Source organism: Megalops cyprinoides, chromosome 7 (assembly GCF_013368585.1).
Source record: "Megalops cyprinoides isolate fMegCyp1 chromosome 7, fMegCyp1.pri, whole genome shotgun sequence".
In the NCBI taxonomy this organism is placed as follows: domain Eukaryota; kingdom Metazoa; phylum Chordata; class Actinopteri; order Elopiformes; family Megalopidae; genus Megalops; species Megalops cyprinoides.
Window position 1 is genome coordinate 1,804,218 of NC_050589.1, and position 72,089 is coordinate 1,876,306.

Genomic DNA, 72,089 nt, shown 5'->3' on the forward strand with positions numbered 1-72,089 from the left:
GGGTTGCTAGGTGTGAATCCAGACTGTCCGGCAATGCTCAGCTTCTCCTCTGCACAGCACTGCCGTTAGGATTGTCTGTCAGGGTTTCTGAAGTAACGAGACACACACACACACCCAAAGGAGTTCCCTTTTAAATGGAAAAGAGCTTACACCAGAGATTACATTTCCTGGTCTGCAAGGGTACACTTCAACACGATGAGAAACAGAAGGAAGCTCACCGTTTGTCAGTAGCTCTGGCGCCCCCTGGTGGCCGGCAGAACCCATGCTGCGTTTCTGTGCCCGGATGACAGCCATCTCCTCCAGGTTCCTCTTGACCGTCTCCCCATCCCGAACCTCCCATCCCGGGGGAAGAGTCCTGCCGAGCCAGGGAGGGAATGAAGGGTCGAGTACTAACCTCAACACTGCAATTCACCTCATCTCATTCAGCCATTACCCTAACAAACCCCTGCCCACAACACCCAAACTGCAGTGCGAAGCACAGTTCAGTGACCTTCAGCTCACAGAGGCTAAGCTGTTGTTCCCTAACGAAATGCCATAAACACACCTAACTCATCAGGAGAATTTCATGCAGGACAGAGAATCACAACCAACCAAGAAGACCAACCTGTCCACCAAGAGAGCTTCTGTTCTGCTGGCAGAGTGCTCGAGCTGCAAAAGACAATTACCCACATTAATAGTAATGCAATGGAGAACTTTCATACAGTTAATACACATGGATATACCTGGATCCTCAGAGAAACTCTCCATGGAAAAATCTAGAAATTTGCCACTTAAACACTGCCACCCCTAAACCTCCGTATGGTACGTGCCTGGTGTGTGCGGTGATGACTGGGGCAGTCCACTGGGGAGCTGGAGACAGGGGGCTGCACGCTGTACAGTTCAGCAGTGACGTGATTGCTGCACATTTTCATACAGTCCTCAAGAGCTCTGAGAAAGAGGTCACACCTCTCTCTGATGGAGGAAGAGACGTCTGAAAGAGACTGCAGGAGAAAGTGACGGATGGGGGGGCGGGGGGGGGGGCGGGCGGTTAGACAGAGCACATGAGCAGTAAGTACTGAGAAAGAAAACATTTATGCAAAAACGCTGGCCAACATATCTGGCCGGAGAAATGGCTGAGCAATCTGTATTTGCTTATGCAAAGCAGTCAGGTGTGACCTTTAACACAGCAGTACCGCAGAAGCGCTGATATTCGCCACACACCCTCTGTTTATTTATCTCTCTCACCTGGCAGAAGGCGTGACCTATTCTCCATGAGAATGAGCTAAGCCCTCTGCCATTAGCTGCTGTACACATGAAGGCAGTGTAGATTTACACTGATCATGCGTCAGGGGTTAGGTTTGAGCAGGGAGCAAAGTATGGCTTAGGATTTAACCCCTACTGCCCCTGTGCTTCTCTCAGGAGTTTAACCCCTCCTGAACCTGTGTTTCTCTCAGGAGTTTAACCCCTACTGCCCCTGTGCTTCTCTCAGGAGTTTCACCCCTGCTGAACCTGTGTTTCTCTCAGGAGTTTAACCCCTCCTGAACCTGTGCTTTTTTCAGGAGTTTAACCCCTACTGCCCCTGTGCTTCTCTCAGGAGTTTCACCCCTGCTGAACCTGTGTTTCTCTCAGGAGTTTAGCCCCTCCTGAACCTGTGCTTTTTTCAGGACTTTAACACCTACTGAACCTGTGCTTTGGCTCAGCCAGACAGCATCACTGTTTGCGTAAGGGGAGTCGGAGGTGTGAGGAACAGGTACAGCATACCTGCTTATCAGGCAAGGCTCCACCCTCCTGCAGCCCGCTGAAGCCCTGCAGCTTCTGCACCTGCTCCACCAGCAGGTGGCAGCAGAGCTGCAGCTCGGACATCTTGGCCCTCAGTCCCGGAGCACTGCCCGTCAGAGCTGGACGACGGCAGACAGAGAGGATACAGACAGTGATAGTGAGAGTGAGAGGGAGCCTCTGTAACCCCAGGCACCCCAGCACTGCCCCCCTCCCCACCTGGCTCCTTCTCCCGCTGGCTGTCGGCGAGGCAGGCTTTGGCCGAGCCCAGGGCCACCAGCCACTGCTGCCTCTCTCCGGAGCTCCGCGCTCGCAGGTACAGGCTCTGCTCTCCCGGGAGATCCAGGTCCACGCGAGTGCCGTCTGTGGGGTGCACTGCAGGCAGGGAGAGACGGACACAGAGGGATGAAGGGAGTGGAAGACAGAGGAGGATGTAACCGACATGTGCAAACTGAGATCAGGGATTGTTAAAAGCAAAGGAGCCATCAGGCTGTCACACGGGCACCAGGTCCCTCTCCTCTAGCCTCTGTTTGTTAAGGTTAATGCACATGTTGCTATGGAATGCACTGGAGTATCACCTACAGGAACTGTCCAAACTAAACACATCTACTAAGCAAACAAGAAATAAACAAAACACCAATTAAGTGTTACTTAATTGGCATATTATTTAAGCAATAGCGCCTATACCATAATCTTCTGAGCAACATACTGTACGTAATAGGAGAAGTGATAGAATGGGCCTCCAACCTTTGATTTCACAAGCCGCCATCTTTATGCTACCCCTGCTGCCCTTGGGCACGTCCTCCTGGGAAATGTAGTAGTCAAGGAAGGCCCCTTCCAAAACAAAGTAACGAGGCTGCCAGCCTGTAAGCACAGAAGAATCGCCAACACTCACACTCTTACAGTTCATGCTTCCTGTCAATAACTTGCACTTAATAGTAAAGGACTGGCCCCATATACTTGTGTGTCTAGTAAATATTCAGATCCTGGTAAGAAAATTGTATTTATTATCAGCTGCAGTATTGTTGTCATAAAAATGAATGGCTATGTCCAAAATCATGTCAATTCCTTACTTCACTTACGATTGTAGTGAGGAATTGACGCGTGATCCTCATTTCTTGTGGGAAGAATTTTGAATGAACACATCCAAGAAAGTTACCCAGCTTACTACTTCATAGCATATACTTCTTACTTGCTAGCTAAATAGCTATTATTATTCATTCATTATTTACTTGCTGCATGGAGAGCAAGTGTGGAAATTAACAGGTAACTAATCACCTATCTGGTATCTTGTGGCCACCCAAATCGTAAAGGTAGCTAAATAAAGCGAGCTAGCGTCTTATTTACAAATTACTTAAGACAATTTACAGAACAGTTTGGACAAATAAATTAATTAATAGACAGACAGCTGTTTAATCACAGTGAAGAAGGTCGGTGCAGCTAAACAAACTTCCATAATCCAGATACCGAAAGGATGCGTTGAGTGTAACAAAAAACCGCTTTTGGCGACGTCTCATCATACCTGCAACTTATGCTGCCTACATTAACCTTCTATGAACGCTTACAAAAGCTGTTAGCAACAACAACGTTGGGTAGCTACTATGCGCCTTACCTGACAAATAGTTCGTCCATTTGAGCAACACTCCCTCCATTGTGGAGCAATCGAGACATGCCTGCAAACAGCCGTGGTGTGCGTATCTTCAACCCCTTTTCGCCTGCGCTTCAGGAAGCGCAGTACAGACACCCAATCAGCAGAAGGAAACAGAGCAGCCTTTCTCAACTCCATAAAGAAACGGACTGCGAACGACTCCCACACTGCCCCACTACGGCTGATGCAGGAACGGAGACACCGTCCCCACCCGGTACCGCGTCCCGCACTCTCAGCTGCGCTCTGCGCAGGAACGGAGCCACCGTCCCCACCCGGTACCGCGTCCCGCACTCTCAGGTGCGCACTGCGCAGGAACGGAGACACCGTCCCCACCCGGTACCGCGTCCCGCACACTCAGGTGCGCTCTGCGCAGGAACGGAGACACCGTCCCCACCCGGTACCGCGTCCCGCACACTCAGGTGCGCACTGCGCAGGGACGGAGACACCGTCCCCACCCGGTACCGCGTCCCGCACTCTCAGGTGCGCACCGCGCAGGAACGGAGCCACCGTCCCCACCCGGTACCGCGTCCCGCACTCTCAGGTGCGCACTGCGCAGGAACGGAGCCACCGTCCCCACCCGGTACCGCGTCCCGCACACTCAGGTGCGCACTGCGCAGGGACGGAGACAGTCATAGACATCTATTCAATACACTGTCATAGTCCATGTCCGTACCGAGAAGCTCAAAATGATAAATTAAATAAACACATAGGACTGAATATGGGTAATAAATATCGATTCAAAAGGGAATTAAATTTGATATTCGATTCCTTAATTAAACAAGAAGTGACCAAAATGGCAAAGTACACCTGGAAGTGAGTTTGTTTGATTCAGACTGGAAAAATATTAATAATCGACTCCATCATTAATAAAGCATTAGGTAATGCTGCTTGCTTGATGCAGAATGAACAGCTGGTTTCCACTGCCTCCATCATTGCCAAAAGTAATGTAGGAAATGTAATGCACTTTTTGAGAGAGAAAATTAATCTGATACTACTACACTTATTGAAAAACCACATTTGTGTTGATAATGCCAATTATGACACTGTATTAAATGACAAATTGAAATTGAAATTTAAACATTTAAAATCTGATTGCATGTTCAGTGCCTTATTTTCTTCTATAGTCATTTGTGTCACAATGGTTTGTAATTTCAAATGTAGGTCACCTGAAAAAAGGTTTGAAAACCACTGCTACAGGGATTGTCTTTACTGCTGTTGTGCCTTTGGGCAAGGTACTTAACGTGCAAATTGCCTCATTAAATATCCAGCTGCATAAATGGATAACATGTAAAAACTGTGGGCTGTGTAAGCTGCTCTGGATAAGAGCATCTGCTAATTGAAAATAATGTAATGTAAATGAGCAGTCACACAAAAGAGTCAAACGTTGTCCGTTTATTGTTTATTTCAATAAAGACTGTTAGGCTGTTGACAGCGATAACCAAGGCCTCGGGTTAAAAGCACACAACTGAAAGCTGAAGAAAAACAGAACATTCATCCTCTTCTCTCAGTGCTGTAAGCTGGCACCGATGTCAGCCTGCCACTCCCTAAGCCACCTGCGTGAGCTTTGGCTGATATTTCTCATAACACCATTTTTTTTTTCCATTTTACATTTTATTACAAACTCAGTACTATGTAACACATATGCATAGTTGCTACACAACTAGCGCTGTGGCCAAGTTCTGCTTGTTTATGTAGAGACCTCAAACCAGACAGGAAGTGCTGTAATTGAATGAAAGGGCCAAGGTGGAGTGCTGTAGTTGGACAGGTGCATCGAGCAGCGGGATGTACCCTTGTCTACCATTTTAAGGTACAGATTTAAATCTGGCTACCTGGACAAGAAAACATCTATGGTTTCCACCCCAACATGAAAATGTTTATAGTTGCATAAAGGAACAAAAGCTGAGATTAGCTTAAAAGGCAAAGGGACCCTAATATCTGCGTATGAATGCATTGCGTGTGGTTTTTACATTTCAGTGTATGTGAATGATGCAATGCTATGCTACTAGAAATAAAGTAATATGTAGCTACTGTATCAGACGTTTCTTAGTGACACACCAGTGAGGGGAGAGCTGTCTTTATCTTTAAAAATATTTTTTAATCAAATTAGTCTAACAATGCTCTACTGTTGTAGGGAATATACCTATAGTGATGGCCAGGACTGGCCTTCTGCCTAGGGAAACATTTAGATATACCACTTATGTATGCATTTATGTCTGACACTTCTTCACTAGTTTAGTGTATATCCTGTTATACGTAATTATACGTAGTTATATATTAATCCAGGAGAAAATAGCTAAAATGAACAGAATAACTTTCTGGCTGTTACTGTGTTCCTGCCAAGGCCATCACTCACATACCAGAAGTGGCTAGAGAGCAAGTGCAGGCAGATTTCCAGAAAGCACCAGATAAAACTGTGTAAAGTCTGTTATGTAGTAAAACGGAGCTCCTCCCAGCTTCTACAGCACCACTGTGCTTTCATAAATAACTACAGCTGCAATATTTATCCATGTTCAGCACTATAATCTGTCACTGAGCTGGGATCAGTGAGTATGGTCAGTGTACTGCGCCTCCTGATGATTCACACCGTTAGACTGTCTGCACTGGGATCAGCGCATACGGTCAGATCCCTGCACCTCCTGGGGGTGCACAGTCAGACATGCTTGTTCCCGGCCTCTCTGCTTGGACTCTCACACACCTTACACTGCATTCCAAACTATTTAAACTACATCTTTCACATATTTTTGTTTTCTCATTACCTTATCTATCACCTCCACCTCAATCCCTAATTATGCAGTGCTATGATTGTATATATACAGTACCTATATATGAAATCACACATAAAATATATGCTATCATGTGTTTGACACTGTCTTCTTAAATATAAATTAGCACTTGTTTGTAAAATGTGCCCTTCATTTAATTAGTCTCTAATGCTATTAAATAAAGTACCTCAACTGCTGTTATTGATATTAGCACTACTACTAGGCATAGTACTACTACTAATAATAATATTAATAACAAAACATGAATTTACAGTACATGACATTCAAGTGTGGAGATGCTTGACAGGACAACCAGGTTCTGTCTGCTTTGAAGTAAATGCAAATAAAACTACCCCCCTAGTCCCCCCTCTCCCCAACCACCCAACTACCCTCCCCTCCCAAAAAAAAAAAAAACACTAAATCCTGAGAGGTTGTTTCAGATCACCAAGCTGAAGGAGCCCAGCTCAGAGAATTCACCTTCACAGTGTTCAGAAACACCTGTTCACTGCGAGACCCTGGGTGTCTTCCATCCTGTTCCCCATTCCTCATTACCATTCCCCATCACTGCTCTCCATCACCGTTCCCCATCCTGTTCCACCCACCACACGGCTCACAGGCTGCCTGAAGGTACTACACAGCAGCCGGCTCATTAAAGCAGCTCTCTGGGGTGTGTGAGAGTGAGAGGATATGGGGAGGGAGCTGAGGAGGGGAACTGTTTGTAAAAAATAAAACAGAAAAAAAGTGTCATTTGGCGCTTTAAACTCCATCCAGGTGTCCATGCAGGCCTCCAGAGCGGGAGATGTCCCAGCACTCGGGCGTCCATGCTGAGTCCGGAGCGTCTGACCCGTCTGTAACGAGCAGCCTCTCTGCGCACGACGAGCTGTAACAGACTGGATCCACATCTAATATAGACACTTAATGAGCGGCCATGGTCCCATACCACAGTGTATGAGGGGGCTTGTCACAGAGAGAGGCTGCTCTGGCGAAAGGGGACGCTGGCCCCTGCTGGTCACTACTGCTGGTCACTGCTCCGTGGCCGCGGCGGCCATGGGGGTCCGCAGGGTGTCTCGCGCCGTCGCTTTGAGGTCCTCGATCTCTTCGTTCAGGCGCCGAATCACCCACTCCATGGCCTCCCGGCCCTGCACACAGAGGCAGAAACAGGCTGAAGGACAGAGCAGGTGGACACTCCACACTCAAACTGTCTCTAATATGAGCGAAACTATCAAGGACACAGACAACTTTGATAAGACTCTTGGGAATAGAAATATATGCTGGTACTGAGTTGCATAAAAATCTGTCAAAGTTCAGCTCATTACATGTGGCTCCCTCTTGACTGATTTCTTTTAAAGGTAATTGCATTTGTTCTTTTGTATGCACTCACAAATTCCAAAGCATGTATCTGATATATACAATCAGTTAATAAAGCTGAACTGAAGTGACTTAAATTTACATGCAGGAGGGAATTCAACTTTCTCTAGAGTGCCAAAGACTCATCTAAAAGTCATCAGTAACTCTGTGAAATCTGAGGAATTTTAGAAGCAGTTGAGGGACATGTCCAACAAGGTGTCTTAAAACATCAGCCAGGCACATCCATGTACTGCACAGGTGCCAGGTAAGCAGTGTAACACCTGGAGGAACCCTTATTTCATCCAGACTGCTGTCAACTAGCTGCCCACACGAAGTCTTACCTTGCCTGCGTTGGTTGAGATGTTGCTCGCCATCAGTCCCTCCAAGTAGCTGCTCAGACTCATTCCCTTCACCGAGATAATGGCCTCCTGCGTCAGCATGGTCCTGCACAGCCAATCACAGAGAGCACAGCCAATCACAGAGAGCACAGCCAATCACAGAGAGCGCAATCCCAATCACAGAGAGCATTGCCAATCACAGAGAGCACAGCCAATCACAGACAGCTCAGTCATTCACAGAGAGCACAGCCATGCAGCCTGGGCACGGGGTCACTGCACACCACAGCGTCAGGTATTCCCACACAGACACTCACTGCCGAGGTCTGCAAGACCTCATCGTCTGCTGCGCTCTGCTGAAGGATGATCTGTCTACTGTAAATACAGTGGCAGATTCTACAGGGTTCTCTACTGCAAACACCCTTCGTAAGATCCGTGACTGGACAGAGCCGGTCCCACTACACTCAGGAGTTATCGCATAGCGGGTTTCGTCCTGTGAGCGCTCTGTGACTGAGGCAGAACTCTGCGCCTGTGGAGCGGAACAGCTCGCTCCCATTCATGATGACTTTGAGTTTTCCTGACTACCCAGGAGGGAGGGAGAGCCGTGAGAAGGAGGCGGGGTCTGTGGCAGGGCAGGGCTGCACAGATACTCAGAGGTATTAGTCACAGGTGAGAAGCATGTGGCCTCTGGGCAGGGTGACGCTTTTTGTCTACGCCAGATCAGAGTGCATTCACACCGGTTTGCTGAGCTGAACACGGTATTAACAGGCTTACTTACTTCTCAGGGTCATGTGGGTGCGGGCGGTATATGAGCCTCTCATCTACTGACACCATGTTGGTGAAGGTGATCTGTGAGGACAGCAGGGGAAGCAGAAAGTCAGGGGTTCACTCTGTAATTCAAACAATGCATGCCTTATGGAGAGGTCCAGCCAGTGTCCTCTCACAGTGTCAAACACATTAGCCTGTTCAAATCCTCACACAGCACAGACTGCCTCCAGCCAGCATTCCTGGGATGTCTGAATTTCGTGATTATTTACACACGAGCGAATCGGACACACCTTGGATTCCACCCACATCAGAATAGGTTTTGTTTACTTTGTTGGATTTAACCTTTATTTAAACAGGAAGGTCAGCCAAGGCCAAATTCATCTGTCATTTATAGTAAAGAATGGCAGGACCAAGGCAGATGGGGAAGGTTAGGGAGTGAACAGCCGGTCGGCTGCTTTCTAACAGAGGTCACCAGGGTCAAATGAGCCTTCACCAGCCCGTTTGCCTGCCTTTGTTTCTCCACAGAAAGACGCGTGGAGGAGGATAAACTCACGTTTGTAGATTTGAGCTCAAATGTCTGTTCCTTGGGGTCCACCACCGACCGCTCCTGTATGTATGTGCGGGTCCCTGCGGCACCAATGATCTACAGGGACAAAGGGACACAGATGACACACCTGCAATAAAACATACTTATGCAGCACGGCACTGACAGCCAATGGATCCAGACCTATTCAGAGCTCATACTGAAAGCAAACATTCTTCTTCAGTTTGCAAAAAAGAATAAAGACATTTGGTGACAGAGTATGATATTTCTGTCTTATCTTCCTTATTAGTATTTTAGGCATCTTATTGTGAGGAGTTTTCCAGTGGGCAACAACCTTTCTCTCCCCAAACCAACTCTAAAGGGTAACATCAGAGATGGTGACGATAGAAAAGATGACAAAAACAACTTCACAGATGGATTCACCAAAAATGGATGAGAGACATCTGAAAAACAACCCAATGTCTACGCCGAATTAAACAAAGTTCAGTCCTACAGCGTGGCCGGTTTGCATATGGCAAGGCAGAGAACTGGTTTCATAGTGAACAGACCGCAATTTCCTTCAACAGCCATGGTTTAAATAATTTAAATTATTTCAGTAATGATTTCATTTATATTCCGTGAGAAATAACAATGCTGGCTTGGGCTAAGGAATCTGGCAATGTCACGGGCACTCTCCCTCTCCTTCTCCCATGTGCTGCCTATCAGGTAACCGGCTGTTACATCACGAAACGCTCCATTCCATTCCGAATACCGTGTGCCCATAGCACTGCAGTTCCCCAGGGCCAGCATGCCACGCCTAACAGAAATAGCCTGACGCAAAGGTCAGGCTCAGCTGCAGGGCCTCACTCCTGCACAGAGAGTGAAGGAAACCACAGGGGAACAGGGACCACCGCTGAGCTGGGGGGCCTCCGTTCCCCCCCAAGGACACAGGAAAATGCAACATCCGGATAAAAGCATGACAAATTGGAAATGGCTTCAAAAAGCAGGGTCCTTAGTTGTTTTTAATTGTTCAGATTAGGAAATTTATTTATCAGCAGTAATGGAAACAGGTAAGGAAGGATGGAAGTAAATTTAAATAATAAATAAAGGCCACTCACAGACTTGAGGAAGGCTGGCAGCCCCCATTCTGTGCTGAGCAGTCTGTTGCTGTGTAGCCGTCCGTCTGTGTCCACCTGTCTGTCCAGCACGTCCACGCCCACCACGCTCGGGTTCATGGGATTGGGGTATTTCTGCATCGCTGCTTTGATTACCATCTCCCAGGGATGGCTGTGCCGCAAAGAAGGGTCGAGGGATAACACTGAGCATAGCAAAAAAAGCGCCTCACAACAAAACCTAGGACTGCTAGAAGAATAGCCGCAGGCAATATACAAGAAAAGCTACTAATGAATTGGAACAGTTCGTTTAAAACAGGTTAGCTAACACAGACAAGATGCTAACTGGCTAGCGCGCATGCGTGGCGCGCTCGTGACGTCACTAGCGTCCTCGCAACACAGATCACCTGGTGTTCTCGGCTTACGTAATCGCTGTTTTATAAGACTCGTATGAGTCTCATATGGGTACCTGTACAAATTACGAAGAGAGCCCAAAGTATTTCTTCACCATCCTGGTACCAGTATAGTTGCAGTAACAGTTCCCCTCACAACCGATTTGGGCTTACAAGCATGTTAGCACAATTCTCCACACTTCCACGGGTAGCTAGATAGCCATCTTAGCTACAGGCTTAATACACTGCTATACTAACCAGCCAGATAATTTAGCCAACGTTTAAGTTGCCCTCGCTTGTCAACTGTGTAGATACCTGGCTATCATAAGCAGAACAGCTTGCTATATCAGTTTGTTTATTTATACCACTTCCAAGTTCTTAATAGCTGACGCTGGCTAGCCCGTTAGCATAAGTTACCCGATGTTAAATAGCTCTGATAGTATCTGAAAAATTAGAGAAATAAGTCATGAAATTACAACACAAATCTAGCTACGCCTTTCTCTTCATTAACTACTCACTTGAATACGTGTTCTGACGCCCAGATTTTCATGTCTTGGTCGTGTGGATGTCCGCAAACTGGACCTTTCAGCCGGCAGACACTCGCTCTGACAGCTCGGCTGCGGACAGGAGCAATGTGACTGGGGTTGCCAGATAATGCGATTACTTTGGTTGTCCTAATCAGAACGACACCTACCCTGACTGGTTGCTAGGCAAAGCACATCACAAAAGCAATAACTTACCAAAACAAGTAGGTAGCACAACCAACTAATTCTCATTTCCATTTAATGATGTCACACGACAGATATTTCATGGATAAATATCAAATAAATTACAGAAAATTAACTGAATGAAATCTATGGAATTTCAATTAAGTTTCTCGTTGACTGATTCTGTCGACATATGATATCAATGCTATTTTATTACCAACTTTATTAGCGCTGTTCTTGCTCCTCCACAGTGTGACTCACTCGAGAATCTTCCGTGGACCTTAAATCCCCTAAAATATGGGATTTTCAACGTGGCAACCTTTTCACGTAATCGCCACGCCCACTAGAAACTGAAGAACTTTCGGCGGCGCCCTTAACTCGCGTAAGTGTGGCTCTGAGGACGAGACGGCGCTCGCGATTGTACGGTGAACATTGACCTTGGACGGGCTTCACATCGCTGCACAGGATGTTCGGGCTAAGGATAAGAATCGGCTTATCTGATCCCGGATAAGCATTAGCGGTCAGCCCTACAGCATGCAATGGAAATGAATCGCATAAATATATATATTTTGCATCTCTCCATGGAATGATATCTTCATCAATTAACTTGTGTACATAAACTATACTTCCCCAATATGCGTATTATACAGTTTTTTTCAGGTGGATTAGATCCTGTTACTGTGAGGAACACTGAACTTTCTCAGAAAAAGGGGAAAAAAAATATGTGGCGCTAGACCAACCTCTAAAAATCTCCCTGAAGGCCACCCGACAGTTATGGAACATAAAGCAATCATTTGTTTACGTACAAGGACAATCCCAAGACAGAATCAAAATATTAGGTCAGAAGTACCTTGACAAAAGGACATGTGAAGTTGCTTTGGATAAGAGCGTCTGCTAAATGACAAAATGTAAGTAAATACGTAAGGCAACGACAGTGCCTTGAAGTGTTACACTCTCAACAAAAAGAAGCCCCAACTCTGTCCACTGTAAGCACTAACGTGAACCGCTGCTCAGATTTATGCTCATCAGTCCTCAAAAACAAGGTCATTGTTTGATTTCAAAAGTGTGCTTCATGAATTTATTCACAGGATACAGCGATAAAATGAATGACAGGCATTTCAGTGATATAACTCATTTGAATACATTCCAGGTATGCAACGGTCTATCTGTCTATCTGTAGGGAACAGTCTACCATCTAGAGCTATCATCTGAAGAAAAAAACACAGAATATACCAGAAGTATCATATTAGATTCTTTGGAAAAAAGTAATTGAACATCTGTCTCACATAACATGTTTACCACACATTTTGCTTTTGAAATTCTGCTTTCAGCAAGAATATTGCACAAGGGTCCAAATATTTTCTGGTCTGTACTGAATCAGCTGTCATGTAAAGTAAAAACTGTTGTTGTTGTAAAAACCAGTGTCTAGTAGAAACGAGGTTGGCTTTTTCCAAGTCCAAGTACGGCAAACACAGTGGACCTCTTTGTGATGAAACGGTCTGTGTTCGTTTAATGACCAACCTGTTGTAGACAGTCCCTGAAAGTCTCTACATGCAGGTGTGTCCACTGAAGACCTGATGTCTACAGCTCACACACAACTATATTCAGCTGGTCAGGTGCAAAGGAGCTCGGTGGGGAGGTCCTTCAGGTTTGTGCTTCTGTAACCTTGATGCTCGCTGTGTCTTGTTTGTGTCCGTTTCCAGTCCTGTCTCCCCTGCATGGAAATGTCCTGCGAGACAAGCCAACCTACTGTTGCATTACTGAGTGTACAGTACAACAGGCTCCCACGGGATCTTCAGCCAGAGCCTGGCCCTGAGCAGGGTCGCCCTCGCCCGGGTCCGGTCCTCCGCCCGCCGGGCTCAGTTGTCCTTCTTCTCCCTGGTCATCTTGATCATGGTCTCTGGGGAGCGGTAGAGGAAGATGAGCTTGGAGAAGAGCTGCTCCTCCAGCTCCATCTCGCCCGTCTCGCGCACCACGAAGATGTCGGTGCAGAGCTTCAGCACGCGGTCCACGCAGGGCAGCTCCTCGAACATGATGGAGCGCGAGATCCCGTTAAAGAACTCCCGCACAAACTTTCCGATCACCAGCACCACCGACATGTACAGGCCCACGATGCTGAGCGCGGCAGCAGAACAGGAGAGAAGCACACAAAGTAAATACTGACAGGCCAGAGGGAGGCAGTGGGGAAAGAGAGACTCGAGGGGAAAGAGAGAGAGGTAGAAAGAGAGAATTGATGCTTAAAAGCTTTTTCTTAAACATACGTGGTTTAAAAAAAGGGCTTGGAAAAAAGTACTACTTACTCTACAGATATACAAGTAAAAAAAATACATGACAAATATAAAAAGAATCATGAACCAATACAAACCCCAAAAAGGAAACGCAATCATGAAACAACCTAGAGAGAGGGAAAGAGAGGGAGAGGCACAGAGAGAAACAGAGAGAGGAGAATCAGAGAGTGATGCAGGGCCATGCTCACCCGTATCCTGCCAGGAAGCCCAGGCTGGAGGGGCTGACCTTGTCGTTGAACACCAACATCTCGATGCTGCGGCAGGGGTCCTGCACACGGCCAGGGGGGCACTCCTGCACCACCCACCACTGCGGCGGCGGTGTGTCCGGTGGCGTCCCTGTCGCCGCGGCGACCGCGCTGCCGTTGGCCTGCCGCAGCCGGATGGACAGCGGCCGGAACAGAGCCAGCGCCTGCAGGCCCTCCCCGCGGTCCGAGTGCTCTGGAGGGGAGAGGGGGGAGTCAGTCACACCAACAAAACAAAACGGGCTCTTTCCATCTGCGGGCTTATCATCTGTAGTTTCTGTCAGAGATTCGGCTGCTGCTTCCTGAGATGACCACCAGATGGCCTCGTAACTTCCTGTGTTCCGTGTCTCCTTTAGTTAATGCCCTCCACCTCTGTTAATTAGTTATTGGTTTGACCTGTGTTCTCTGATATTTAAACCCTACCCTTGGTCCACATATTTGCTCAGTCTTGAGCTCCCATGCCTGTTGGTTGTGAACTCTTTTACATTACATTTCTGGCATTTAGCAGACACTCTTATCCAGAGCGACTTGCATCGATTACAGATTTTTACAATATTATCCATTTATACAGTTGGGTATTTACTGAGGCAATTGTGGGTTAATTATCTTGCCCAAGGGTACAGCAGCAGTGGCCCTGTGGGGAACTGAACTGGCAACCTTTCGAGTTAAAGAGTCCCGCGCTCCTTAACCACTGCGCTACACTCTTGTACCAAGCTTGTTTTGCCTTCACTCAAGTCTTCAGTAAAGGAAAACTAATTTTCTCTGAACCAAGCCAGCTGGTGTCCTGAGTCATGTCTGCACTAGGATTCACTCTGCTCCCTGTAACAGTTTCACTTACTCATGAAAACTAGCAGCTCTAATTTCCAGCTCCACACTGACACAGGGCACCATGGCAGCCCACTCTCTAACATTGACCTCATACATTACAGCCATTTGCAGCATCATTGCACAATCATATTCATCAAGTGTCTATTGTACTATCACATTGTTTATATATTGAAAATATATTTTTTGGTGAAAGAAACATACTTTTGTGTGTCAGTTATTGGCAGTGAACAATGTTCATGCATTTGCCTATTTGCAGGACTCTCTAGAGCATATTCCTCCCAAATGAAAAAGGTTTCCTGGACTTCTCCAAACTTACAAGAATCCAAGGTTTGTTTGACTGGATTGTGATTGGCTGGGGAAATAAGGAACGATGCTTTGCACTGCAGTGACAGCCTGTGCCTGCTTATCTCACGGTCATGGCTGACTGAGGCAGGCTCGGTCCAGGGCCCTATAATTGCTCACTCTGCTTGTACCATTAGAAACATTAAATTATTTTTTTGCAGGATCTACGTCCTCCATGAAGGTCACTTACCCACGCGCAGCCTGTGGGCCACCTTGGACTCAGGTCCCGATGACCCTCTGATATATTTCGGCAGCAGTGACTGAATGATCCTGACAGGGTGAGAGCCAACATCAACAACCAGAGCCAGATCAGTGTAAGAACTGCACCTGAGTAACCCTTTACCTGACGAGGGTTAGGAAACTTCCACACACAGATACGTTTGGCAGCTGCGTCAATTGCTCACTGAGAATATGTATATGAGAAAATGCTTTTATATAAAAAAGGGGGGTTTAATCCACACCCTGCACTCCACTGAACGCAGAGCTGGTGATAGAACGGGGGATTCACAGTATAAATGTACAGTATAAACACCGCATTTCTTAAATCCCTGTCAGGAGCTTGTGGTAACTGTCATGTGGGCGTGTGTTCCTCACAGTCACAGCAAAGCAGAGTGTCCACACTCATGGTTTAACTCTTTAGTGGCTGTGATGAGGGGGAGACTCACACGGCCTCAGTGCGGGATCCCTTCAGCATCTGCACGATCTCATCCCTCAGCCTCTCGTCCTGGTACTTCACTGTGTGCTCCCCTGTCGCCTCTACATTCATCACCAGCGAGGCATTCCTGGTGGGAAACACACGCGCACGCACGCACACACACACACGCACGCACGCACGCACGCACGCACGCACGCACGCACGCACACACGCACGCACACACGCACGCAATACAATCAAAATTTACTCCCTCATAATCTAAGTATCTCCTTCACAGAGGCAGGGAGAGAAGCACAAAATGACTGGAGTATTTCAGCAGATTCTGCATTATGGCAAAGGTTCCAGAAGGTTCTATCCTGTAATAGAGTTTCCAGGACCTCCGCTGTTGTGAGAGGTGAGCTCACCTGAGCAGTGTGATGTTGTTGGGAAAGGTGAGCTCACCTGAGCAGTGTGATGTTGTTGGGAAAGGTGAGCTCACCTGAGCAGCGTCCAGCGCAGGGTGATGTAGATGTGGGAGGAGTTGCTGAGCTCCTGGATCATGGTCTCTCTGCTGGCAGGACTGATGTTCCACAGCAGGCTGGCGTCACTTTTGATCCTGGCGATGACGATGTCCTCCGTCATGTAGTTCACAATGAACTGCATGGCAGACTGTGGGGGGAGGTGGCATTACAGAACATCTCTGCCTTTCTGAAAGAGGACATGCTGAGTCCCTCGAGCAGACTGTCACCTCAATTCATGCAGCATAACAACAGATCCAATCCCGGAATTAACACTGATGTGGAACAAAACCCAGAAACACCACTGGGGCTCCAGGGGAAGGGTGTCTGCTGCTGCCCCACACTCTAAACATCATCACACAGCTCATAACTGTCCTGATGCACTTTCGGTCACAGCACCTCTGAAAGCCCAGCCCCCGAGCAACATGCAGAGCGAATCACACTGCTCTTACGGGATGCGTGGCATACTGATTGGTCAGGTGGTTGTAGGCAGAGTCTGAGTAGAGCAGCAGGTTCTGCTCCTGAGCGCTCATGGTGAACAGAGGCTGTGGGTGGAGACACAGAGAGAGGCGGAGACAGTGATGAGTGCAATGTAAGAGACACACTGAGAAACGACGCACCAATAAAGCACACGTGGACAATATGCCAACCTCATATCCCGCTATGCTGAGCTGAATGGAGACATCCAGTGGCTGATTGGTCACCCCGGCCACAGACTTGACCAATGACATGAAGAGGAGAGGGAACCACACCAGGCAGATGAGGCTGAATATGATGAAGCCGCCCATGCCGTACTTCACCACCTTCTTCTTCTTCTGCCCCGGGGGGTGGGGGTATTTCTGCCCAGAGCACAGAGGCAAGGTCATTTAAGGGCACAGCCAACCCACACACCACTTCCTTCAGCTCTGAATGAAATCAGTCCGTAAACAGAGTGTTTTCCTAATAAATACAGTACAACCAAATCCATTCCACACTTCTTAGTTTACTAACTAAAACAACTAATTAAAATTGAAATATGTAATTATTTGCTAGAGTCTTTGCTGCTGTGCCCTCTTTCCTGAACACATCAGAGATTGCATGATAATGGCAGCAATGACCTTGTCCTTTGACCTTGAACATTGAAGGATGTAGGTTTACCTGATGTATGTCATTCTGAGACATACCCACACAAACTGCCAGAGGTGAGCTCTGGTAGAAAGTTCAGGTGGTAGCAGGTAAAACTCGGCCCGACCCTCTTGCATTCCGAGGGCTGCATAAGTAAGGACTACCCTTGGACTTCACGTAACTACTTGTGCTGAGAGGTGACTGGGTAATGGAGGACTAGTTCTGGACGACAGCTAGTCCTGGGAACCCCCAGAGCTCAGTGCAGCGGGCGTACCTTCTCTGACTCCCTCCAGCACTTGAGGATGAAGATGTTGGCGTAGATGTCCTCCACGCAGATCCAGCTGGACAGGCTGAGAGTGGTGTCTGTCCAAACCCAGTCCATCACCGCCCGCAGCTCCGTCAGGAAGGGAACCATCCGGAACCTGCCCGTGGAGAGGGAGGGACAGCACCGTGTGACCGTGACTCGCTCTGTGACTCCAGGCCCTCTACACATTCACCAACCTCTGACTCACCCCTGGAACAGGAAGAGGTTGAGGTAGTTGTATTTCTTGGTGAGGAAGTTTCCCAGGACCCGGTTGGGGTAGCCACACTTGATCTGGTAGGCGGAGAGTCCGAAGTAGATGCACTTCACAAAGTACCACAGCTGGGCCACCTGGTTCCTGTTGAACCTCCTGAGATCCAGAGAAAAAGAAATAGGAAATTTAAGGTCAAAGTCCTTTTTAGACCAAGATTATGTGTCAACTCTTAACAGTGAATCATGAAAAAAGGTACATGCATATGTGATCCACAAGTAAATAGCTGGCAGTAGGGGTGTGCATTTTCAATTATTTTTTTCTGTGAATATTCTATAGCACCCAATATCAAATATCTGGATATTCAGCCCCCTACAAGCACTGTGTGAAATTCCAGTTTCCTCCTGGCAAGAAAATTCATAATTTCAGTGAATTATTTTAGGCAGGGTTCTAATGCTCTCCCCATTTGAAAATGAAATATTGTAATATATTAAGAAATATGTTAAGCCCAAGAATGTATTACAATGTCTTCACATTTAAAATATACCAATGGAAGGCCAAAATATATTGCAATATGCAAAACAAAATTTTTATGCATGGGGCCCTGTATTAATATTGATGAGAAAGAAAAACCTAGCTTTTTCTTCAGCTGCTGTTAACTGACAAGCAATAGTAGAATGCTGATCAAAGCGATGCGTTAATGATCGTATGGCTGAATATTCCAATAACTGCATGTGACATGGTCTCTGACCTCTCGGTGACCCCGGGGAGTATGAAGAACATCCAGAAGTGGATCCCAAACACCAGCACCACCTGGAAGACACACTTCCCCAACAGGGTCTTCCTCAGGTACAGGGCCCGGTCCACCACCATGGTGCCGAACTGGATCAGCAGCATGACCAGGAAGGCCTCGGGCACCTGGTCCTCCGACAGCGACTCTGTGATGTCCGCCGCTGCACTGTGCTTCTGCACGCGCAAAGAGAGGAGGTCAGAGGTCACGGGCAGCTCATTAACTCTTTCAGCCCCGCTCACACTGTGAATGCTAATGACAATTATGATACTGCTAAATTGTTCAGACCAGCTGTTTCCAATAGCCCATAAAAACAACCTCAAAATGATGAGAATAGCTATAGCTGAGATCATTCCCAGTAAAAAGGATAAAAAGGACCATGTAATTTTTATAACATGATGAAGAAGTCATGGTAGATATGGAATATTTATCAATAATTGATTCACAGGTCTGAAAAATTATATGAAAGCCAGCAAACACTAGATGATCATCATTAAGTTCTAGAGTTATTATTTATAGTTGTCATGAGGTTTCTCAGAGAGGCTGATGGTTTTAGACACCTTCCATGTCCTGGCCTACAGGAGAAACCCACCCCCTTGACATTGCTGTACAGGACAACATACCCTGGGTTTATTTTGTCTGTACTTACTCCAAAAGCCCAGTACCCGAAGATGATGACAATGAAGTTCACAACATCAATCAGAAACATCAGGGCGTACACATCACATACAGGGCTGTACTCAGGGTGGATGATGTCATAGAAGAACTGCCTGATGGGTAAATATATGTGTAGACCTCTGTGGAGACAAAAAAAGGAATCATAGCAGTTCAGCCATCAGATTCATTTCTCAGAAGAGCATACCTCAAACATGGACAATGGGTGGGTGGGTGTGTGTGTGTGTGTGTGTGCAGGTGCAATGTAACTACACCTGAACAAGGAGAATATGATGAACAAGGAGAATGTGAAGTTTATGCAGTGACTGTATATTTGGTCAGAGAGTGTGAGTGTGTGTAGGGGCTGTGTGTTTGGTCAGAGTGTGAGCGTGTGTAGGGACTGTATGTTTGGTAAGAGAGCGTGAGTGTGTGTAGGGGCTGTGTGTTTGGTCAGAGAGTGTGAGGCTTGGCAGTGCTGTGTAGTGTTTGCTCAGAGCTCCAGATGCTCACATTTCTATTAACGCAGCTTTGACCTCCAGCATCTTCTCTCGAATCTTCTGTTTGATCCTGTCCTTCCGGGTCAGAGGAACTTTGGAGTGACGCCTCTTCTTCTTCGAGCGGTGCTTTTTGCCCTCCATGTTGCCTGCAGAACACCATGTACACACACACACGCACACACACATGCACACACACGTACACACACACAAATGGTAATAATACTAAATGTGATGCAAGCAAAAAAAGAAAATGAGCAGGTGTTCTGTGCTCTTTACTGACATTAGCAAATTTATTGATCATGAAAAACTGATGCAAGCGGTTTAAGAAAGACTGTAAAAGCACTATTCCCATTGGTTCTGGCTCTGACATACGCACTGTTCCCATTGGTTCAGGCAGACGTATGCACCGTTCTCATTGGTTCGGGTCCTGCTAAACTCACTGTTGTGGTCTGCGCTGTCGCCCCTGCCCAGCCTCCGCAGCAGGGAGCCGGTGGAGCTCTGCAGGGGCAGGAAGCCGAGCCGCCGGGGCCTCTCGCCCGAGCGCTCTCTGTCTCCGCCCGCACCGCCGCCAGCACGGTTCCTCAGCGTCTTCCTCTTCAGCTTCTTAAAGAAGTCGGGCATCTCCACCTCCTTATTGTCCCAGAGACCATGGCACTGCGGAGCAGGGAGTCATGGGCTTACTCAGGTGAGTGTGTCATATTCTGCATGGTGAACGCTTGTGGGTTTGTTTCGTTTGTGGATTTTAAGAGGAATCTGTACTACTGATGTAAGATCATTTGGAGTTGCCAACAGTAAAAAAAAAGATAATGCATAAACCAACAAGATGCAATGCATCCAGTGGAAGCGTCAGTGTGGAGGTGAGCTGCAGGTGAGCTGCAGGTGAGCCGCACCTTCAGAATGGAGCGGTGGAAGAAGAGGGCCAGCAGCTGCAGCAGGTCCAGCAGCACGTAGCCGTCCTTCTTCTCCACGCCCACGATGTTGGGCAGGGCAAAGGGCCGCTCGGCGTTGATGCCGCGGTATGCTGACGTCGTCCAGGGGAAGAAGCCGAACTGGAAGAAATACTTCACCACCACGGTGAGCTGGAAAAAACAGATAGAACTGCAGTGTTAAAACATAGTCTTAACATATCGGTGGCTGAGTTAATGGGCTGCAAATGGTGTCTGAAATGAGACTGTACTGTGGCTGCCATGCAAAGATAGCTTGTAAAAAAGGGGGTCTCTCTCGTGTCACCATTACAATGTAAAATGTGGCGTAATTATAACATCATACTACTAATCATTAGTAGCGACTTAATTAGAAATCATGAACCAAATTGGGCCCACTCTCTTTCTCCATAACAAAATCAACCAATTGCTGTGAAAAGCCAGGGCTGCAGAGCTGCAGGTTCGATTCCTGTTCTGCTGTTGCACATTGTGAGGAGTGGAACCCCATCTTAACGAGGTAATTAACTGGAATCGTTTTGGTAAATATCCAATGGCATAAGTGAATAATATCACATTAAGCGATATGTGAAATGTAGGTGATGTCAGCTCCACTGGATAAAGCCGTCGGCCGGGCTAACAGGAAGCAGAGACAGTGGAGACGGTGTTGGGGAGGGCGGGGCCGGCCACCTCCGTGTAGATGATGGCGGTCATCCAGAAGCGCTTGGTGGGGCGTGGCACGGACAGCATGGCCCACAGGAAGATGAGCACGGGCAGCAGCAGCGACAGCAGCGAGGCCGACACCATGTGGTTCAGGATGATGACGAAGTAGCACAGCATCTCCGACTTGGACACCATGGTGTTGTAGAGGGCGAACAGCAGCCGCAGGGGCCTGGGCAGGGAGTGGTAGAACCTGTCGGACTCCTCGATCTCCTCGTTATCGAACATCCTGCTCAGCAGAAGAGTAACAGGAGGAGGAAGACAGCAAGGAGAGAGAGTCAGTGAGGGCTGTCCGGCAGACGCGCAAGAGAGAGAATTAATTTAAAACTTTATTATTGCATTGGCTGCTGCCTGGTGTTATCTGTAGTAAAATAACTCAGGCCCATCATTCACATTATCATTCCGTCTCTTGGCAGAAGCTCTTATCCTGAGAGACTCACAAAGCAAAGGTGTAAAAGTGCACATAATGAGGGCAGATTTCTGTCTGAGGATACAGGAAGCGGCAGGGGCTGAGACGGGAAACGGCAGGGGCTGAGACAGGAAGCGGCAGGAAGAGACAGGAAGCGGCAGGGGCTGAGACAGAAAGTGGCAGGGGCTGAGACAGGAAGTGGCAGGAAGAGACAGGAAGTGGCACAGGCTGAGACAGGAAGTGGCACAGGCTGGGACAGGAAGCAGAATGTCAGGAGAAGCAGAGGGGTACAGGTGAGGCGGGGTCCGCTGACTGACTTGTTGAGCAGCAGCTCGCTGGCGGTCAGGGCTCTCATCTCCTGACTCAGGGCGCGAGGGATGTGAGGATCCTGGCTCCTCTCTTCCACCCCCTCCCCGCTCCCCTGGCGGTCCAGCAAGGTAAAGCCCAGGGGCTCGACTCCAAGATCCTCCTTCATCTCCTCCTCCTTCATCTCCTCCTTCTCCACCTCTCTGTCCTCACTTTCTGCATCCTCCTTTTCAGGGGTGGAATCTGGCTGGGTGCTTCAACAGGACACAGACACAGAGAAGGCTACTGTCAAATCACGATGTGTATTCCATGAGCGGATACAGTTGGCCTAGAGGAGCACAGAATGCTAAGCTCACACACAATCAGCCAGCACCTTCTACAGCTGCATTTTTACTGGGGCAGTGGAGGAAAGGGGCCATGCTTTAGTGTACAATAGCAGTGCACCAAACCGGCCCTCAGGCTGCAACTACTCTCAACACACTGCACAACACACTTCCTGGGAAAATAACATCTATAGGAGAGAACACAGGGAAGGAGGTGAACAGGAAGAGAACACCTGGAGAGAAGAGCTACTCTACAGCATAGCGTATAATGTAGAGCATTGCCACACTGCTGAGGGAAGGGGAGATCTGCCTGTGTATATCTGTATATTTGGCTGTCAGCAGGCGTCATTGAGAGAGAAAGAAGGGTGTCGGTCGTACCCCTGAGACGGGACCTCTCTGTCGAACGTGGCCAGGTCCACGTTGGCCGATTTCAGGAGTTTGCGTCGGAGCAGGTCGGCTCCCGGGGGAACGGCAGAGACATCATCCAGATCTTCCTGAGTGGGCTGCCGAGACCCCAGCATGGTCTCATCCGTCAGACAGCTGACAGACAACACAGCGGACCAATCAGATCGCTCCTCAGCGACCACATCATCAGCGTGTCACAGCACAGGGGACCAATCAGCTAACTTCTCACAGACAGGATCATAAACATGTCTCAACTTATCAACTCAATGACAGTGGTCTACAGACCCAAGCTACCATACACTATGTATATCTACAGAACATATGCAGTACATATACACTCTGAATATGTACCTGTATGCTGTAAGTCCTATGCTCAGACAAGCTAGCTTGTGATCATCTGTGTGAAAGGTATTTAAAATAACTTTCTGCTGGTAAAGCTGTTTCTGACTCTGGAATGACCCTGTGATTTACAGCACATGCTGCACGCTGCCAGGTCGCATCAGGCGCTGCGGTCCTGCATGCTGCATGCCACTGCGCACCTGGACACGCTGCTGCTCCAGGACACCTTGGAGTTGGTGTTGCTCAGCTTGGCGTATCCCCGTGGCGACGGCGGCACAGCAGGCGGTGAGGGGAGGGCCGGGGGCGTGGTCAGAGGGTCGTCCGGCTCCTCCGTCGAGCCCTGAGTGCTCTGCCGGGACATCCAGCTCTCATAGAACTGCCTCACGCTCTGCTGTGTCACCTCCTTCCCCTGGGAGAGGAGGCAGCCCAGAAACAAGACAGCCGAGCGTATAAAGAGCTGAGCAGCAGGAGAGAGAGCGGGGGAGTGTGAGGGAGTGTGGGGGAGTGTGAGGGAGTGTGTGAGAGTGTGTGAGAGTGTGTGAGAGTGTGTGAGAGTGTGGGGGAGTGTGGGGGAGTGTGGGGGAGTGTGTGAGAGTGTGGGGGAGTGTGGGGGAGTGTGGGGGAGTGTGAGGGAGTGTGTGAGAGTGTGTGAGAGAGTGGGGGAGTGTGAGGGAGTGTGTGAGAGTGTGGGGGAGTGTGGGGGAGTGTGAGGGAGTGTGTGAGAGTGTGGGGGAGTGTGGGGGAGTGTGTGAGAGTGTGGGGGAGTGTGAGGGAGTGTGTGAGAGTGTGTGAGAGAGTGGGGGAGTGTGAGGGAGTGTGTGAGAGTGTGGGGGAGTGTGGGGGAGCACGTGTGAGAGTGTGTGAGAACATGTGAGAGCATGTAAAAGTGTGTAAATGCTCGCCACAGATGGTTTCCTGGGCTGGGAACCTTGGTCTTTAGCTAAGTGTGTGGTCTATTCTGCTATGAAAACGGCAAAAACTGAGGCTCAAAACCTGCAATAGATCAGTCCTTTACACACAGCTCTGCAACCCGCTGCTGATGGCCAGAACACCCATGCAGAGTGGCATTTATAATTAATATATTATATGTATTAATATTTATAATGCCTGCGCTGCTGTGAGAGAGCTGTGCGCACTGGGAAACTCATAATAACCCGTAACAATGTCTCACACCTTCTTCTGCTGCCGGCCCAGCAGGGCCCGTTCGAAGCGCAGCACTTTGGAGATGTCCAGGTTGTCTTTGCAGAAGGAGTTGAGCCCGTCTGTCAGGTCGTCCAGCAGGGACAGGAGGAAGACCCAGCTGAACCTGATGGAGTCGATGCACCGGTGGATGGCACGCTCTGGGAGAGGAAAGGAGCGATAATCGATCACCGAGTGACTGATCTGTCCATGTCAGCTGTATTCAATGAAAGACTGCTGCAGTAACACACCTCTCTCTCCCTCCACCTCTTCCTCTGGGCTGCTCTGATCCAGCTCATCCTCAATCGAGTCTGTCTGATCAATCCCTGCGATTGGCAGAGGGAGAGTACTGTCACACACACACACACACACACACACACGCGCACACACACACACACACACACACACACACACACACACACACACATACACGCACGCACACACACACACATACACGCACGCACACACACATACACACACACACACACACACACACACGTACACGCACACACACGTACACGCACGCACACATACACACACGCACACATACACGCACGCACACATACACACACACACACACACACACACACACACACACACACACACACACACACACACACACGCGCGCGCACACACACACACACACACACACACACACACACACACACACACTCCTGCCCTCCTCACTCTGCTGTCTCTGGAGCTCGTGCTTGGCTCTCTTCCTCTCCTCCTGTCTCAGGGCTGTCTCCTCCTTCCTGTGGCCCTTCAGGGCAGCTTTGGAGCTGGTGACCCAGGCCTCATACGCCAGCTGTGGGACACAGTGGCAATCTGAGGCTGTTCATGAGGGCTCTTTGCTCCACATTCACTCCAGTAGCGTGACACAGTTACTGAGGAACTGGCTACATCAGAAGGCTACACATTTGTATCTCCAGCGAGGGCAGTGCCATTGTAACACAGAGAAGGACCAAACCCCTTTTGCTTCTGTGAAATATTAAGTTGAATAAATGCATAATGTATGCATGTAATGGGTGTAAAAATAATAATAATAATAATACAATAAAAAAACATATAACATATAAAGAGTAAATGAGTGATATAGAATAAACGAAGCCTCAGCTGGCCCCACTGGGAATCCGATGCTGTGCATACTCAGTAGCTCCTGAGCTGCACCTCTCCTCCTGTGCTCACTATTACACGTCAGTGTGAGGAATGGTGAAACTTTGACTGACAGCTGTGGTGTACTACCCCACCCCCAGCTCACCTGAAATGCTGACTTTTTTGTGGGCGGAGCTTGCTCCTCCTTCTGTGACTCCTCCTCCTCGTCCTCGCTGTCGCTCTCAAACAGGTAGTAGCCGCAGGCGCTAACTGCCAGGTGAGAGACCAGAGACTCATCAGGACAGCACACAAACTCACAGCTCACACCCAGTGCAGTCTGACAGCATACAAACTCACAGCTCACACCCAGCGCAGTCAGACAGCACACAAACCAACAACTCACACCCAGCGCAGTCAGACAGCACACAAACTCACAGCTCACAGCCAGTGCAGTCAGACAGCACACAAACTCACAGATCACACCCAGCGCAGTCAGACAGCACACAAACCAACAACTCACACCCAGCGCAGTCAGACAGCACAAAAACTCACAGATCACACCAGGTGCAGTCAGACAGCACACAAACTCACAGCTCACAGCCAGTGCAGTCAGACAGCACACAAACTCACAGATCACACCCAGCGCAGTCAGACAGCACACAAACCAACAACTCACACCCAGCGCAGTCAGACAGCACAAAAACTCACAGATCACACCCAGCGCAGTCAGACAGCACACAAACCAACAACTCACACCCAGCGCAGTCAGACAGCACAAAAACTCACAGATCACACCCAGCGCAGTCAGACAGCACACAAACCAACAACTCACACCCAGCGCAGTCAGACAGCACAAAAACTCACAGATCACACCCAGCGCAGTCAGACAGCACACAAACCAACAACTCACACCCAGCGCAGTCAGACAGCACAAAAACTCACAGATCACACCCAGCGCAGTCAGACAGCACACAAACCAACAACTCACACCCAGCGCAGTCAGACAGCACAAAAACTCACAGCTCACACCCAGTGCAGTCAGAGACAGCACACAAACTCACAGCTCACACCAGGTGCACTCTGACAGCATACAAACTCACAGCTCACACCAGGTGCAGTGAGAGACAGCAGACCCTTACTGCTTTGAGACAACCTCCAGATTTGCACAAGCTCCCTCTAGTGGTCAACTCATAACACACGGTAATCAAAGCATGGCCTCACATATGCCGTGCTGTAGCTGGACATCAGTTCCAGTACAGCAAAAATGTGGCCCAGATGAGCACCAGTGTCAAGCAGGACTGAGCCATGGATACTCTTCCTTGCATTTAAACTTTAAATTGATCCTCAGATGTATATTCAGAAAGACACACAGAAAGATATGCCAAGCCCAATGCAGTCCCCTGGGTGATGAGGGTTGGAAATAACCCTTTGTTAGCATTTCATTCCATTCTGAAATGTGGACGTTTTGGTTGTTTATCTCCAAACCTGGCTTCTTTCAGATGGAAATACTTTGTCTCCTAACCATATTTGCTGGCACTGTGTAAAAGCACATTGCAGTGTAAAAAATACAGAATTTCTTCAAGTATTTCTGAAATTAAATTATACAGTACATTAAAAGTGACAAATGGAGTGTGGAGGTAACAGTTCAGATTCAGAGTAAGAGCTAACTGCCCACAGCCTACAATCCTTGGAAGTGCATTTGACACAATCAGTTTACTTCTTCAACTTTAAAAAAAATCGATGAACACAAGGTGGTACAGCAATGCTAAAGGGAAATCAAGAATGCTTTTCCAGCCGTGAAGAAACAAAACGCCCAACTGTTTATTTTATTTTCCTAACATAATGAGTGGTGCTCAAATATTTGGGAGGTAGGATTTCCAGCCTTAAGTACTCAGGCCAGGGAAGCAGGAGCATGCAAGCACAGCTCTGTCAGCCAGTTAGCATCCATCAGCCAGTGCTGCGATGTGGCCACCAGGGGGAGCTAGCGAGGCGGGCCAGAAGGATGTACTGCACTTACTGGAGGGCTGAGAGACCCAAGGCCGCCACCACTGTTTTTTATCACTCTCTTCCCCCTTTTCAGTCTCACCTGGAAAACACAGTCATTCACAAGTCCAGTCAAGGTCAGTGGCAGTAAATCTTTTAAGGCCCATTTCAAAAAGAGAGAGACAGGAGGAGGCAAACGCTAAGCGCGAGACCCCCCGTAGGCTGTTCTCAATGGCAATATATGGCACACTTTCACACTGTTTTATTAATTATGAAATAACATTTCCGATCCTTCACACCAGAGGTCGCTGTTTCACACACTAAAATTCTCTGAATGTAACTGAACAGAGTGAAGCCATTGCCAGTGCTGTGTGGCACTGGTCATTACATATCTGCTCATCTCTCCAGTCTCTCAACTCATTCAGCCCCACCACACCATCAGACTGCACTCTTTAAGCTGCTGTCTGATTATGGCATCTCTAAACACAGATCTGCTTCTCCCATTTCCTTCTCCAGAGGAGAGACAGACAGCAGGCACCTTTTGACTGTGCGTCCCCCTGTCCTGCCTGGCCCCCCTGCCCAGGACGATTCTTCTGTTTCGCCTTTATCTTCTCCATCCTGGCGTGGGGCAAACAGGGAGACAGTGAAGCTGGAGACGTTCCGGACGGATCATAAGAAATCAGCTCATCTCTGACTAACAGAACTTTCACGTGTAGCTCGACCACAGGAAATCTCCACAAAATGCAAAATGAATGCCCAGACAGCAGCCTGGGAGATCACGGGTCTGCAGCTCTCTGGCCTGATTCTGGACGTACAGTGTGCAAGTACAGTGTGAGCACGTTGGTTTTATACACAGTGAGGAGATGTGTGTCTTACTGTTTCTTCAGAGTCTCGACAGACTTCTTCTCCATCTCCAGCCGGGCGGCCACACGCTTCTTCACCTTGGCTTCAAACAGCTCTGCGCCTCTGAGGGAGGGAGGGAACATGCTGTCAACCAACACCTCCCCACAAACAGGGGGCGATCACCCAACACCTCCCCGCCGACAGGGAGATCTAACACCTCCCCACAAACAGGGGGCGATCACCCAACACCTCCCCGCCGACAGGGAGATCTAACACCTCCCCACAAACAGGGGGCGATCACCCAACACCTCCCCGCCGACAGGGAGATCTAACACCTCCCCACAAACAGGGGGCGATCACCCAACACCTCCCCACCGACAGGGAGATCTAACACCTCCCCACAAACAGGGGGCGATCACCCAACACCTCCCCACCGACAGGGAGATCTAACACCTCCCCACAAACAGGGGGCGATCACCCAACACCTCCCCGCCGACAGGGAGATCTAACACCTCCCCACAAACAGGGGGGGCAGTACCACACCATCTCCTAGCCAAGTCTTCAATCACAGGAATCTTGCTTCACCACAAGAGGGTCTCAGGCCAGAGCTTCTTTACCATCACCTTCCGTGATTCAGCAAGTCTGTGGCAGCATGCATGCATTGATACTTTTTCAGAAAGATCTCTACATTTAAAGTCCCACCTCGAATAAAACATTAGCTACACTTCTGCTGCCCCCTGAAGTGCCAGCGCTTCTCCCTGCCATTCCTCCCTGACCGCACTCCCGCTGTGAGCGCCCCAGAGCACGTGCTGAATCTCATCTACACCACAAACACACCTAATGAGGCCTCTGTGGCATCTCTTATTGAGTGAGCCAAGCTCTGTGGTGTTCACACGCAGCCCGTGGGACTCGAACCCCTCCCCTCTCAGAGTGCAGGACAGAAATTCCCAGAATGGTGGGGGAGCCATGTCTCACCTCACCGAGGGACATTAATTTAGACCTTGTTTCCGCTGATAATCAGCCTCCAACTATAAACCCTTATGTGCCTTCTAACTGAAATTTAAAATCTACCCCATGAAGCCACTAGTATGTTCAGACGCTATACAGTGAATCTCAGTGATATTTTTTGAACTGGTAGATTGCAAATAGTGTTTCCTTTCTTTAATATATTTTTATTTAAAATCTGCACACAGTAGAACATGATGACCCAAATCTCAAAATGATTTCAGTTACAAATTCAGCATCCTTGAAAACAAAAAGACCCATGGGCCAGCCACACATGGGTTACTGTATGTTAGAAGCCATCTCACTCACTTATTGGCTTCACAGTACACTGGGTGTGGACATAATAGTGTTTCTGTGTGATGAGCTCACAGTGTCACGGGGTGAAGCACCTGGAGGCCAGGATTTTAGAAGCCCTGAGGTCCGACACCACATAGAGGAAGTAGTAACTGAGGAAGACTCTGCGCTGTGCCAGGAGGAAGGTGAAGCAGATGGCGTCCCACACGATGCCCGCCTCGCCTGCTGGCAGCTCACACTCATCATCAGGGGGCGCTGTGGAGCAGACACAGTAAACTTGGGGGCCTGGGTCAGCTCTGCAGAGCTCAGTCTTGCCATTGTAGGGCTGGAACCAGGCAGGCTCCAGTTCTACAATTTCCAAAGCTTGAATTTGGTTTATAATTTAGTGGGCCTTGGAAGAAAGACGTAATTCTGTAATGTAAGTCATTCTGGAGGAGAAAGAAAACATGACCAGTAGCTTAGGGTAAATATCACTTACGGACATCATAGCCTTTGATGGTGCAGAACATGCTGAAAGTCTGTATCAACCAGCATCCATTCTTCAACAGACTGTCCAAATATGCACAGGATCCCAGCTGTGAAAGCACACACACACACACACACACGCACGCACACGCACACGCACGCACGCACACACACACACATACACACACACACACACACACACGCACGCGCACGCACGCACACGCACACACACATACACACACACACACACATACACACAAACACACACACACACAGAAACACAAAAAATACAACTTGCTCGGAAAAGTACATCAATTATGTAACACACTGAAATAGGACAGTATTTTTACAAGGTAAATAACTACATTTTAATGGTCCTCTTTAATGCATCTCTGAGTGCATCTACAGTATGGGTCTTATTTCTACACTCAGGCACATGGGAAGTTTTGGAAGAGCCCTGAAGATTTTTCCCAAATCCTGTTTTAACTTCAGTATGGCTGTACACTTCCTTACTGAAAGGCATCAGCAGGCCAGATCAGCACAGCAGAGGCATGAATAAGCAGGGTAAATAAATACACAGACAGATAAATTAAGAGGAGAAGCCCTCCATCCTGCTGCACTCACAGAGAGGAGGTTCTTCATGCCGATCACCAGGCAGGTGTAGCCGATGAGCCAGTCCCAGAGCCGCAGGATGTAGCGGACGGGCCGCAGGAGCAGGCTGCCGCCGAACAGCATGAAGTAGAAGCAGGCCACCAGGTAGCCCAGGCAGAAGACGTTAATGCGTGTGGTGCCAGTGATGAAGATCAGACACAGCACCAGCCAGAAGAAGTAGCTGAACACAAACACCTTCACCATGTCCAGGTACGACCTGCCGGGAAAACAAGGCCCACCTGCGTGTGAGCGGGGGAGACAGGAACCTCCCTCTACCTGCCTGAGCTCCTGAAATCCCACACACCTGTGTCCCTATGCGCTGGGACTGGGTGGAGCCGTCAGCTGCTGTCAATCACTTACTACAAACCAATTAAAGGGCCAGAGAAGAAACCCACAGATCTTTCTTTGAACTTTCTTAAATGGTATTATCTGGGTGACAGTGTGGCGCAGTGGTTAAGCAGCTGCACTGACACACTCACTGCCTGGCATCGAAGAAAGTACTGAATTTGAGCTGCTTCAGGAAAAAATTCTGCCATACAAATGGATGACATGTACAAATGTCACCTACACAAGTCACCTTGGATAGGGTCCTGTGCTAAACACACAGATACTGTAAATGGTGTAACAATTGAACACCAATGAGGTGAAAGATGGAGCAGGGATGTTTGACCCCTGACCCCCGACCCCCGACCCCTGACCTGCAGTGCAGGAAGTTGCTGACGGGGATGTACTGGCTGAGGGAGCCGGGGTCCAGGCTGCGGCTGATCTCCACGTTGTCGCCGGCGAGTAGACGCACTGCCGCCCGGTTCTCCTCCTCAAACACCTGCCACTGCAGCGAGCAGCACAGCAGCAGGAAGTGGTCGTCTGGAGAGGGGGACAGACAGGAAGTGCCGCCATCTTACACTGGAACGAGGGTAAAGACACTGAGGGCCACTGATTTTTTTCACCAGCACAAACCCATTAACACGAGCTTCCTGCCTTTTGTTAAGCCCTTCTCTGGAAACTGGAAAATATTCCCCGCGAATTATTAATGTACTGCCATTTTATGCCGATTCTCATTTTATCAAAACTGCTTGAACTGTCAGCATGACACAGTTTGATTGGCTAAAAGAAGCAGGACCCGCCCACCATGGCTGCCCCCTTATAATCGATTCAACACTTGATGGATATTTCAAGGGGGGGGGGCTTTATATGAAAACAGCATAAAAACAAGGTAAATGGCTTTTTAAATAATAAATGAATAATATTCTATTTCAAAGCTGTATTAAAATGTCTGGACTCCACCATTAAGCCGATATTACACTGGACATCTTCCCACACATACAGCATGTGATTGCATGCAATATTAATGTTGCACAACATGAATTACTGTTATATGAATTTAGCCTTAGATCACAAATAATTTAACAAGTGAATTCACTTAAGTAATTAAAAGCAAATCATGGGACATGCATCTGCACTCTGATTGAATATTAAAGAAACCCAATGCCATGGAGTAGGATCTGTTCTCTGCAGTGAGATATGCATGGCAGATATATATATAAAGCAGTGCAGGGTGAAGGTTGTATCGGTGCTTGTAAATTGCTTGGTGTGGCGTGGTGCTTATAGGGCTCTCCATGATCTGGTTGGTAATCATGCAGAGCAGCCTCACAGATGAGGAAGACTGGGTTGGGTCGCATGGCGAAGTCAGGCAGGTAAAGCCACTTGATGAGGTTGGAGGTGAGGGCCTGGCTGGATGTCCTCCATGGGTAGTCTAGTGAGAGAGAACATGGAAAGCCCATAAACCAATACTGCAGTAATATCACCTGGGGTCCAGTAATGTAACATGCATTTACATTTACATTTTATATTTATTCAACTGGTAGACACTTTTATCCAAACTTACAAGTACGGCAGAGTACAACACAAGCAAAAAGCCATGTAAGGAGTCAATATTAGAAGTGCTCCATGACCAGGTTTCAGCAGTTGGCCAGAAAAGGTACAAGCTATCTGGCAGAGATACGAGTGCATTAAACCATTAGATCTGCAAAGGGAAAAAAGTTTAACATGCAATGCTATGACAACAGAAAAATCTAAAACATGTTTCACTACTGTCACTACGAACTGAAGTTACAAAGAGACTTAAATACAATGTTAACTCAACATTGTAGTTCTACATCCCCATCTCATTGCCCTTTGATGTGGAGAGTATGTACACTTGTGGGGTTTTTTGTTATCACAATGTATCTAAAAATGACATCACAAAAAGACTTCATCATTATGCACCACAATATAAACTACAGAGCAAAAAAACACATTTAAGTAAGTGCAATGTCTGCGACTGCACCACTTAACGTTACATTAAACCTGTAAAGAGCTGAGGAGTACACCAGGGCACATACAGGAGCGTCTTCACTAAAAACATCCGGAAGCTCACAGGAGCGTCTACATTAAAAACATCCGGAAGCTCACAGGAGCATCTACATTAAAAACATCCGGAAGCTCACAGGAGCGTCTACATTAAAAACATCCGGAAGCTCACAGGAGCGTCTACATTAAAAACATCCGGAAGCTCACAGGAACGTCTACATTAAAAACATCCGGAAGCTCACAGGAGCGTCTACATTAAAAACATCCGGAAGCTCACAGGAGCGTCTACATTAAAAGGCACTGCTGATGATGGTCTGTGTCCCCGGCTGTCCCTCCTGAGGTGCATACCGTAGCAGAGAGCGGGCGGGACTCCGATGCACAGCAGGTACTGGAAAACCATCAGGCCGGCTGTGAAGCAGCAGTACTTGGGCCACACTTCGCCGATGGCTTTCCGCCGACGCCGGGAGAGAACCGCGATCAGAGCGCAGGAGTGCAGGAGGGCATAGAAGTCCATCCTCTGACCAATCACGTTCACCGCCATCACAAAACACACCTGAGAGAGACAGCCAATCAGCATGCTGTGCGCTAAACCCATGTGAGAGGGACAGCCAATCAGCATGCTGTGCGCTAAACCCATGTGAGAGGGACAGCCAATCAGCATGCTGTGCGCTAAACCCATGTGAGAGGGACAGCCAATCAGCATGCTGTGCCCTAAAAACACCTATCCGTGCACCTCACCTCCAGGCCAAACTTGTAGAAGAAGTAGTTGATGAAGTACTTGGCGCAGGGGGCGAGGCCCAGGTCCAGGTGCTGGCGAGTGATGCCGTGGAAGATGGTGCCGGTGAGAGGGGCCTTCAGGTCGTTCTGCAGACGGTAGTGCAGCTGGTGTCTGTGCACCGTCACCTCAAACACCAGCAGCCCCAGCACCAGCAGGTGGTTCTGCCGAGAGACCCCCGACACCCACCGAGAGAGAGCTGGTGTTACCGTAACACACACAGCAAAGCGAGTGGCCGGCAGAGCGGCCCGACAAAGCAACCAAACCCAGGGGAAGTGTTTGGTTTGATGTATGAAGCGTTTGTAAAATCAGCCAAAATTATACTGGCTTGGTTTGTGTTTAGTACCACCAACTACTGCCAACTACCACAGTACTGCCAACTTGTCACTTTCACTGAGGTACATTTTTTAAAATACATTTTGAATTTTATTCCAGAAATCTTAATACCAGTCTAAATAGCTAAGTGATTGTAATGTAAATGTAAACTCCAGACATTTTTAGAGACCAGTCCTTGGCTCCTTTGGAAGTTTAGATAGACTGAAGACTGAATGGATTTTTGTTCTGTTTTTATTATGTTATTTATTAATTCATCAGACACTATGATCCAGGATGTCTGACAAGAGAGAGTGGCAATACACATACAGTGGACAGACATACCTAACTTAAAAATTAATGAAATAATTGATTAGCTTTATTGACTTTTTCAGGAGCGAATTCATTCTTATATTCAGACCTCGTTGGATACAAAGTATTAATATTTACATTGACACATTATATCATACAGATCTGAAGATGATGGAGTTCAGTAAGAGCTCACATATACTGATAAACTGACAGACAGTAAAGAGCCAGCCCCAGTGAGGCAGTGCCTGTTATTGGACAGCGGCTGCCAGTGATTGGGCAGCGGCTACCAGTGATTGGACAGCGGCTGCCTGTGATTGGACAGCGGCTGCCAGTGATTGGACAGCGGCTGTCAGTGATTGGACAGTGGCTGTGCTGTGGCTGTGCTGTGCTGTAAGCTGTGGCTGTGCTGTAGCTGTGAATGTGCTGTAAGCTGTGGCTGTGCTGTGCTGTGCTGTGGCTGTGCTGTGGCTGTGCTGTGCTGTGCTGTAAGCTGTGGCTGTGCTGTAGCTGTAGCTGTGCTGTAAGCTGTGCTGTAGCTGTGGCTGTGCTGTGCTGTGCTGTAGCTGTGCTGTGCTGTGGCTGTAGCTGTGCTGTAAGCTGTGCTGTAGCTGTGGCTGTGCTCTCTGCTCACCCGCAGGCAGGGTAGGATGCTGTCCTCACACTTGCGCAGAGCTCCGCACCACACGGCCGGGTCCACAGGCTCCACATACAGCACAGACTTCTGCAGCAGCTCCTCCAGGTTCCCCCCGGGGAGAGAGCCATTCCCAGCCAGCAGGGCCTGGAGAACAGAACACACCCGCCATGACTACAGACACACTATCACACATACATTACCACAGACACATTATCACAGGCATGCTATCACAGGCACGCTATCACAGACACACTATCACAGGCACGCTATCACAGACACACTATCACACATACATTACCACAGACACATTATCACAGGCATGCTATCACAGGCACGCTATCACAGACACACTATCACAGGCACGCTATCACAGACACACTATCACACATACATTACCACAGACACATTATCACAGGCACGCTATCACAGGCATGCTATCACAGGCACGCTATCACAGACACACTATCACACATACATTACCACAGACACATTATCACAGGCACGCTATCACAGGCACGCTATCACAGGCACGCTATCACAGACACACTATCACAGATACATTATCACAGGCACACTATCACAGGCACATTATCACAGGCACGCTATCACAGGCACACTATCACAGACACACTATCACAGACACACTATCACAGGCACACTATCACAGGCACATTATCACAGACACACTATCAGAGCTACATTATCACACATACATTATCACAGACACACTGTCACAGATACATTATCACAGACACATTATCAGAGCTACATTATCACAGACAAATTATTACAGCTACATTAACACAGGCACATTATTAAAGATACATTATAAGAGACATTATTAGAAATGCATATATGTAGTCTAGCATTCAAACAGAGATGCTTGCTCCTGCTCCAACAGAAAAATTGTTAATGATAATTTGTGAGCGTCGAAACTGTACAGGTTTTTTTTACTTCTTCTTGTTTCTTCACACCATATTGCCCACAGAGCAGTGACTTCCTGCAGCAGGTGTTAGTGGTTTAGTGCTGTTGTCATGCAGCGGGTCTACTGCTCACCTGTCTACTGTGTACTTCCACAGACAGAGAGCAGACAGAAGGACAGACAGGCAGACAGAAGGACACACAGACGGACAGGTGAAACACAGACAGACAGGTGAAACATAGGCAGGCAGGTGAAACACAGACGGGCAGGTGAAACACAGATGGACAGGTGAAACACAGACGGGCAGGTGAAACACAGACGGGCAGGTGAAACACAGCACGCTCACCACAGTGCAGTTGGAGGAATACCCCTGAGGTTTGATGACCTTCAGCTGGTACATCATCTTACAGACCACCATCACACAGGCCCAGACGGATGACACGCTGGCCGCGTGGGGGCGGAGGCGGGGGAAGGGCAGCGAGAAGCACCAGAGGACCAGGAACAGGTAATTCATCAAAGACACCTGGGGTAGACACAAAGACACAGCTACTAGAGACGGGAACGATGTTTCACCATCAGTGCAGTGCAATGGAGATACAGATACAGACTGCACATGTACTGTCCACATACTGAAAAATAGTACAGGTTTCAGCAAATAATATTGTTTAATAAATTATACAACTGTCCATTACTAAATGTCAAACATGCAGATAGCGATATGTATTTATCATACATCTTAATCTGGCCCCTCCAATCACCCCAATTTGTGTGTTTCAGACCTACTTTGAGAACATTCATGTGTGTGGGACACTGGTGTGTTTAGGATAGAGGTGGGGCCCTGGGATGGGTTTAGTGTGAAGTGTGTGGGAGATTGGAGTGTGTGGGAGATCGGTGTGTGGGAGATCGGAGTGTGTGGGAGATTGGAGAGTGTGGGAGATCGGTGTGTGTGGGAGATCGGAGTGTGTGGGAGATCGGAGTGTGTGGGAGATTGGAGTGTGTGGGAGATCGGTGTGTGTGGGAAATTGGAGTGTGTGGGAGATTGGAGTGTGTGGGAGATTGGAGTGTGTGGGAGATGGCTCTGTGTTTGGGTTTGCTCCCAGAGGTGCGGGTTGTGGGGAGACCCCCGGCGGTCCTGACCTCCCGCAGGGAGACCCAGACGATGCCGGTGGAGACGATCTTCAAACTGTGCAGCTCCAGCAGCCTCCAGCCCAGCTCCTGCACCCGACGCAGAACCCGCACGGCCTGCAGAAAGAGCAGGCTGGCCCGGTCCACCACCAGCCCCCACCGAGCCACCGCCTCCTCTGCAGGAACAGGACGATCGGAGCTCAGAGCGTACCCAAACACGAAGATGGAGATGACTTTTTGACCCGGCCAGCCTTCCGCCAGGAGGGAGGGGGGATGGGGGGGTGGAAATGCCATCTGCGCTGTGCTTTACTCAGACGGTACGGGAGCGCTCTGAGACCCAGCGAGCATCGCGTTCCTCTCTCTCTGCTCGTGCCGGCTTTTCCACCTGGCACCTGCTCTCATTATGCGACTCCACCGGGACGCCGGGAGGACGCTGAGATCCACGCGCCCACCACCGCGCCGCGGCCAGCAGAGTCTCAGCCAATCAGACGAGACACGTGTCCGCCTCTCATCTGTAATTACCACTGTGCCGACATTAAGGGCCAGAGAGATGCATTACTGTACCTCCATAAATCAGATGCACGGTGGCCTATTTTAAAATCTCACTTTAGCAACAAGTACTGCTTCGTTTAACCCATCCTCTGCAGAGGCCGCAGGCAGACAGAGGGCTTTGGAGCTGAGTGGCTGGGGATGGCTTTTAGCTCGAGGCAAGGATACATCTCGGGACAATGTGGGAAGAAGGCTGCAGGCTGATTAAAATGTCAAAACCTAGCTTTAAAAATTAAATCAACCACCAGTAGCAGTTACAATATCATATGTGGTCAGGGAAAGCTATAACCAGCAGGTTGCACATATATGTAATGGACATATTTCTCTTACGTGTGCCAAATGTGAGAGGAATGAATGAATGCCATCAAAGGTTATTGACAAAAATGTATTTTGTGGCCGTTATTGGCATGGCCTTTGATTTAGGACACAGATAAGCTCATATATGGATTAGGACATATATGTGTGCCAAATCTGGGCACAATTAGATGCTGCTGTCAAAATCTACACAGGAAAGACAAGCAGGAAGAGAATAAAAGAGGAAACGACCGAAGAAAAGAGCTTTAGAATCATTCCGATTCTGTCATCAACCTATTGTGTCATCACCTCGGAACACTGGCAATGTGGGCGGGGCAGGGCTTTGCTTTGCACTGACCAATCGCCTGCTTATCTTCAGGTTTCCCAGCATCCTTTTCTCTGGAGGGAGACAGGTGCGTGCTGTCCAGGGTGTCCATGCTGTTAGTACTCATCTGCTCCTTAAGCAGCCTGGAGGAAGGGGGGCAGAGCTCAGCTCAGCTCTAAACATTCACACATAAACCTACACCGGAAGGTAATATTTAGTCACTGCGCGTTTTATTTTTCACGTACCGTCTCTGAAGTTTTTCGATGTTCTCTTTAATGCTGGGGGAGGGAGGAAGTGAGAAGCACAATGTCAACGACAAAGAGCGTCCCTGTGTAGCACTCAGAGTATCCAGCATGACTCTGTCTGTCCAATGGGCAACCAGCACATCTTCAGGGGGACAGCCAATCAGGACTTACATTTCTGAGACCGCTCCCACTGTGTTTGTCAGTTCTTCCTCACTGGAGGAGGGAAAAAGAGAAAGCATTAGCAGAGTGAGTAGCAGCAGTGTGGGTGGGGCAGGGCGGGGCGGGGCAGTATTCCATGCCAGCACACCTGGACACGCCCTGGCGCACAGGTACGTTGTTGAGGTCGGTGAGAGCCAGGAAGTCAGAGTTGAAGTAGTGCAGTTGCAGGATGCAGGCCAGCAGGAATGTGGCGGGAAGCAGGATCCGCGCAAAGAGCTCCACCGTGTCATACTGCTCCAGACCCAGGTCACGCAAACTGGGACACGCACACACACAGACAGGTGAGACAGGTGAGAGAGGGACACACAGGGACAGGTGAGACAGGGACACACACGGACAGGTGAGACAGGGACAGGTGACACAGGGACTCATGGGGAAAGCTAAGACAGGGACAGGGACATGTAATCAATGATCAAAAATTTTAACAATAATTAGTAAATTCAGATTGACCAGGAAGCAGCCCCCCCCATCCCCCCTTCTCACCCCTCCTCGGACATCCCGATGATCTGCTGGAACAGCCCGGAAACAGTCTTGAACTGGTACATGTAGATGCAGATGAGTACCACCATGGAGTAGCCCACCACCACTACCCAGAAGTACCTCAAAATGCGCCTCCACACGTCATAGCGCACCTGGGGAGGATTTGCACAGGTTGGGTAGGCCGCCACAGTGACTGCCCCCCCGCAAACACCCCGCCACTGCAGCGGAGGGAGAACGACTCCATGGCATGCATGTGAACTCATGATTCATAGCTAATAAAGTGCTCAGAACTGGTGTGACTTTTGTTGAATTTTGGGCAGCAGGAGGAGCAGTCAGTGGAGCAGGGCAAGCCCACCTGGTAGAGGACGACACAGAAGAGGAACAGCATGATATAGAGGATCTTGTAGACCACCACTTTCCCTGAGAAGCTGACCACAAAAAACATGGAGCAGCAGAACAGGATCCAGTACTTGACCAGCGTGCCTTTGACCAATGAGCCGAGCACTGCCATCAAAGGGGAGGAGTCACTGCGCTCTGCAGAGAGAAGGAGCCAGCACAGCATGTAACACGCGTGTAACATACCACTACTACCGCACAGAATATAACACGCGTGTAACATACCACTACTACCGCACAGCATGTAACACGCGTGTAACATACCACTACTGCTGCACAGAATGTAACACCACATGTAACATGCCACTACTACCGCACAGAATATAACACACATGTGTAACATACCACTACTACCGCACAGAATATAACACACGTGTAACATGCCACTACTACCGCACAGAATATAACACACATGTGTAACATGCCACTACTACCGCACAGAATATAACACACATGTGTAACATGCCACTACTGCTGCACAGAATATAACACACGTGTAACATACCACTACTACAGCACAGAATGCAACACACACGTGTAACATACCACTACTACCGCACAGCATGTAACACACGTGTACCATACTGCTATGACCACTCAGCAGCATGTAACATACAACAGCACGTACAAGTACAAATAGCCAGCTGGACGCTGCCTGAAAGCCTCTGTGCAATACAGAAAGCAGGTGTGCACATGACCATATTAGTCACAGTGCTGTACTCCATATAGCTGTGACTGGCCTGGCTCTTGCCAGACATGGAATTGTATGGCTGTATGCATTATTATTATGAGTGCCACACAACTGCAGCAGTAATGTATTGTTCTGTGGCCCTGCTGCTTCACCTGAGGGCTGCACTTTGACCTCTTCCAGAGGTTCCTGTTCGAGATCCTGCTCTTCCTGTTTCTCTTTCAGCTTCTGTCGCTGTAGCAACCAGAAGGTGAAGGTGTACATGACCTGCGGACAAACACAACCGAAAAGAAAGAAATAAATAAACAAACTGAAGCACAACGACACACAGACTGAAGGCTTAGGAAACAATCCAAGAACAGAATCCTTAATATTTCCCATCTTTATAAAGCAGTAATATTCAAGCAAAAGAAAAAATTGCAAAACAGCACTGTGATGTCAGTGCAATCATTAAACATCTTAAACCCCTCAAGAAACACAAAGGAAATTATGGAAAGAAGATAAACATTTCGTTTTTTAGTTTAGTTAACCTTCACTTAACTTCATGATTGTAGCATCTCATTTTTGCATAATTACACTCCGGTCTCCGGCTGGCTGTATCATTGGCTGTGAGAGGGACCGTATGAGGGGGTCAGGTGTGGGGAAGGGAGTCAGCGTGGCAGAGACAGGCGCTGTAACTCACAGCAGTGGAGCACTAAAGAGATCCACTCATTACCCCCCTCTCCTGCATCTCTCTGCCCTAAACTCCTAAACTAAACCTGCTGCTCCTGGCAGAAATGAAGCTGACGGTAAACCATGTGAAACACGATGACAAATAATCTATATTCTCTGCAAATGCCTGAAGCAGCGTCATACATGAGAAAATAATTCAGACCACGAAAGCGTATGCCTCACAGATATGGAGCTGCTGTTGAAGACAGTGCAGCTCAAGCCCTCCCTGCGTGCTGCGCAGAGTGAATTGTACGCGGCCATCTATTTCCAACGCACTTATTAATCATGAGACAAACACATAATGAAACGAGCGTGCCGCCTGGAAGAAGCACCAGTGTGCATTTTAAGAGCGTTGAGGTTGACTACACAATTACAGGAAACATTGATGTCCATTGTGGTTTAATAATGTGATTAATAATGTGCTTTGTTTACATTTACATTTGTTTACATTTGTTTACATTTACATTTATTCATTTGGCAGACGCTTTTATCCAAAGCGACTTACATAGGTTACAGTTGTTTTACAATGTTATCCATTTATACAGCTGGATATTTACTGAGGCAACTGTGGGTTAAGTACCTTGCCCAAGGGTACAGCAGCAGTGCCCCAGCGGGGATTGAACCGGCAACCTTTCGGTTACGAGTCCTGCTCCTTAACCACTATGCTACACTGCTTTGTGGTGGATAACACCTAATGGCAATGATCAATAGTTTACGTTACAATTACCATTCCTATGAGCACATTCTGAAATTAATTTTAAGCTTAGTAGAAAATGCATTTCATAATGCACCCCAAGGAAAGTGTTATGTAGGATGCACTAAGCACAGGCTCAGGCAATAGCCCTTATACGTCTGATCAGCAGTTGATGCGTCCAACCAAACACTTCCCATGGGTTTTATCCCCTGTGCCCGGAAGCAGCAAGTGAAATATTACTGTCCCTCACTGGCTGACCGACTCTCTGTGCCAGCAAGTGGATTCTGTAATCACAATGTTTCACCAGTAGAGGGCGAAGAGGCCAGCAAAATATTTGTGGTCACTGAACAGTGCCTAATTAGTTCTTGCTTCTTACAGAAACATATTGGTCAAGGTAATATCAGTTACACAGCTGGACTAAATATGATCTTTCAATGTAACTGTCAACTAATTACCACTGTAAATCACAGGTTCCACAGAATCTCCTCTTTGTGGCTGACTGCGGCCGCGCCTCACCTTGACTCCCAGGTGGAGGCAGGGCGCGGGGGAGCCCAGCAGGTCGAAGTCGACGAGCACGGGGGCGGGCAGGTGCGGGAAGAGCTCGTCCCGCCGCAGACGGAGCCCGCTGGCAAAGGCGCTGAGCAGCAGCACTGTGCCGTACACCGCCAGGAAGGGGGCGCTCAGCATGGCGTAGCGCCGGCGGTCCCGCAGCATCCAGATCCCGCAGGACCACACCAGCAGTGCGAAGGTCAGCCAGCTGTTATAGGTGATGCTCCACATCTGGAGCGGGCGGTAGAACGGCACATGCCCACACTGATAAAGCCACACTGACACAATGATGAGAGGGAGGAGCTTCATGAATCCCAAAAATGGGTGGGGCTCTTCAATGTGTGCTGTCAATGACTCACTTGAACCAATCACAGTGTTTTGCTATGGAAAGCAAAGGCGTTTGATTGGTTGATACAAGTCAAAGGGTGACAGCACATAGTACCTCTACCCATTGTGGGGCTTGTGATGCCTCCCTCTCCACTCCTCACAATCCAGGCATTTAATTATCTTAAATGTGTAAAAAGGTGTAGAAGTAGATGAGCCATGACCGCCAGCACATTCCAAATTATTTTAACCAACAGCATGTTTTACAGTGAAATTTTTTAACAACTTCTATTTAATCATTCAAACTTCCACCAATTTTAAAAGACTTTTATTTTAGTTTGATTTTAAAAGGGGGCAGGAATGAGAAAGTGTGAGAAATGAGGGAAACAGGTTTAATGCAGGAGGTGCACTGAGAATCACAGCGTGCACAGCACACTGAAAGACACACTAGCTTGATAAGCCAAAGACCCAGGGTCCCAGCTGAAGGGAAAAATTGCAGTTCTGACTTTCTGACTCTAGGGGGCGATGTCACATTCTGTGGCTCCCCCCCGTGAGTGTGAGCTGCTCTACAGGAAGTGCTCATACCATCATGACGATGAGGGCGCTGACATAGCTGTGCTTCATAACGAACTGTCCAAACAGAGCCAGGCCGCTGGGCCCGGCGGGGGCGGGCTCTGTCTCCGTCACGCTCGCTGTGAGCCCCTCCCTCTCCACCTCCATCTCTGAAAGAGAAACACAGGATCTGACTGAACAAACACACCTGAGCTGGAGACCCAATGTACAGCCGCGTTTCCACCTTCCTGCCGCGGCTGTAGCTCAGCTGCACATGAAGCATTTAAACAGATCTCTCTTAGCCGTACCTCAGCTATACCCAAGTCATTTCCGCTCTTACAAATGATCCCACCCATTCATTTACAATTTCAAGTCATTTATTTATAAACAACCCAGACACAGGTGAGCTCAGGCTGATACCGTGGGTAGAGGAGTCCTGACTTCCATAAACCGGCAGGTTGTAGCACTCAGGGAAGCCTGCCTTCCTCCCCAGGGCTGACATCACTTCCTGTTCATTCTGGTCCTGCCAGGAGCCATTGAACAGCATGACCACTGGCTGCAGGGAAACACACATCTGTTAACATACACACCCACATCCTGTACGCAGAGGGACACGCTGCATACCTAAGCATCACCACTGGCAACACCTGCAGAAATGGGGACTCACCATAAACAGAAGGGAAAACCAGAGGACATTACCAGCAGGTTTTATTACTTGATATTTAGTTATGGGTTTCAGAAAGACACCGGCATTCTGTACCTGTTCATAATCAAAAACTACAAAGCCAAAGGCTGCCATTTGTAAGCACAGCTCAGGTGGAGGATGTAGAGGATGGCTTGGCAGAAGTGATGCTTCTGATGAAGGTCAGTGTGATATTTGCAGGCATGTGCAGAAATCCTAAGTTGTTCTGATGAGCAATATTTCTTCATCACAGTTGAAAAGGAGATTAGATCAGGACTGCCAATGCTTCTTTGTTTGTGTTCTGGGTACCTCTGGTTATGAGTCACAGGAAATGGTGATGAAGAAAGCAGAGTACCCATATACCCTAGTCAGCCTAGACTCCAACTCAACAGCAGAATCTACCTCGTTCACAGGGCTGGTGTCCTCATCCATGCTGCCCAGCAGCTGCAAGGAAAAGAAAATTCAAAGAGAAACTTTATTTAAAACACTGTGGTTACACCGGACACCGCTCCCTACTGACTCCACCCCTCACCTTGGCCTGGTCCCCTGAGAGCCACAGCATCCCCCGCAGGCCGGGAGGACCCTCAGAAACACAGCTATCAAACCTGGGTGGGATCTCCTGATTTCAAAACAAAATGATTTAACAAGCTACTGAATCAATGGTGTGTGATGTAATTCATGACAAGTAGCCAAACTTCTCTCTGCCAGCTGAAAAAGACAACCACTAACTGCAGATCCAAAACATCAGCTTGTAAAAACTTGAAAAAAAAATGATACATCAGCTTTCTGTTAATGGGAGATAAATGTAGTAATCAGACTACGAGCGTTTATGAACCCCAAAAAAGGCAGAGCTAACATGTGCTCTCTCTGACTCATTTCTTTGAAATCGCAGAGTTGCTTAGTAGAAGCTTAGTAGCTTAGTATTAGAGTTGCTATGGGACACTTATGATTGGTTCAGACAAGTCAGTGATTGACAGCACATGGTAGCTCCTCCCATTAGGAGCTTCATGAAGCCTCACTCTCCAGTGAGCATGTCTTTTTGCTGCAGAACCACAGTGCGCAGAGGAGGTGGAGTACCTCGTCAGACAGGTAGACCCATTTGTGCAGCACAGCCACCAGCGTGTAGTAGAGCACCAGCAGGACCAGCGGGTTGACGAAGACAGGCCAGGCGGCGTCAGGGTGCAGGTGCAGGCCGTGCGGGTCAGAGCTATTGGTCCAAATGAAGGCCGTCATACCAAAAAGCCTGGGACAAGCAGGAAGAGGACAATCTGTTCTGAGCATGCTCAGATGGGATGCAGATTCCTTACTGTACTGTACAGCAGCAATGACACTCTTACAGCAAGATACCTTTTCATTCATTGGCCTGGCCATCACTTTCATCCAGGGTCACCTACTACATACAGCATACATCACTCACACTTTTTTGCATGTTTTTCTTTCAAAAAATCAACTGCAGTTTTCAGTGGCATAGCCGGACTGGGGCTGTACCCTCCTTTCACTGCAATGTTACCTCTGATTGCCCTTTTCCTGCCTACCTGTGAGATGTGCTGTGTATGACAGACTGAGACAACAAAAAGGGTTCTGTCACAATTAAGAACTTTAGACTTTACAAGGTGTCTGAACTGCGTGTCACAGCTCTAACTCTGTCACCTAACAGGTGTAAAAGAGAGGAGGACGGCAGTGTAGCATAGTGGTTAAGGAGTAGGCCTCGTAACCTAAAGGTTGCCAGTTTGATTCCCCACTGGAGCACTACTGCTGTACCCTTGGGCAAGGTACTTAACCCACAACTGCTTCAGTAAATATCCAGCTGCATAAATGGATAACATTGTAAAAAAAAAAAACTGTAGCCAATGTAAGTCAGTCTGGATAAGAGCATCTGCTAAATGCCAGTAGTGTAATGTAATGTAGTGAGTGCAGGAGGTCAGAGCGCAGCCTGTGATTATGGGGTACCTGGCGTAGATGTCCTGTGGCGGCACCAGCTCCTGAGAGATGGGCAGCTGGTACAGGTACAGCCCCAGGATGTGACCAGCGCTGAATATGGCCATCATTACACAGAGAGTGCTGAAGAGGAGCAGGCTGAGAGACCGCCCCAAAACCCACCACCACACCAAGCACAGGAACACCCCGAAATACAGCGCCGAGGTCAGAGAGGGGAGGGCGATGCCTGCGCAGAGGGGGGGGGGTGAGAAGAAGACAGAGGAAGAGGGAGAGAGAAGGAGAGAGAGGGATAGGGAGAGAGAAAGGAGAGAAATAGAGGAAGGAAAGGAATGGACAGTTATGGCAGTTATATTACAAATTAACTTCCAGTGAGGTACAGTGGTGAAACTGTTAATACCTGCTAAACATTATTAGTCCATGTATATTAGCACCAATTCTAATTTGCATATCAATACCTTTGTCCAGGGAGACACACGTGGTACACACTTCATATTTTATCCTCTTAAACAGCTGGATGTTCTCAGTGTTCCAGGTGAAGCCCTGAGGTGAACAATGGCAGTGCCTTCCCAGAGTTTAAAACTTACAACCTTCTGGGTTTGATACTGTCACAGATGCTCTCTGGGTGCTTTTGCTCCACAGGGAAGACTGCGCAGGCTTTCCCGCCGTTTCGGTGTGTGGGTGAGGGGGGCGTGAGGATTCAGCTACCTGCCAGGCCCAGGAGGATGGTGATGACCACTTTGCCGGCGGTGTTGAGCATGGTGGCCAGCAGTAGCCGCAGCCCTGCAGCGAACACCATCAGCTTCTGCACGAAGCGAGGCGGAGCGTCCCGCGACACGCTGCTCTCGTCCGAGCTGTCGAAGCTCGAGCCCTCCGACCCCTCGCTGTCCTCATCCGAATCAGAGTCCGACTGCTCCACATTCTCCTGACGGAGACACACACACGCATGCACACACATATAAACACACACACAGACCAATAAATAAACATACACATGCCAACACACAGACACACACATAGACACACACACACACACACACCAATACAAACACGCACACACATGCACCAGTACACGAACACACAAACATACACACACACACACACACACACACAAAAATGTATAGGTGTACACATGTAAATATAATTAGTATTATAGTTCATTTCTTAAACCAGGTTTGTTCAACATTGATTCCTAGGAGGTATTCTCTGTTTTTCCTTTGGTGTAAAGTTACACATTTTTCTAAAGTAGAACAAACTTTTAAAAAGCTACTGAAGATAAATCCTCCTACATTAATGTAGCGCCTCTACAGTGAGAAGACTTTATAGTTAACAATTACTGTGACTGAAGGAACACTCTCACCTGTATATACCTGTATATAGACATACATACATACGCGCGAGTTGTTTGGGCTGCTGTGGGCCTGTGCACGCATACCTCAGGGTCGGAGGGCATTACGCAGTTCTCATGCGCCGCCACATGGACCGGGGGCCGAAGCAGCTTCCTGCATAAGCGGTAAATGAAGAGCGAGAGGAGGAAGACGCCGAGATCCGGGGCCAGGAGCCGCGCAATGTTCCATGGATCAACCGCGCTGAATCTGGAGAGACGCGGCGACACGGCGAAGGAGAAACTCGCTGGGTATGCTTCTTAGTATATAGTACAGTATACTATAATATATAGTATAATACTTTATAGTGCAGTGTAAATTAACCATACAAATTTGTGAAATTTTAAGGGATTTTAATGTTATATGACGCAAAGTCTTCTTCGTCGTATTTTAATTAGGAGAGACACAAATAATTTATGTAAGATGTGACAAAATGTTATATAGCCTTAGACTCGTTAGGCTATACATTTGTTTAGATTTTACTGAATCTCTGGTGGATTAAAGCCAGGTTAAAATCTATAAAGGTGTAAGATAAATATCCATGTTTATTCAAAATCGATGCAGAAACGTGGTCTCAACTGGCACGCGACATCAAAATTAAAACACATTAATGAGTCATACCTTACAATCCCCAAATGGTAGAGGACGTCTTCCCAAAAACCACTCACTGTAAGAGAACAAATGCTTTATTTCCCCGGATCAAAATCGACTGATCTGCGTCGTTGCAGTAGCCTACGTTGTTAAACCAATTTCCGTACTCATGAAATATTCACGGAAACAAATGAGTGCATTCATTACATCAGTACATTAAAAGAAAAGAACAAACCAATTAACCCCCTGCTCTGCATGCAGGGCGTGGCCCTGGAAGGCATGCACGTTCTTACCGTGCACAGGTACGTGGGCGAAGGTGATCTGCAGGCCGCACTGCAGGGCCAGGAACATGACGCTCGTGCAGCACATTAACAGCATAAACGTGCCGGTTTTGCCTTGGAAAACAGGTAAAAGGATGAGGATAAGGACATACTGATGTTCACAAAGGTAAAAGAGCCTATATACGTTGCAAATATGCTCTCCATACAATGTGGAGTATAGGCCAAGTGGTAGTTTGAAGACGCAAGTCTTCCGCGCTCACCTGATCACCTGAAACGCTACCACCTAAAGTGTTTTCTTATGTCTTATGCGCAATCTATTCTCTACCAGCAAGCTTGTATACTTTGTGTGGCCAACTATTGAAACCTGGTCATGCAGCGCTTTTAATATTGTTGACTCCTTGTGGTTTCTTGCTTGTGTTGTACTCTGCCTTACTTGTAAGTTGCTTTGGATAAAAGCGTCTGCCAAATGAATAAATGTACATGTAATTGTAAACATTTCATTAATATTTATTTAGGCTAGAGTCAGAGCAAATTAAGTTCTCCAAATGTATAATACGGGGAAATTATTCATTATGAGATATTCAGAAGAACATTGGGTCTGAACAACGAGGTCCCTTGGTCTACTGATTTAAACGATACCTTCCACGATAGGGGAGCATACAGGGAAGCCCCGGGTATGTGCTATTGTTGTACTGGAACAATGCGATCTTGTCCGGTTTATCGCCTGCGTGTTGGGCCAGTGCGGATTTGTGGTCTCGACCTTGTGTGTTTAACACTGACTCCTGTCTGTGTGGATGATGGTTTTCTTATTTGTGTAACGTTTTGTGTCGTTATGCTGGATGCCCTCTTTGCTTGACCTCTGGAGTCGCTCTGGATAAGATATCTGGGTAAGACGTGATGCCAGCAATGTAAATGTATTGTTAAATGTACTCATACCGCTCTGGGTAAGAGCGTCTGCTAAGGGATAAAATGTAAACGTAAATAACCCACTCAGCACTACACAAGCAAAAAATTAGGCGAGTCGATACGTCGTGTTCCATCGATGGCAGCCACGTCTGCCTGCTGCCATTCCCCGCGCAGAGGAAGATGCGACATCTTTTAATTAGCTCGTTGACTTTTACGAGCTCCTTTGGATCAGAACTCGGAGCTCCACTTTAAGGACTCGCGGGAGCAGGGTCGGGGCGGCACGGAGTGCAGAGATGTCACGGCACGGCCTGGCACATCCGAGTCGCGGTCCATTAGGACGCGATCACACGCTGTCGGTAATGCAACCTGTGCTACACTGCAGACGTCGGAGCGGGCCGCTCGTCCGTGCGTCAACAAGCGTTTCGCTGAAGTCAGCGGCTGGCGGAATTAAGTATGCTATGTAATGTGCGTTTAACGGACCCCCTGCGCAATCACCAGGACAAACTTCCCCAAGTGTGCTGAAGTCTATGTAACAGGAGGGGTATTAGTTCTTAGCCCACGTGAAAAACAACTGCAGTTTTACGCCATATGTTTATTTATCAAATGTGCTCTACAGTAAGTGTTCATTCATGTATTTATACGATATCATCCAGAGAGAATTGTCGTCCAGTTGGTTTTTATGTACTGCTACCCAACTACCTGTTTATTTAGAGTGAGGCCTTAGTTTTTTTTTTTTTTTAATCATGACTTTGTATCTAATTTGATCTGTAATTTCAACGCGTGTGGCAGGAAACAATTGAATACATGTTTTCTTGATATTGCAGTCTGAATATTCAGCTGGGGGTGTTAACGCACAGGACGTCGGGTAAGTTTTGACAAATTAATTTGTTTAAAAAATTTTCGTATAGCCTACATGTATGGATATAATCAGTTATTTTTCTTAGATAAGGCGTTCTCATTTTTCTCAGTAGATAAGAGGCCTGTGATTTCAAATGTCGGGGAGAGAGGGACAGATTTCACATGTAAGAGAAGGAACATCTGAACACGCCTGCGGTGGGATGCAGACAGAAGCTGATACGCGTTATTACGGGCTAAAGATTTGCTGTGCTCGTTTGTTTACCAGAAAACAAAATCTATTACGGCGCGGCATTAGCTGAGGCAGCAAATGTGTTTCCGATGACCGGATTTTTACTAAAAGCTTAATATCATTCCCACCCGCCCCCCTCGCCCGGGCTTCCTAAAGCCCGGCCATTCCCTGAGCTTCAGAAGGAGTTTAATGTCTCACCGCCCCCTTCACGCTACTCCCGCGGATGAGGTCATAAAAACACAATCAAGCGCACAGTTTACAGACGCAAAACAAACAGCGCTACATTCAAGGCATCCTCGCTGGCAGAGCTGACACCACAACTCTGCATTCCTCCAAATAATTACTCTCTTATACATAATTGATAAGACCATATGCTGCAGACCGCACCTCTTAAAAGTGCTTCAGGAATACGCGATGAGGTCCTTAATTTAGCAGGGCGGTATTGACCCCCCCATCACATACACGCTAGCGTAGAGTGTACACATCAAAGCAGTTACCAGTAATTCTGTAAATCACTTCTCTTTTCAGAGGGAGATTCTATTGTCAGACAGTGGTTAAGTCTTGCAATGCAAAAACTGTTATCTTTGACGAACATAAAAACGTGGCTTCAAATTTTTATTAATTTATATTTAGTGTTTCCAGTCACAAGTTCATGAATACCATCAGCAACGTAGGACTTACAGGCCATGTAACAACATGTACTTGATGTAAGTCGGTCTGGATACGAGTGTCTGTTAAATGTCGATAATGTAATGTAACATAAATAAATGTCATAAAACAAACCATGGCCTGACACACAGAACAGCAGTGGACAGGATAATCAAATGTGCATTAAATATTGTTTTTACCAAACACATTTTATTTTTATCTGATGGATAATAATCACATTCTGAGCATCACGGCTCAGGTATTTGTTTAATGTTAAAAGAACGGAGGTAATATTTAGGAAAAAAAGACTAAAACTAACAGTGGCTGTGTTCATTGTGAGTGCCTGCCCTTTGACAGGCACCAGATGAAGTGAGGCTTTTAATGGAAAGCTTGTGGGTCTGATTCCAAACTCAGCACAGCGGTTGTACCCTTACGCCATCTTAAATTTTACCTGAGTTCTTCCAGGAAAGTATCCAGTTGCGCATATAGTTATGTCATAAAAACTGAAGTCATATATGTCACCCTGAAGGAGGGTTTCTACCATGCAAATACTCATAATAATAATAATAATTATTATGATAATAATTCTGATAATGCTTCTCAAATGGCAGATTGATTTAATTTCAGTGTGCACAGTCTTGCCATCACAAGATGTAGTTAACAATAGGATGCTGATTTTATTCTATTAATTTTAAAAGCATTAAAAGAAACAAAATGTGTTTTCTGTTTCAGCTACCCATGGTTAGGTCCTCTCAGACCCTAGATGGACATGGAAACTCTTAGCCCTAATGCTGAACATGATTAAGAAGACTCACCGTTCATGGATGATGCAGAAGGATCGGGGACCAAAGGCAGGGTGAGGAGGAAGAGGAGGTAGACCACCGACAGGCCATTGTATCGGAAAGAAATGGCTGTTGAGAGAATGACAGAGATCCAGACAGCCTTTGACTCTGAGTCACAGAACAATGCGGTTCACACAGAACCAGCCACACGTACAGGTGCAGGGTTCCTCCGTGAGGTCACACACCAGTTTTGATTTCCCGTTGTCGTTTGTTGGAAATGTTGCATCAGCTGTGATCTCACGGCTGGTTTCAGGTTTAGTTAAGTCAGTGTAGGTAACTAACTGGTTGTTGGGCTGGCTGTGGGTTCAGTGGTGTTGAAAAATGCATTTGGGTCCATATTATAACACCAAGAAATGAGAACTGGATAGAAACAGACAGAGTGAAAGAAATGGTGCCGAAATCGATTACTCCCTCAACAAACCTGAAGTGGAAACCAGACAAGATTGTTGCTCTGTTCATGCCCCATTCATTTCCAAGGCATGTCACCATAATTCACAAACTCTCTGTTGAGACAGTTATGGTGATAGTTATGATTCTGCACGTATTGTTCATACTCTTTCCCGTGTAAAATGCAGAAGAACTCTCACTACGGTTAGCCGGTATGTATGTGTGAATTTCTATCAATAGGCTTCCCAGTGTGAATCCACAAACACATCTGAAGAGATTTGTAAACGACACTGTGATTGAATTAACTGAGCAAACCCCACAGGATAATGTTATTCTGAGGTGTGTAGCAGTGTTAAGTGCTGTCCTCAGCTACAGTGTGGATGAGAAACAACCTCATGCTGGAATAGCAAAAAATGCAGCTCTCTCAGGGTAATGATGCTCTCGTGGTTTCCGTTAAATATGTTATTACAAGATAGAAACAAAAATAACAATAAGAGTAATTATTATTATAATATTGAATTTAGGTGCTACAGTAGTAATGTGGAAAACCCCTCTTGGATTATAATACACGCAATAAACTTATCCTTAAAAAATATCCATCACTAGCTGAAACCTTATCCTTTGCTGAAAATGCATAACACTCATTTTAGCATCCATCCAGATGTATACACGGGTTTTCTTTTTGAACTATATCAGGCAAAATTCCAACACATCTGAAAAAATGCATTTGTTCACTGGAAAAATCTGTTAAGTATTTTATTTTAGCACATTTACAGCAATTGCAAAATAGTTCACACATGCTATCATCTAAAATGCTTTTTACTGCATGCTTTCTTGTGCGTCTCCCTCAATATTCACAGGCATTTGGCAATTTATTACTTGCAACATTAGAATTGTGAAATGGTAACTTAGGCAAATGAGACGACGTTAAATATGTGACAAAAATTTTACCTCTTGAAATATGGACATTTGAACAGACATAACATCACTGATTACAGTTCCGTAATTACATCATAATAATGCCACAGCTACCATCCCCTCCCTAGTCATTGCATGTCTTTTTTGAGCTGCTGTGTTTCAGTCCTGCTGAGAGAGCAGAGAGTGCGCTTACCTGCCAGCAGGATCAGAGGCAGCAGAATCTTGTAGATCATTCCCACCACGATGTCCCCTGCCATGTCTGTTCCACGACCGCCCCGCGCAGCTCTGAGCAGGCACTGCGAGAGACCGCTCTCCTCTCAGCTTCCTGTGCAGCAGGTAACTCCTCTCCTCCCTAACGCTGCCCCAGGGGGGGTCACACTGGATAAACAGTCAGCACCCCCCCCCCAGGCTGAGGGGAAGAACACAGCGCCAGATTTGGGAGGAATCCCCCCCTCCCACGCGCGCGTCGCGTGAGGGTGGCTTGGTGTTAAAAACAGCTTTCTCAGGGGGAAAGTGTCTAGCTGTGGGAAGGCTGTCCGAGGCGCATCGCCTGTTGGACTCGTGTTACCAACGCGCAAACTCAGAATCGGCCCCCGCCACCGATACCCAGAGCCCGAAGCTGTGAGCCACAACCCAGAGAGAGGATGAGAGACTGTCCCGCTCAGGGACGGAGAGGATAAGAGACTGTCCCGCTCAGGGACGGAGAGGATGAGAGACTGTCCCACTCAGGGACGGAGACCTCACTAGGACTCGCTGAGAGGGCTCTGCCGGTCCCCGCTACCTCACCAAACTGCGAGAGGCGCCTCCTGGAGAGACTGCTGCCTTCTGCGGGCCGGCTGACGGGCGCTTTAACAGCCCCGCGCCCCTGAGCTCCGAGGGAAAGTGGATCTAATATTCATGGCTGTTGGGCCATTAGCAGGTAGGGACTGAGCCAGCACAGTGGCGGAGTGTAATGAGCTAGCCATGTTAGCAATGCTAGCGCTTTCCAAGGAGGAGACACAGAGGTAATCAGGGGGACAGGATGAGGATGGGTGAGATGTTCTAAAGGACAATAAAAGACAAACCGGGACTCCCCGAACTGGCTGAAAACCATCCATAATAAGTACAACACTGTTTAATAATGACTGTTTTTACACATTCAGCTGTTTAAAACTGTTAACAACACAGTGAGATGAGTTTGCTCCAAAGCGTAGACATCTTGGTGGCACTGGCTGGCAGCTGTGTAGCAGTGGCTTCTCCATAACCGCTAACTCCACAGTACCATTCCTCTGGCATGTTCCAGTGTGTCTGACTCTGATTTGGGTTGTTGCAGTGTGTCTGACTCTGATTTGGGTTGTTGCAGTGTGTCTGATTCTGCTGGGGTTATGGCTGCTTTTCTCTTATGGAGTCGGGGTTTACAATTAAAATCATCCTATATTGAAATATTCAAATATTCTATAGTTGCCATTGCTGAATATTTGAATAATCGAACCCCAGCTGTTTTTCCCTATGCTAGATGAAAGTCCAGTCCTTTTTGTGTAAATGGTGACTTGCTGTAAAGAGACCTGAATGTACTCACACACAATGAATGATATCTGTGAATCATCTATTATTTTATGTTAGGTTTTTAGGCTGTCCTTCACATGAATTATGGAGAAAGAACAAAACTGGATTTTTTCCTTTCTTTTGTTAATCAGTAATCAGTTGAATGCTATTCCAAGACATTGAGGTATATACAGTATGTACATACTGTAGGTCACATCTACATAAAGAATTTAAGAGTGAGATGGTGATTGTTGATAATATAAGGTGGTTGGATGCAAGGAACGCTTCTATCAAAACACTTTCGAAATAGCCAATAACTGACTGATTTATAAATATGTCAAAACATATTTCATTTCCAAGCTGAACTAGAAGGAACCCGGCTGTAATGGCTCTGCTGAGCCTGGCGCCCTCTGCTGGTAAAATGCTGTCACTGTTGTTCACTACTGAAGGAGCCACTGACACACCGGTTGAGTGAGTGAGGGAGTGAGAGAGTGAAAGGGAGTGAATGAGTGAGGGAGTGAATGAGTGAGTGAGTGAGGGAGTGAACGAGTGAGTGAGGGAGTGAACACGTGAGTGAACTATGCGAGTGTGTGAGTGAGGGATTGAGTAAGTGACATGACAGTTCCTTAAACTACACCTTTTACATTCAAAACAAATATTACTAAGACAACACAGCCCGAGTCCAGCAGTACCACCAGAACAGGCTGTAGTCAGGCACAGAGGCATGGGAACGTTACCCTCCACCATCCCTGGGATAAATAATCATCCTCAGGGATAATTGATACAAGTAATAGTTATAAACTACCAAAACCAAATCGTGCAGGACAGCAGAGAGGCCGATCAGGGTTAGAACGAGGCCCCGAGGTGGAGCTTTCAGCCCTAGAGAAATCCACTCAATTACCCTCTGAAGCACATTTAAATTGATTATAGTGATGACTGCTGAGCATGCATCTAATATTTCATCGACGGTGCAGTTTAAGTGCTCTTAGGAGGCAGGTAGGAAGAGCTATTAGCAGCCGCTGGCTGTGGCAGAGGCAGGGGGTCCTGCACATCTCTCCCCTGCCCTGTTCTGCCCTCGTTAGCACAGTGTCTGCAGCAGAGCCCCGGCCCACAGGAACGCCGCTGTCATCCCTCACCAGGGGGTTAATGGCTTAATTGGGTGCATTATTTGGTGGAGGAATTTACTGCGGTCTCCGTAATTAGTTACACAAAGAAAAACCATCCCGCCCACAAATACCGAAAAAAATCACCAAACCCCCAGTTCACCTCATCAGGTCAATGCGGTTAATGTAAGGCACACAATCAATGAATATAGCGGCACTGACCAGCCTACTGCCACCTGAGGAAACAACCAATCAGAGGAGGCGGTCACCCCCCCGTGGTACTCTGTTGGTTTATGCTGGAATTCAGGGACCAGTGACCGGTGTATTCTGTATGCACCTGACCTGTCCATGATGAGAGGCATCATGAAGGATACCTCCCACCCCAACCACGGACTGTTGACCCCCCTTCCATCCGGGAAGTGCTACAGGAGCCTCCGCTGCCGCACCAGCAGACTCAGGAACAGCTTCTTTCCCTCAGCTGTCGGCCTGCTGAACTCTGTTCTGGGACGCTAACTCCCCCCCCGATTGCTCCTTGCACATGGATCTTTACATCTGTTTTGGGCATTGCACAGTACTGCACCTACTTCCTGTGCAAATTTCTATACTGCACAGCAGTGTTATCAGTAGTGTCATCATACTTGAATGATTGCCTTGTCATAGCACTGCAGTTGATCTCTCTGCCTTGAGATTTTACTGCTCCTACCTCACTTCCTATACCTCATATATCTTGTACTTTGTATATACCAGTTTTATATGCCATTTGCTATTTATTATGCTCGCTTTTTATACAGTATATGTTTTTTGCACTCCTGGCTAGATGTTAGCTGCATTTCAGTGGCTCTGTACCTGTACTCTGCACAATGACAATAAAGTTGAATCTGATCTAATCTAATGACTTGAGCAGCTGCCCTGCTGTTGTTAACTGTGTGGGAGAGCAGTTCACTGGGTGAGATCTGACTGTGGCAAGGCTGGGCTCTGTAGCGTTACACACGCCTGGGAGAGCTATTTACCCCAACATGGGCTTTGCTAAGCCACCTGTCAGGCTTTCATTCACCAGGTGAAAGTTTCCCAGAATGCTCTGCCTGCGAGAGGAAGGGCTGGACATCAGCAGTCTGCTGGTGGACCGCTGATGGACCACTAATCACTCGATGATCTCGCTAATTGAAACCAAAGCCCCAGATGAGACCACGTCAGCAGCACTGCCCACAAACCACCACAGCACCCCTGGGACATGGGATTCCCAATTCTTTCCCCTCATTAGAGCTCTTAGGACAAAGCTGTTACTGCCACTGGGGGGGGGGGGGGGGGGGGCAGAAACAGCAGGAGACAGACCGTGCCACGCTTCATCCAGCAATGTCCCAAAATGGGTGGAGCTATCACGTGTTATCAGCCACTCTCCATTTTGTATCATGGAGGGTCTACTGCTGTGAAGAACGGAGCTTTTGGTTGGCTGAAATATGTCAGTAATTGACAGCACAATCACTTCCACCGTTGAGGAAGGTGATGAAATCTCACTGTCTCACCACCAGCCTTATCATAGTTAAATCTGCCATTTATGGGAAAGACAACCTATTGTTTGAGCTCTACAGGATAAGGCAAAAGTACTGGTGTATGGGTTTTATTAAGACATTTAGTGACTTAAATTACATTTAGTCTTTTACTACCAAAAAAATGCATATCATATCATGTGCAGTGCAGTGCAGTGCTTAACTGGAACCAATCACGCTATAAAGCAACAGAACATTTCTATCTAATAAAGTGCACTGAAGTGCTCCGCATTATTTTAGTACATCGTTAAGACACTAAAGAAGAACGCGTCGTGGCTTGCAGACAACACCTTCGATTCAAGCTCGACCTCTAGTGGAAAAACTTTGTTATTGCACATCTTTGCCGTTGATAAATGCGGACTTGCAGCACCGACTGAAATGCAAGACCGTCGTGATAAAACAGGCTTTCCTGAAACTTTTCAAGAGCTCTGCAATACATTTGTTCAGTATTTATTGGTCAATTGGATTGCTTTTGTATAGGTAAGCTTTTTATATTCTTGTACCATTGAAAGAATTATGATATGTTTCCCATTTTTTTCACAATTGATTTCTGCCAACTATATTACGTTACATATATTTTATTACTCTTCGTTATACATTTCAGGTTTGGTCCACTTGTTTCAAAAAGCAAACAGAAAAATAGATAAATCAATTTTAGCAATGTTATAGGCTGGACTCCTTAATTTAAATACTTGCAATTACCAACACCACGTACTGAAAATATGGGAGGGAGTAACAATTAACATAACATGACAATTAAGATATTTTAAGAATTTTAACTGAAATACATTACGGGAATATATATTCTTTTTTGGGGGGGGGGGGTGGAAGTGAAAAATTAATGGGTCATTTATTAAAATATGTTTAAATTAATAATTTAAAAAGATATTGTAAGTATATGTATATATATTTTTAATTTATTTTAAATGAATTATTGCTCTTTCTCTCACGTTTCTTTAAAGCCCTCTAGTGGTAAGAGACAGTCTGAAGACTTAATTCAACGGCACTAGACCACTGAGGCAGATTGCCCGCTGTAGCCGTAAATTAAATCTGTTCACTTAGGTGCTTAGATTAATTCCAGCATGTTTTGCATATTTGATATTGACGGTAACAATGGGATTGCTGTATTTGTATATTAATTATGGGAAATCCCATTTGTTAATAAAGTAGAATAAACCTTTCTCGGGGAAAACCCTAAAGCTCAGCTGAACCAGTTTTGTGCCTGACCTCTGTCTCTGGCTAAGAGCTGTGTTTGATCATATGCTAACCGGCTAACAGACGCGTTTCTGCCACATCCTCGGTTTCCCGGGTCAAGGCTTTGTGACGTTCTAGTGGGATTTTCAGTGTAGAAGAGAGCCCCCTAGCGACACGAGTGTGATTTGCATTAATGGTCAGGAATACCTGTGTCATGCAAATCTTATGACTCTTGATGAACGTCTCAGTATATGGGCTAATTTCGAAACTGAGATACCACGAGCTGGTCTTAAGCAAGTGTCTATGTTATATATCAACACTTAAAATATTTAGAAAATGTGTAGAAAATCAATGTGTTGAAACAACAAGATCGTGTCATGAATGAATTAACAGTAAAAAAAAAACCCTCACTTTACGTTTCATGTTTGTTAAACGAAAATTTTTACTTTTAAGTTAAGAAATATATTTTTTCAGCCTGCCATTAATTAAAAATCGTGTCCCTGTGACTATTACTCTTCTGCGCCGACTGGTTTTTCAAATGGGAAATGCTGCTGCTTTTAGGGTTGAAACAACCAAGTGCACGAGCCTATGCAGATCTTCCACTTCTTGTTACTTTTTCCTGCTTGGATAAGCAATTATTAATATCAATACATATGAGGATCAGGAGTCGGCTTATTGAATCCGATTTTTAATCAACACTACAAGCAAATGCAGTCCTTGGCTTCGTATTGTATAATGAATCTCGTATGTGGTGTTTGATGTTACCTTGTCAGCTAAAAATAAATGAATAAATAAAATCTGTGAATCGCGTGTAGTCACAAACTGGGGAAAACTGAATGTAAAACAACTCTGGGCATATGACAAAGTGTTTATACCAGAGAGATAATAATGTAACTTGACGTGGTGTTATTAATATGTACTATACATACATTTAATAGAATTTACAACTTCACTGTGCTTCAGAGACCATGACTATTATTATTAGTAGTACATATAGTATAACATGCAACCATCTTTTCAGGTTGGTCAAAATCTTCAGAGCCATGTTCAGTAGTTCAAGAATGGCCACTTACAGCCATTAAATATATATTTGCGCATTAATAATTGATCTAAGTAAAACGGTGAGTGAGGATAGCTTTGCCATGTGTCAGAGTGGGAAAATAGCACTCATTATCCGCTTTTCATAGATCCCAGAGTGTTTCTGAACAGAGGCAGGCTGTGTAGCTCTGTCACGTTTTTAAGCCATTAAAAGAAATGATCCCTTTTTTCAGGTGGATGTTGGAAAACTAATAAGCAAAGACAAAACAAAGATCTAAAACCTCCCACGTCACACACAAGTTACTGTGTTCAACAAAAAAACAGATTAATTAACCTAGCTCTGACAGGTCAGTTTTTTGTTGTTGTTTTGAATATGTTAACTCATGCCAGAAAGTATCACAAATAACTCTAATAACAGCATTACAAAAAAAAAAAAAAAACCTTTTTGGTTAGACATTATGTCAGACATGGTTAGACATGTTTCCGAAATACATTATTGTTATATTTTTTATAATTAAACCTTTTATTATTATTATTATTATTATTATCTTCTCATAAAAATGCTTTTTCAAATACTTCATATAAGTATACAACTGGTCCAGTCAGTGGGACTAAGAGAGTCACACATGAAACAGTCTCACACTGAAGAACACCAAGAAAAATATACATAGAAATGATATTTATATGGTGCTCTATTTTAGAACTGAAATATTTAATATAACAGATATGCACTGCAGTGAGATCTGAATCCCCTGCCTCTGGGCCTGTACCCTTTTATGTTTTAAATTAAAATGTATACATTTGTTTAGCATTGTTAGCTGTTATGAACTTTAATTCTCATGAGTAATGGCCTAGAAGGCTGTCTCAGCACAGAGCTGTCATGACTACACAGGTAACCCTAGCAAAAGGTCCTTTAAATAAACAAACGTCAAAACAGAAAACTGGTTTGTTTCATACAGGATTTTAGAGTCTGGTTTGTTTAGGTATTTATACTTAGTACATGACATTTAGGTGGTCATTTTCACTGTGACCTCAAGAAAGCAAATCACTCCCGAGTGCAGGAATATTCTCGAGGGTAGTCTATGCGTTTTACATCGCGACCAGCGCTCGTTTAAAACGTTTAATGATATTAGACACTAAACGACCAATGCTACAGAGAATGGTAAGAACTGGGGTTTGTAGTCAAGAATTTCATTTAGTTTAACTCCTGTAGAGGTCGCCGTTGTTACCAAATCGAAGCTGTGAGCAGGCAGCTGAACGCAAGCCTTCCTGAATTTGCACTGAGGACGAATAGGCCTACAGTCGAGTACAAAGATAAAAGAGCCGTTCCTGCAGGGCCAATGCTTTTTATCAAGCTTGGCGATTGGGATGGAATATTTCATACAAAACCCAAAGCGCTATGACTAATGATAATTATGAAGCTTTTAAAGTAGTATACCTATTATTTTATATGTACTTATAATACGTCTTCCAACTGGCTGTGTGTCGCATCCTCCCAGACAGGGTTTCCACCTCTTGCTCTTGATTAATCCTCGTATATTCTCAACTATGGACATATTGCAGACAAAGTTCAACAAGTTAGCAATGTTTATCACGTAAACACAAGTCTGTACGAGCTTTGTAATTGTGTAATTACACTATGTGAACACTGGGAGGCAGTGGATATCCCCCACATTTTTTCCACATAAACCATCCCAACCACTGTTGGGAATTTCTCAAACTCAGCTGCAAGCATCTGAGAACTGCAACAGATGCGGTTATTGTGTTCATTAGACAAATCTTTTATTTAGGCTGACCTGGTGGCAAACAATCCGAAACCGATCTGTGCGCTGTTTGGATACAAACAGACCTGGACTGCCACTAATGAAGGTGGTATGGCGTGTAATACACGTTGCACATCGATTTTAAAAGCAGGTATACTTGCTGCTGATATTTCTACAACGCCAAACCCAGTCATCGTTACAGTTGGGCCTTATTGCGTTTAGGAAAGACTGGCAGTGATCAGAGGGTTGACCGTGTGTTAGGGCTTGTCCGTACTTTCCCGAGCCTTTGAAGAGGGCGCCTTCTATGCGCAGGATCGCAACATGGTGACGCTTTGCGCGGTCATGTGACGAGACGCTGCTCGTTCCCAGGGTTCAATGAGAAGTGTTTGCCCCACCCCATCTCTCCAACGCTGTCTGTCTCAATGTACCATTCCCGGAGAAAAGGAAAAAGGCAATAATACGCAAAAGAAACAACTTTTTTCGCATTTATACACACGCGGCCTGTCTATGAAGGAATTGCTGTCACGGTGGAGTCTGATCTTTGAAGCCGCGGTGCGTTCATGTATCTGAATGCACATGTGTATCTACCATTCGGATTCAAAAGGAATACAAAGCGGCGGCTGACTGGAGCCTATGCCTGCGAGAAACGGGAAAATACCGAAGAATTTTCTTAATTTCGGCACAATCGGAGCAATCGGAACCAATTTAGGAGTTACCTTACGCGTCGTTGTTCGCGACTGGAAGGTTTACAGATGTGAAGAACGACAGAAATTAGAGTAACCGAAGAAAAGCCAGAGAAGGGCCTTTCGGATTTGGACAAAACCAGCAAGCAACAACCATCGCTGAAGAGGAGGAAAATAGAGGAAAAAAATTAAATTATTTCTGGGAATAAAACTGGCCATCATAGTGTCAGTAGCAACAACATGGTCAATTTACGGATTTAAAAGGAGTTTAGTCAAATCGGGAAACTGTCAAATAATACACATGCAGTCATTTTAGTGTAAATATTTATTTTTATTTTTTCAGGCTCCTTGTCTCTCTCCCCCGTCTCTGTGTGGAGGAAGACGGATTGGAAGGAAATAAACAGAAATATAAACCCTTCCAAATGGAACCGTTTATTTTTCAACAGCGATAAGAAAATTCTTGTTTGTGCAAGCAGGCTAAAGGATTCTCGACGAGAAATAAAATCGGGTTTGGATTTCTGTTAGCTAGCTGCAACCGTACGACCTCTCCGTGGCTAGTCGCGGGATGAAATTATTTTCGTCCTTTTTGAAACGAAAGGTGAAATAGACGCAGATTTAGTACAAACGAATTGTTGAATTGATCAATAGTGTGCGTACATTTAGGCCGAAAAACACACATATCATAGAAGAATCAGCCGTCTGAGAAGACGGCCCGGGTGTCGTCATCAACGCTATCCAACAACCGTTTTTCATACAGTTCTATTTAATATAATGTACTCATAATAACAATATAAGCAATATTCTGAGCAGGAATTTGGATAACAAAAGTCATAGTTCTTTAGATCTGAGCGTTAGCTTTAGTAGGCCCTAACGAGCGATATGTCACAAATCATTGTCAATGTGTTAATTTCGTGGGCCAATTGAGGGATTCCGGATCGTTTAGTTTTTAAATTCCCCCTCCCCGTAACCTTTGTTTTTGTGGGAAAATGGGTTGTTTGGGCAACAGTAAGACCGAAGACCAGCGAAATGAAGAGAAGGCACAAAGAGAAGCTAACAAAAAGATCGAAAAACAGTTGCAGAAAGACAAACAGATATACCGAGCAACGCACCGGCTGCTACTGCTAGGTAAGTTCACGAAACACTGCCGTGTCTAACTGAATATGAAGTGTAAAATATGGAAATATGCAATATGAGTTAAGCTTTGATATGTAGGTACAGCTACACTCTGAGTTAATGAGGCGACCAAATTTTTACTTTTAATTAGCCACTTACTATCTGCTTTCGGTGTGTGTGTACAAATATATAATACATACATATATACAATACATATATATAATATACACAATATAAAATTATAGGCCTACGCATGTTGTGCTTGTGATAGGCTATTTTAGGTGTGAGGTGAGTGGACACGAGTCACACACAATAATACATTTACGTGAAGAACAGTTTTTGTATCGTAAGTTGTATCAGTAACATCTACGTCACGCCTTTGATGTTTTTTTTTTTTTGTTTTGTTTTTAAATAATTTTGTCTGCATTGTCCCAGATAGGCGTGCAGTTTCTGCGGTTGTATCTCGCCGTGTGAAGCACGCCTGCTGTGTGCCTGGGTGTGTTTGGCCGCTCCGGTCCTGGCATGGCGCTTTAGCGGGGTTATCGCGCTTTCGGGCTCATTTCTTTCCGGGTACATATTTAATCAGCCAAACCCGGAGGCCTCAGTAACGTGGGTTCATCACAGGCGTTTGTTTGTTGGTACAAATTCATTACAGCCTCTCTGCATTGACTGTCATACCGGTATTTCCGTGCGAGAGGAAGTCGTGGTTAATTTGGGACGCAGAAAAGAAAGCGCTTAGCAGCATAACAAAAATGTGTAGCTGGCACTCCTTCGTGCATTGAACTAGATATATCGCTACTTTGAACAAGCGAAATGGTGGAAATCTCAAGTATTTATCGCTGTGTTTGATTGAAATAGCTCCGTCCAGGCGTACACAGTCCGGAGCAACTCTCGTGCTTTCATTTTCATGACTTAGATTCTTACGTATGACGTAATGGTTCGTCGAATCGCACGGGTAATTATTTAGCCAATAAAACAGTTCTTACGGGAAATATCTTTTGACGTTACATATCTAATGGACGGAAGGCCTCGAGAGGGATCGTGCCCTCAGCAGTGCAGTTAGTCATCTGTGCGACTCAAACGTGGGCCTGCTCCTGTAGGGGTCCTCGGATTCAATTACATTTTGAGGAATTGAAAGCTCCATGTTGGCTCGGTAGATTTCTCTGTATTTTGGAAGTCTATACTCTTGCCCCGCGTGCCAAACATTGGCAAGTACACACACACACACACACATATATGTATGTATGTGTGTGTGTGTGTGTGTATATATATATATATATATATATATATATATATATATATATATATAGGGGCACATAAACGTGTTGGGATTGAAAGGCTTGTGGGACTCAGTGCAGAGGACACAAAGGCCTGCAGCAGGTGTGACTGCTTGAGGCTGTGAGACCAGTAGGTTGCAGGTTTGATTCTCAGGGACAGCACAGCCACTGAACAGTTGCGAAAGGTAATTAACATGAATAGCATTAGTAAATGTAATATATGTATAATTATGTAGGTATGTTGACTCTAAGTCACTTTGGCAATGGATTAAAAAAACAAAAAACAGTGCACTGTGAAGTCCAGTGACTTGGAACTCATGAGCAGTGTGTCAGGAATGTGTCCGCATCTTGACACGAGTTTAGAGAAGAGAAAGGGTAACTTCAGTCTGTGTGAATAAAGTGTTTGGTGAAAGCCGTTGCGCACATTTTGAGTATTTTATCATTCACTTTGATGTCATACCGTAACAGAAAAGTATCAGTGATTTTGTTGGGGGAGGTGAGTAATGTCACACTTCAGTTAGAGCATTTGTCAGTACTAGTGCCAGCTGTTTTATTAAGTGTGAGGGACTGATCACACAGGGTTAGCACAGTGAATAACATTCAGAATCCAGAATTACTAACACAATTTACATACCCTACACCCACTAATACAATCCAGATCAACTAGTGTTCGGTTTACAGAAGTGCAGATCCTCAGACAGGTTTGTGCATTTAGTCTGTCTGCTGTGGCATTTGTTCTTTGTTTTGCATTTAGGACTAATCATAATGAATTTAAGTTAGCCGTGTGCTAGTGGTAAGTTGTACACATTGTTGATTTTGACCATCATTAACCAAAGATTGTAAATTTGTAATTTTCTTTCATTCATAGTTGAAAATTTAGGGCCGTGTGCCGTAGTGTTCAGACTGAATTACTCTTGTGTTCCTGTCAGGGAAAGTTACGGCAGGTGCAACATCAGCGTAAACAACTGAGTAAAAGTATTTGGCATTGTAGTATCACTGCTCAGAACTACATGATAATGTCAAAAGCGGAACATGCTATTTATTTCAAAATAAAACATTATAGTTTGCTCTCATCGGGACAACAGTTAAACCCACATGGTTAATTGTTGCAGAAATGTTGGGTTTCTGAGCTTCTCGAGTTTCAGAGTCATCATTCATTTCAAGGGTTTGGACTTCTGTGACTGTCTAGGAATTGATAACCTGTGTCTGACTGAACTTCATACCTCTCTACTAAAAGATGTAACTTTCACTGGTGATTTCAAAATGTCTGGTTAAAAAAATTCCAAGTCAAAGTGTGACTGTCTGTTGCTGTATATAGGAAATGGTCACAATCATGTAATTACTAATTGGCTGGAGATTTGATGTGGCAGAAACAAACCAGATGTTTCAGCAGTTGTAGGTGGAGTTAGAGTGCCAAAGTCTATGGCTGATGTTTGTTTTTGGTTTTTTTTTTTTGGGGGTTTTTTTGGCGTATTTTTTGCACGCTTGTGGCCGATTCCTAGAGGACCTGTAATGCTTTTGCAGTGCTGTCGCCAGGGAATTCTGTTCGCTTGTGTCCTTTTGAATTTCGCTCATTAAGACATGTCGGCCAAACGTTGTCGTTTTCAGAAGTCACTCCAGTGCTTTGATTTCAGACCACAGCAACGCCAGGCCCCAGTGCCATGTGCACCTCCAGCTCTCTGGCGGAATGGAACTCCGCACAGACACGGGTGCGAGACCAGCACCTTTAATCATCTCATGGCCATTACGCAAGCGCAGTTGCACAGAGTACTTAAGTGATGGAAACATGGGGCCGCAGTGTAGCACAGTGGTTAAGGAGCAGGACTCGTAACCGAAAGGTTGCCAGTTTGATTCCCCCCTGGGGCACTGCTGCTGTACCCTTAGGCAAGGTATTTAACCCAGAATTGCCTCAGTAAATATCCAGCTGTATAAATGGATAACATGTAAAAACTGTAATCTGTGTAAGTTGCTCTAGATAAGAGCGTCTGATAAATGACAATGTAATGCAATGAAACATGGCACACTGTGGAGAGAATGCCTTCAGTTTGCTCTCACCCAGAAGCATCGGCCTGTGCTGCCGGTGGTGTCACACAGGCTTTGATCTGAGCCTTAAACCCCGCCGCTCGCTTCGGGGAGGAAGTGGGGCAGGCTGCTTCGGTGCAGACATTGGTTTACAGTTCAGTCGCAGCTGTATTAATGTCCGTTATCGCCTGCGTTGAGGACGCAGGGTGCGGGTTCTCGCGATAAATGGAGGGGGTGGGGGACAGCGCGAGCTCTGTGTTGCTCTGTTCTCTGGAGAGGGGGGAACGCCGCCGGTTCCGTTTGGCTCGGTTTCTCGCCCCCGTCGAGAACTGTAAATCTGTATCTGAACGATCGGCTTCAGCCCGAGGGACATCGTATTGGAGTGTGTGATTCATTGTCTCAAGCAGTAAACAGACAGTAAATAGACACTCGGTCTGTTCTTCCGTGTCTGCTCTTCCTGTTGGCCTTCTGGGTTCCTCATGAACTTTCTGGAGGTCATGCAGTACACACACAAGCATAAATAACGGAGGAACATTCATAATGGACACTGGCAGAGATGTACTGTAACTTTCCTGCACAAGAAACATATGAATGTCGCGCGAGGGCACTACCCCTCTTTGAAGGTGGCGTCGTGGCAGAGGTTTCGCACTGTGCAGGTGAAGACATCCCCAGGCCAGGTCAACAGGTGGAGCAGCAGGAGTTCTTAGTATTGAAGTGGGGTTCAGCCTCATAACGGGCGTAACCAGTGAATCACTTATTTGAATAAATCATAGTGCCTCACTGTGAGATACAAAGTCGTCTTATTGTATCAGATAAATCACTTTGACAGCTCATGGTAGATCCACCCATCATAGGATCCACATAAACTTACACTCCCCTCATTAGTTCAGGTGGTTTGGGATAGGGCACACCCCAACCTGCATTCTTCATTAGTTCATCTAGCAGTGTAAAAGCCTACACTTAGGGCTGCTGGGTGTGAGGTCAGCCGGACTGAAGTTACACGCTCAGTCATCATTTGGAGGTTACTCTTCCTTTCACCTTTAAAACTCTGTCTTCAAGAAACATCTGAAGACACAGCTCTTCCACTCTCATCTGAGCACCTGAAACACTCCTTGAAGGAATTTCTCATGTCTCAAAACTGTTCCCTACTAAACAAAAAAATGTAATCCAATGGTTTAATGCATTCATTAGCTCCACCAGCTTGTACCTTGTCTGGCCAGCTATTGAAACCTAGTCATGCAGCGCTTCTAATATTGTTGACTCCTTATGGTCTTTTGCTTGTGTTGTACTCTACCTCGCTTGTAAGTCCCCTTGGATAAAAGCGTCTGCCAAATGAATAAATGTAAACAAATGTAAAACAGCATTCTTTTTTTTTTTTTTTTTTTAGATGGGCTCAATGAAACGCACACTTTCTGCTGCTTATTTCTCCCCCTGACTGCATTTAGAGATGCAGCGTAGAGCTGTTTGTGTGGCATCACTGATTCCCTGACTGCGGTTTGAAGACTTGTACCCCTTACGGTCTCAGATGTGCATGTTACCACAGCGCTGGTTTATTGACTGTGACTTTCAAACCGCTGCCCTCCGCATGACACACCTTGCAAAGTGATTGGCTCACTGAGTTAAAGACCAAGGTCCTCAACTACAGGAACTTGTCAGACTCTTATCCTGGCTGTGTGGGGTGATGTTGCCCTCTGTAATGGACTCACTGGTTAATTGGAGCTCCGCTACATATGGTCATGGCGGTATCTTTATTTGAGGTTTTTCATTCATCTACCTGCGCTGTCGTGGAGCCATTATTTCCAGTTTGTCTCAACTTGTTTACTTAACACACCTTCACAGGGTTCACCTTGCTTTGACTTTTAAAGTGTGTCCGCAAAGGCAGTGGCAGCGACCACCCCAGTGCGCGGGGTGTCCGGAATGATCCCAGATCCGACTCTGAAAACATGACAGAGTGGCCACCTCAGTTGGGTCAATGTCTGCGCCGACTCTCAGGAGGAGCTGCGAGGGTCACGCCTATGGGATGGACCCTCTCCCAGAATCCTCACTTAATGAGTCGGGCTTAAAGGGGATCTCAGGGCAGCTCTGAGGCAGATGTGACGGCTGAAAAGGGGCTGGGATTGTGAGCTGAAGAGTTTGAGTTGTTGGCTTCTCCTCCGGTCACTCTGTCTGTGGGCTGTGCCCCATTTGGGTCGCAGTGTCTGTACTTCCTGTCTGTGATACTACACTTCTTACATGTCTAGAGTTCCTGGATGACACACAGTTTAAGTTTGATCACCTGATGCCTTACTTTCGAGTACTTGATGCAGCCACATGCAGTTAGTCAACTAGGAGTTGAACCTGCAACCTCCTGGTGACAAGGCCAGTCAGTCAGACTGCCACACCAGGGTGCTGTATATATTCCTGGTATGAGCGCTGGCTGTAGGGAAGAGCTAAAACAGAGCTATGTGAGGAACAGTCACACCCCCCACTGCAACCACTACCGCCATAGCCGGAGTGTTCTCTCCCTCCTGCTCAATGGCCCAGCTTGGGTTTATTTCTTTCAGCCTGTTTCAGACCCACCAGGACAGGAGCCCATCTGTAGCGTCATGGTGCCACCTACAGCCCCGCCGAGCAGACACAGCTTTCACAACTGAATTGTGACATCGTAACTTTAAATTATAGATTTCTTTATTGATTGTTTGATTGAATGCTTGATTCAAGATTTGATGACCCTATCAGTGTATCCTATCAGTATGACCTACATATTATGGTCTTTGCTGAGACAATACGCAGTGTGTTCTTATAAGACTTTACAGTAGGTGCCATTCTTTTATTCTTTATTCCATGTGATTTTGACAATGTGTCATGAACCCAACAAAATAAGTGATGTTATAATGTACTCTATGACTCTATTGCTCAGTAAACTATTTTTACACACTTTTTATTCACTTTGTGGAGATTAATACTATGCAGATGTGATTGTGTTTCTGTTCTTATTGTGGGATGTTTGGCTGAATTGAAGCTCTAAGTTAAAGTCACTGTTACAGAGCAGTCCTTTTAACACAAGAAGGTCTGTCATTTGTTGCACATTTTCTCTGCAGTAAAATTTCAGCCTGGTCAGAGCAAAGTTTTAAAGTACTTACCAGCAATTGCACAACATTACATCTCTCTGACTTCATGACTGGGGCAGGAGTTGAACAGAGCCGTTGCCTGAAACCTTGTTTTGTGTGGCGGTGTTTCCAGCTGCTTTGTGGGAGAGCACATCAGACTTTATTACATGTGTCCCAATCCTAGTTTGCGGTTCGTTACAGAAGCTGTGATTGTCACATGATCACCCCCACGCCAGTGTGGGGCGGCTCAGCCGATTTGGGGGTGGGTCCCTGCGTGGGCCTGGGAGGCTGCTGAATGGAGTTCCATTTCAGAGGGGGAGAAGGCATCACATGATAGGAGAGAAACGGCAGCGAGTCAGGCGATCCCACAGAGGAAAAGCTGCACAGATACTGTCGGAACCCTGTGGACACCATTGACTACAGCACAGTCAGGCCCCCCACCAGGAGAAAGTACAGAGGGGTGCAACTGCAATCTGGGGGGGGGAGGCACAAAAAGTCATAAATACTGTGTAGACATCGGGATTGTAAGGACACTGAGGTCCATCTGGGGGTGCAGTGCAGTGTGTTAATATATGGATTTTAAATCCTGGGAGAATCCACCTTTATTGGTCTGGAAAGTGTGTTCATCAGACATGTGGCCCGAAGGGAAAAAGGCTTCTGACTCTGGCACCTCGTATCTCCACCTGAAGGAATGAGGAGACACGCCATTTTATTGCCACAGTAACCAGTATTTCCTCTAAATCTGCTGTTGCCCCAGCGCTGTGTGGTGCTCTGGGGCAGCTTTGTAAGAGGGGCATTTTTATCCCTCACCCTTTGCTGCCTACCTGTCTGTGCTCTCTGACTCCTCCCCCTCCCCTGCTCTGGGTTGGCAATAGAATTGGGAGTATCAGGGCCCCTGGGAAGCAGTTAGCTTAGCACTGCGCTTCTCTGAATCTCTAGCTACCTGTAATTTCCCCTGGCTTATTAAAGGTTCCTTTTCTGTTAAAGGAGGAGTAGGGCGGTGACGAGTCAGCTCATTGGACTGCACGCTTAGCGCACTACAACGTGGTAGCTGCTATAGGCAGACTGTTACAGTTGAACTGAAAGTTTTAGCTGAGCGTCTCGGGTTCGGCCTGTTTGTGAAGCGCCCCTGGTGGAGAAGGGTACTGGATGGGTTTGTGTTTTTACTGCTGCTTATGTAGTAGTTCACTGTTATTCACAGCAGGAGAAATCACTCCAGAAATTTCTCCGTGGGATGCTTCTCCTTTGCCTAATCTGTGTGACATTTGGGTCTAGCCTGTGTGTGTCTAGCCTAGGTTGTCATGAGTTGTATTTAGGCTGTACCTGTGTGACATGTGGGTTCACCAGTGTGCGTAGGCCTAGCCAGTGTGGTACGTGGGTTTAAATTGTGATGAGTAGATTTATCCTGTGTGATTTTTCCTCTGTGACATGTAGGTTCAAGTGACATGTCAGCCTAACCCGTTACAAGATGACAGGGCTCCTAAACCAAAGTTTAGGTTTGATGGATAGATGTCATGTTCCTTTAATAGATGTGTTGTGTTTTCATACCAGCTCAGGAGTTCAGTGTGAGTCAGAAGGTTGGTCCAGGAGAGCTGTGTGTATTCATACCTCAGAAGGGTAGACATTGTTAAGCAATGCAACTGAAATGAAGGAAGACTTAGCCAGGGCATAGCCAGGAAAGGCTCACTTAGACGCCAGGAGATTATGGACAAGAGAAAAGCTTTATGAGACACGCACTCATTCAAGATAAGAGCTTGTAACGGTGTAAAGTCATGGACTAGTGTCTGTCTCATGGGCATTTTCATATGGACTTTCAGGTTCTAAGTTCCAGAGCTGAACAGTAGCACTCAGGAGGAGAATGCCTATTCATATCCAGTAGGTCCACACACAGTACAGGATACCAGCAGCTACAGTGCTGAGGCCAGGACTTGTCATCACTCGGAATGTTGAGCAGCTGCTTCTTACTGTAGGAGAACATCACCATTTGCAAGGAAGTCTCTACAAAGGGGGAAATCCCTCACAACTGTACCAGTATCGCAGTGGCAATATATAGTTATACCAATAAAGACTTATAAACAGTAATGTAATAATACTAAATGCTAAATACTAAATGTGTGTAATAAGTGTAAGAGAGTGTGGGTTAGTGGTACACTCTGACCTCTAGACTAGACCTGGTGACTAATCTCTCTCCATCTTTCTCTCTCTCTCTCTCTCTCTCTCTCTCTCTCTCCCTCTCTCTGTCTCTCTCTCTCTCTCCCTCCCTCTCTCTCTCCCTCTCTCTGTCTCTCTCTCTCCCTCCCTCTCGCTCTCCTTCTTTCTCTGTCTCAGGTGCTGGTGAGTCGGGGAAGAGCACCATTGTCAAACAGATGCGGATCCTGCATGTCAATGGCTTCAATGCAGAGTAAGTAACACCCCCCCCCTCTCTCACACACACACACACATTCATCCCTGCCCTGGGGGGTCTGGGCCTGTGCATACTCGCCCCAGGGCAAAGGAGGGCAGGGGTACTGCAGCGGGGGGTGAGGGGGTGGGATGGTTTGGAGTTACACTAAAACCAATCCACACCAAGGTGAATGTTCATACTTCCCTCTGAGGTTTCCGTCTAGATAGGCACAAATCTGGTCCAGTAGTAACGATCAGCATTTTATATTTTACCTATCAGTTGTTTCCGAGTAGAGCCCCAGACCCATGGGTTTGGTGGTGCCGCCTCTTTAACCTTTGATCTCCACAGATGCACCTATCGGAGCTCTGCTGCTGTTTCTTTGCAGAGCTGCATCTACTTGCTCACAGTGCAATCTCACTCAGATGTGCACTTTTCCCGAGAAAGGGTGCGCACTCATTCAGAACTCCCGCACGGTTCTGCAGAAATGCTGCACACTCATTCAGAAAGTTCTCCACTGCCTTGCAGACGCACCCGTCTCGCG

At 46.7% G+C, this 72,089-nt stretch overlaps 3 protein-coding genes across 3 annotated transcripts in view; 1 reads left to right on the top strand and 2 right to left on the bottom strand.

The window, feature by feature from the left end:
• Positions 1–4,795: 4,795 nt before the first annotated feature.
• LOC118780680 (PRELI domain containing protein 3B-like) lies at positions 4,796–11,264 on the bottom strand. The gene is made up of 6 exons (XM_036533313.1): positions 11,161–11,264; positions 10,257–10,425; positions 9,169–9,258; positions 8,626–8,696; positions 7,854–7,956; positions 4,796–7,304 (listed from the first exon to the last, which is right to left on the bottom strand). Exons 1-6 carry the CDS (start codon positions 11,190–11,192, stop codon positions 7,188–7,190), a joined length of 582 nt encoding a protein of 193 aa, XP_036389206.1. The 5' UTR covers positions 11,193–11,264; the 3' UTR covers positions 4,796–7,187.
• Positions 11,265–13,208: 1,944 nt separating this feature from the next.
• On the bottom strand, positions 13,209–53,069 carry si:dkey-11f4.7 (piezo-type mechanosensitive ion channel component 2). The gene is made up of 56 exons (XM_036532660.1): positions 53,006–53,069; positions 51,481–51,576; positions 48,037–48,138; positions 47,774–47,819; positions 47,203–47,362; positions 46,476–46,692; positions 45,783–45,996; positions 44,910–45,075; positions 44,365–44,451; positions 44,235–44,276; positions 43,571–43,706; positions 43,184–43,320; positions 42,242–42,505; positions 40,476–40,587; positions 39,592–39,770; positions 39,240–39,388; positions 38,845–39,012; positions 38,709–38,750; positions 38,538–38,570; positions 38,326–38,435; positions 37,137–37,300; positions 36,346–36,522; positions 35,075–35,221; positions 33,783–33,983; positions 33,393–33,597; positions 32,347–32,448; positions 31,394–31,559; positions 30,669–30,912; positions 30,058–30,154; positions 29,675–29,834; positions 28,314–28,403; positions 27,976–28,055; positions 27,468–27,540; positions 25,621–25,720; positions 25,047–25,167; positions 24,611–24,685; positions 24,354–24,520; positions 23,381–23,589; positions 22,815–22,976; positions 22,313–22,367; positions 22,125–22,228; positions 21,369–21,627; positions 20,649–20,837; positions 20,199–20,412; positions 19,772–19,904; positions 19,257–19,404; positions 18,569–18,783; positions 17,818–17,976; positions 17,580–17,727; positions 16,852–17,040; positions 16,654–16,746; positions 16,183–16,352; positions 15,715–15,831; positions 15,240–15,319; positions 13,826–14,075; positions 13,209–13,464 (listed from the first exon to the last, which is right to left on the bottom strand). The coding sequence occupies exons 1-56, from the start codon at positions 53,067–53,069 to the stop codon at positions 13,209–13,211; spliced, it is 8,043 nt and encodes a 2,680-aa protein (XP_036388553.1).
• An 8,313-nt stretch (positions 53,070–61,382) lies between these two features.
• The window catches only part of LOC118780451 (guanine nucleotide-binding protein G(s) subunit alpha-like), a 27,043-nt gene continuing 16,336 nt past the window's right edge, over positions 61,383–72,089 (top strand). The window contains exons 1-2 of the mRNA XM_036532929.1: positions 61,383–62,789; positions 71,494–71,566. Coding sequence (XP_036388822.1) covers positions 62,651–62,789; positions 71,494–71,566 — 212 coding nt within the window. The 5' untranslated portion in view covers positions 61,383–62,650. The remainder of the gene's footprint in view (positions 62,790–71,493; positions 71,567–72,089) is intronic.

Coding starts and splice junctions, on each gene's coding strand:
- LOC118780680 (XM_036533313.1), bottom strand. CDS start 11,192: ATGAAAATCTGGGCGTCAGAACACGTATTCAA. Junction 10,426..11,160: donor GCGTCAGAACACGTATTCAA/GTGAGTAGTTAA, acceptor TTTGCGGCACAG/CCATCCCTGGGAGATGGTAA. Junction 7,305..7,853: donor TCTCAACCAACGCAGGCAAG/GTAAGACTTCGT, acceptor CTCTGTGTGCAG/GGCCGGGAGGCCATGGAGTG.
- si:dkey-11f4.7 (XM_036532660.1), bottom strand. CDS start 53,069: ATGGCAGGGGACATCGTGGTGGGAATGATCTACAAGATTCTGCTGCCT. Junction 33,984..35,074: donor GCATCCTACCCTGCCTGCGG/GTGAGCAGAGAG, acceptor GTCTCTCGGCAG/AACCACCTGCTGGTGCTGGG. Junction 25,168..25,620: donor CAAAAAAGTCAGCATTTCAG/GTGAGCTGGGGG, acceptor TGTGTCCCACAG/CTGGCGTATGAGGCCTGGGT.